Source organism: Ranitomeya imitator, chromosome 4, assembly GCF_032444005.1.
Source record: "Ranitomeya imitator isolate aRanImi1 chromosome 4, aRanImi1.pri, whole genome shotgun sequence".
Lineage (NCBI taxonomy): Eukaryota > Metazoa > Chordata > Amphibia > Anura > Dendrobatidae > Ranitomeya > Ranitomeya imitator.
Window position 1 is genome coordinate 687,109,274 of NC_091285.1, and position 72,089 is coordinate 687,181,362.

Sequence of the window (72,089 nt, forward strand, 5' to 3'; positions counted from 1 at the left end):
AGATGAATTCACAATGAAAACCCTGTATACAGTGATCTGGATTCTCATTCTGCCTGACCTTATTGTTGTGTTACATTCCTCGGATCTGACCTGCCACCTTCATGTTCCAGAGCTTCAAGGTATAACCGAGCCTGGAAATATCATGTTAGGAGTCGTTTTGCCTCTTCATTTGGACACGGTGTATCAAAAACTTTCCTTCACTGAAAGACCACGTAAGACTCTTTGTTCAACGTGAGTGAATATTCTTAGTGATAATAAAGAGTTTTATGTTTATTTCTCATAGATTTTACAAACTTAAATTCACATTGGTTGATAACACCGCCACTTTAGCTCATTACACAGACTCTAGACTCTAGTTATGTAAAAGTTAAATTTTAGACTAATTATTTCAAGGGTCTACATACCCTGGATTAAATTCTTGCAGGTGCTATATCGTGGTGTAGACTTGGTAGGTGAAAATTTGTGTAGGACTTCCTGTTTCCAGCATTGAAGATGGGAAATGGGTCTTGGAAATGGGGTGGAGGAGTAAACACAGAATTATCTCTTCTTCCTGGGTGAATAAGCCAAAATTCTCCTTCTTGATCTAGAGGGTAAGATTCTTGGCTCAGTGGTCAATGATTGTATAAATTTGATACTATAATGAGGTGCAAATTTTAATTTTAGGCTACCGTACCGAGTCATCTTATTTTTTTGTATGTCACTGATTTCAACGATTGAAAAATGTAAAACTAGAACACTCTGTTTTTTTTTCCTTTCTTCTCAAAAGATTCCACCTAGAAAATTATCAACAACTTCAGTCCATGATTTTTGCAGTTAAAGAAATCAATGAAAATCCCAATATTCTTGCAAATGTCACATTGGGTTTCCAAGCCTATGATTCCTGTGATGTTCTGCATCAGGACCTTCAGGGAGCTTTGCAAATTTTGACTGGTTCCAACAAAGTTCTGCCCAACTACCGGTGCCTTCAAAATGTGCCACTCAGTGCTATCATCGGTCCATCAATTTCTACACATTCTATCCTTGTAGCACATATTTTGGGCCTATATAGGTACCCTCAGGTAAAGACTTTCTATGGGTTTTAAATACAGTAGCACTATAACCAATGATACAAAGATATGAAGGACATTAATATATTGTCACGAATCTGTCTTTTTCCAACAGATAAGCCACTTCTCAACAAGTCCTCTACTGAGTGATCGGATTATGTTTCCATCATTTTTCAGAACTGTATCTAATGATGTTTTCCAGTCCCGTGGACTTGCCCATCTGGTGTTACATTTTGGCTGGACATGGGTAGGGTTATTAGCTGTTGATAATGACTATGGACAACAAGGAATTAATTTGGTGAAACAAGAGTTGGTTAAAGCTGGAGCATGTGTGGCCTTCACTGAGACCATTATTAAAAGCCAGCCAGACCACAATGCTCCACATATCGTTAAAGTTTTTAAGACCTCGACAGCTAGAATCGTAGTTGTCTTTTCACCAGCCATTAATTTGATTCCCATCTTGGATGAAATGTTAAGACAGAACATAACAAAGAAAATATTTGTAGCAAGTGAAGCTTGGTCCACTTCTAGCCTCTTCTCCACGGGAAGGTTTTCAGAGTCACTATCAGGGACAATAGGATTTGCTTTCTATAGTAGAACTATTCCAAAATTTAGAGAGTTCCTCAATAAGATCAGCCCTTCTTTGACACTGGGCAGGGAATGGGTAAATCTGCTCTGGGAGCAGACATTTAATTGCGTGTTTTTGGATGGAGATACCGCAAGGTCCTCAAACGCTTCAGTGAGAGAATGTGATGGATCTGAAGACCTGCAAAGTATCACAAACAGCTTTAACGATGTCTACAACTTAAGGGCAACGTACAATGTCTATACTGCAGTTCATGTTGTGGCTAAAGCTTTAGAAAATTTAAAAGACTGTACAAATGGAAAAGGAGCCCATCTTTTACATGGAGCATGTGCTAACATTACGGCTTTTACACCTTGGCAGGTAGTATGAATCTATATCAACTTTTTGACCAGTGAATGTCGAGCATTTGTAGATGTGATAATTTTCTCCTTGTAGTCCTTGTTTGGAATCTCTCATTAATATTTCAGGCACAAAATGTCTATAATTCCATTACAGACCTTTCTACATTGCTAAAATACTTACCACCAAAGTTCTGCCATCACGTTCCATCGTAACGTACATCAGTAATTAGATAATGTGGCCAAATCGAGCTATAAATACAGGAAACATCAATGTAGGGCCAAACAGATCCAAGGTGACAAGAGAAGTGGATCGGGAATTGGGTCGCAAGTATGTTAGAGTCTTTTTTTCTACCTTTGACAAGTCTGTCATACTATAGGGTTTGGAGACAAAGCAGAGTCTATATATTGACTGCTAGACACATAGCCGATACCACTATAAATCATAAATCTAACAAAGCATAAGTGGAAAAAATACAGGTACGCAGTATAGTAGGGGCCTTTACATGTATATAACCTAAGGGTGCACTGTCTGGCCTCCTGTCAGGTACTTATGTCGCATTTTGATCACACTACGATTGTGGTTTGCAATGAACGCTCTTGGCACAATATATGACAACATACAGTGGGTTCCCCCATATGGTTTACCCAGTCGTTATGGTTACCTTTAGCTGCCATATGATTTCCCTATGGGAAGTGGTCATACTATCACATGGTATCCGCCTCCCCTTTTTGCTATATAAGCACTAGCCCATTGCCGTGTTCACTCTCTGCAAGACAGCATTGAGGGTGGCAGGACTTAGTGTCCTTCACTTTTTAGCATACAGGCACTCTATCTCCATGCACAAGCAAGTCCCCTGAAGATTTGGCTTGGATGAAACGCGTCGGGACGGACTATACAGGGAGAGTGCAGGGCATGTTTGGACAGGGGTAGCTGTGGACTGCCCTTGTAAGGGCAGGAGCTTTGGGGATAGTCTATCGATAGCCCCATAGGGACTGACATAGGGACTGTCATCTCCATTACGTTTCCGGATTTTCTTCTGACCAGAAATTATCCGGCGCTCCTGGGCCCTCATCTTGGAACCGGTGAGATTGTTCCTTTTTACATTATTTATAGCCATCAGTGGCACTGTCTATATGCAACTATTGATGTTTTTTTTACTGTTCGTTCATATAACTAGCCTGACGTTGTGTGCTGTTTGATGTTATTTTACTCCAGCCCTATATGTCAAATTCTAGTTTTTATGATATCTCCAATATGTTGTGGAGGATATCATTCTGTCCTTTCTGGGGATAACCAGTCTCTGTGGTCACCATACCAATTGTCTGAGACTTTGCCCCAGTATTTTTATTCACTTGGGTGTTTGGTTTAAGTTTTTTTGTGTGTGACTTTAGTCATAATAAAAGTTACGTTTTATTTTTTCCACTTATGCTTTGTTAGATACTATAGGGTTTGGTGGGTCCAATACTATGTGGTTTTGTGGAAGGTTTTCATGTTTCATGTTGACTCGGGATTCCTTCAAAAATATCAATGCTGTCCTTTAAGTCATATTAAATTGTATCTTGTGGCATAAGGGGGTCCACTATATTGCGAACTCTATTTAGTCAAAAATTCAAAATGTGAAACTCAAAAAATATTTGTCAGCTGAAACATTGTGTGAGTAGGTTCTGGTATTTTGCATATCTTTGATGATGGATATTTCTAAAATATAACTCAAAGTTAAGCAGGGAGTGGGACACAATGACCCTGGAGGTCCCTTCCAACTCTAATACCCTATGATTCTATGATAATTATTTGAAGACCCTGAACTTTTGTCTCGTATGACATATAACTGGTTCACTAGTCAAATTTACTCTCATTCCGACCAGATGCTTTTTCCATTTTATCTTATTCCTCTCCTTCTTCCAAGAGACATATTTTTTTTTTTTTTCTGTCAATATAGCCATATGAGGGCTTTCTTTTGTGTGCAACAAGTTGTACTTTGGAATAACATCATCTATTTTATCATGTGATATACCAGAAAATAAGAAAAAAATTCCAAGTGGTGCAAAATTTCATAAAAAAAAACTCAATTCACAATAGTTTTTGTAGTTTTGTCTTTACAGCATCCATTATACGGTAAAATGATGCAATTTTGGTGATAGAAAACATGCATCATTTTTATATTTTGATTGATCAGACCTTTACAAAAGCGGACATACAACATGTGTGTTTTTTTTTTTTTAAAACAAGCATTTCTTTATTTTTAAAGGGGGAAGAGTGGGTGATTTGCACTTATATTTTTAGGTTTTACATATTTTTTTTTTTTTTAGTTTTACTGTGTTTTACAGTTTCCTTAGGGGACTTGAACCTGCAATCATCTGCTCGCTTTTGCTATTTTCAGCAGTAACACAGTATTGACTATCGACACGACTAATAAAACAAGTGTTTTTCCAAATTCATCACGAAATGCCACATTTACTGACTGCTGCAGTCTCAGAGTCATTCACCTCCTTCATGACAAATGCCTTCACTACATAGTAGAGCTCCCTTGCCTGTAAAGACTTACTACAATAGTGATACATAGCTAGAGACCAACATCTTGCAGCGTTCCTGAGGTACCTTTGAGTATTCAATGGCCTCTAGTTCACTAATTGTTAGGGCTAGCAGAATGCACCAAATACTTAGACGGGTGGTACAAGGTGCGTTCGCAGCCGGGGGTCCACCATGCAGAGATGGAACCTGCTGCTGAGTAATGACGCACTATATGGCGGTTTAATGTGGATACACACTCGGGTTAGCTTCACCCGATATGAAGGAAGCGAACCCTGTTGCATCACAGGGCCGCAGTACCGCAAAAAGAGCGCAACCAAAGAGTCACAGAACTCTGCCCCAAGACTCAGGGAAAGAGTTCCTCTAGACATTTTAGCACTCGACACCGCTACTGGGGTGTCAGAGATTAATAGAAATAACAATTTCATGCACAAGAGTGCGTGCAGTGCTTCTCTGGCGGATGCCACTAACCACCCAGACACTGGCGGTCACTGCTATCAGGCGCTGTATCGTGTGCTAGCTGTGCGGAATAGCACTGTCAGGCGCTAGGTAGCTTCCACCATTCGCGAACAGTCAACAACACTAGGGATGGGAATGATTCGGAGCTTTCATCCATCGACAGGCATACATCCACACACACATTAATAAGTTTATAACAGCGCATGGCCGTGCGGCCCTGCAAAACTTTTATAGCGGAAGCTCTCCAGGACCTTCCTAGTGGTCCAATAGGAGCTGCTACAGGACCTGAGCATGTGACCCCCAACCTCCAATGAGAGGTCGTCCCTTGGGCATGCTCAGAAGAAGAAAAGCAGGACTTAGTCCCAGGGATTCCTGCTCACCGATGAATCAATACTGGTTACAATGGCTGAACCTTGAAGGACAGCAGTAACCAGCCACACCGTATCAGCTTGAGCCAGACGCTGGGACCGACGTCTTCGCTGAGCAGGCTCCACTGCAGCTGGAGGAGAATGGGAGACCGCAGTGGAGATATTTTGAGATTCCCCCTGTGCAGCGGTGGGAACTCGACACCTAACACTAATATTCATAGGTTTACATACCACAAATGCTTTCTTTATATCTCACCAACAATTTTATATGGTGTTTAGATCAGAAGATTGAGATGGCCACTTCAGAATCTTTCAGGTCTTCATTTATTACCAAGCCTTGGAATAATTTGTAGTAGACTTGGGATCATTATACTGTAGGAATAATAATAATAATAATAATAATTTTTATTTATATAGCGCCAACATATTCCGCAGCGCTTTACAAATTATAGAGGGGACTTGTACATACAATAGACATTACAGCATAACAGAAATACAGTTCAAAACAGATACCAGGAGGAATGAGGGCCCTGCTCGCAAGCTTACAAACTATGAGGAAAAGGGGAGACACGAGAGGTGGATGGTAACAATTGCTATAGTTATTCGGACCGGCCATAGTGTAAGGCTCGGGTGTTCATGTAAAGCTGAATGAACCAGTTAACTGCCTAAGTATGTAGCAGTACAGACACAGAGGGCTATTAACTGCATAAAGTGAATGAGAACATAGTGCGAGGAATCTGTGTTTTGTTTTGTTTTGTTTTTGTTTTTTTTAAATAGGCCACACAGGGATCGTTAGGTTAATGCATTGAGGCGGTAGGCCAGTCTGAACAAATGAGTTTTTAGGGCACGCTTAAAACTGTGGGGATTGGGAATTAATCGTATTAACCTAGGTAGTGCATTCCAAAGAATCGGCGCAGCACGTGTAAAGTCTTGGAGACGGGAGTGGGAGGTTCTGATTATTGAGGATGCTAACCTGAGGTCATCAGCGGAGCAGAGGGCACGGGAAGGGTGGTAGACTGAGACCAGAGAGGAGATGTAGGGTGGTGCTGAGCCATGGAGCGCTTTGTGGATGAAGGTAGTAGTTTTGTACTGGATTCTGGAGTGGATGGGTAGCCAGTGTAATGACTGGCACAAGGTAGAGGCATTGGTGTAACGGTTGGTGAGGAATATGATCCTGGCAGTAGCATTCAGGACAGATTGGAGCTGGGAAAGTTTGGTAAGAGGGAGGCCGATTAGTAGAGAGTTACAATAGTCCAGACGAGAATGAATAAGTGAAACAGTAAGAGTTTTTGCAGAGTCGAAAGTAAGAAAAGGGCGAATTCTAGAAATGTTTTTGAGATGCAGGTAAGAAGAGCGAGCCAGTGATCGGATGTGGGGGGTGAATGAAAGGTTAGAATCAAGGATGACCCCAAGGCAGCGGGCATGTTGCTTTGGAGTAATGGTGGAACCGCACACGGAGATGGCAATGTCAGGCAAAGGTAGGTTAGTAGAGGGAGAGAACACGAGGAGTTCAGTTTTTGGCAGGTTTAGTTTCAGATAGAGCGAGGACATGATGCTAGAGACAGCGGTAAGACAATCACTGGTGTTTTCTAATAAGGCAGGCGTGAGATCAGGAGAAGAAGTGTATAATTGGGTGTCGTCAGCATAGAGATGGTACTGGAAACCAAATCTACTGATTGTTTGTCCAATAGGGGCAGTGTACAAAGAGAAAAGGAGGGGGCCTAGGACTGATCCTTGAGGAACCCCAACAGTAAGGGGAAGGTGAGAGGAGGAGGAACCAGCAAAACATACAGTGAAGGATCGGTCAGAGAGATAGGAGGAGAACCAGGAGAGAACGGTGTCCTTGAGGCCGATGGAGCGAAGCATAGTGAGGAGGAGCTGATGATCCACAGTGTCGAATGCTGCAGAGAGATCCAAGAGAATTAGCATGGAGTAGTGACCATTAGATTTAGCTGTTAGTAGGTCATTAGAGACTTTAGTGAGGGCAGTTTCAGTAGAGTGTAAAGAGCGGAAGCCAGATTGAAGAGGGTCGAGAAGAGAGTTATCTGAGAGATAGCGGGTAAGACGGGAGTGGACCAGGCGTTCGAGGAGTTTAGAGATGAAGGGAAGATTAGAGACAGGTCTATAATTAGCGGCACAGTTTTGGTCGAGGGATGGTTTTTTAAGTAATGGATGTATGATGGCATGCTTAAATGAGGAGGGAAAAATACCGGAAGTGAGGGAAAGGTTGAATATTTTTGTTAGGTGAGAGGTGACAGCCGGGGAAAGGGACTGGAGGAGATGTGACGGAATGGGGTCACTGGTGCAAGTGGTCGGGCGAGAAGATGCAAGGAGCCTGCTTACTTCTTCTTCTGTAACTGCTTCAAAGTCAGAGAGTGAACTAGATGCAGTGGGGGAGGGAGGACAGTGCATGGTATGAAGAGATTGGGAGATGATTTCCTGTCGAATGTGGTCAATTTTTTCTTTGAAATAATTGGCCAGATCGTCAGCACGGAGATCCGTGGTTGGGGCCTGCGCTCTTGGGTTGAGTAGGGACTGGAACGTGTCAAAGAGACGTTTAGGGTTATTGGACAGGGAGGTGATGAGGGTGTTGAAGTAGGTTTGTTTGGAGAGGTGAAGGGCAGAATTGTATGTCTTTAGCATGAACTTATAATGGATGAAATCTTCGGGTAGATTAGATTTTCTCCACAGACGTTCTGCGCACCTGGAGCACCGCTGCAGGAACCGTGTTTGCAGCGTGTGCCACGGTTGTTGCCGTCTGTGTCGAGTTGTTTTATGTATAGGAGGAGCAGCTTCATCCAGAGCACTTTGCAGGGTTTCATTGTAATGCTTCAGAGTAGAGTCAGGACATGAGATGGAGAAGATTGGGGCCAATGATGACTGCAAGTTCTTCATAAGTTTCTGGGTGTTAATGGCCTGTATGTTTCTATAAGTGTGGAAAGTGGGGGTGACCTTAGCGGGATGGCAGTTCTTGATAGAGAATGAAAGAAGGTTGTGGTCGGAAAGTGGGAGAGGGGAGTTTGTGAAATCATCCATTGAGCAAAGCCGGGAGAAGACCAAGTCAAGGGAGTTTCCATCTTCATGCGTTGGCGAGTTAGTATGCTGCGAGAGACCGAAAGAGGAGGATAGAGCTTAAAGGTGAGAAGCAGATGGGGAGAGGGGAGAGGCAATAGGGATGTTGAAATCACCCATGATAATGGTGGGGGTGTCACAGGAGAGAAAGTGTGGAAGCCAGGTGGCAAAGTGATCCAGGAACTGATGAGAGGGGCCGGGAGGACGATACACCACCGCCACTCGCATGGAGAAGGGGACGTAGAGTCTGACCACATGGACCTCAAAGGAAGGGAAGACAAGTGAGGGTACTTGGGGGATAACTTGGAAAGTACATTTTGGTGAAAGGAGCAGACCAACGCCTCCGCCTGCTCTGTTGTCCGATCTTGGGGTATGAGAAAAATGTAGTCCACCATATGAAAGAGCAGCAGCAGCGGTGGTGTCTGACTGCTGGATCCAGGTTTCAGTAAGAGCCAGGAGATTAAGAGAATTAGAAAGGAAGAAGTCATGGATGAAGGAGAGTTTATTACACACAGAGCGAGAATTCCAAAGGGCACAATTCAAAGAGACAGAAGGCATGCATGGAATATTAATAAGGTTAGAGGGGTTTCTGAGTGTAGCAGTTGGGAGGTTTGACTGGCTATAACATGGGGGGCCGGGCTTTGGAGAGATGTCTCCAGCGACTAGGAGAAGGAGGATAGAAAGAGAGAGCAGATGGTTAAGTGATTTGTGAGAGCGTCTCTTGTGTTGGATGGTGGGACTGAATGGATCTGTGCTGTTAAGCAATGTGAATAGAGCATGAGTGCTATACATAGGAGAGGCAAGGACAGAGGGGCCGATATGGATGGAGTGTAGAGAGTTAATGCAAGGGCGGTGAATGTGAGTGAATGCGGCAGTCACGATATAGATTATACAAATAAATATGGTGAGTATTTGTGCTGTTTCAAGTGAATATGGATTAGATTTAGATTTTCTTACCTGTCTCCTGCCCTGTCTAACTGCCATGTTATAACTGCCGAGTACTTAGAAAAAAAGTACTTTGAATAAAAATACACGAATAACAGTGCACGAATGCATCCCCAAGCTACATCTACATTTATAGAAGGCTAGCCCTTAGATCTTAATTTTTTTTTTTTTTTTTTTTTTGTTAAAGCTCGTTAGCAATCAATCTAACTCAGTTGAGACAACAGGACACAATAAATGTAGTGATCAGATAAACAAATGTCCAGGTCTACATGGATCATAAACCGCTTTGAAACAGTTATGTGATCTCTCTGAGTAAGGACATGCAAAAGTCAGATTAAATATCTATAAACACAAACAAATGCATAATAGGATGACTAACAAATATAGATACATGCAGGATTCAATGCCGAAGATAGAATGACTCAGATACCATCCAAGCTGCTTGCTGTCAGGGACTGGAGCAATAGACATGCAGGATAGTTCAGCTCAGAGAATGAATGATATGTTTACATATATAGATACATGCAGGATTCAATGCTGAAGATAGAATGACTCAGATTAGAGTTGAGCGACCTTGACCTTTTTAGAGTCGAGCCGGGTTTCGCGAAACCCGACTATCTCAAAAGTCGGGTCGAGTGAAATCGGCCGATTATGACGTAAAGTCGGGATTGACCGAAACACGAAACCCAATGCAAGTCAATGGGGCAGCATAGTCGGCAGTGAGTGGGGGCCAGGAAAACACCTAGAGTGCCCATTTTAATGTCAAAACCATCCATTCTTCTTAATGAAGCTTGTCAAGCGTAATTTACCTTATAATAATTGGAAGGCATTTGAAATTGGGGGTCATTTGGCTAAAGTTGTGGTGGGTAGGGCTGGTTCAAGTAATTAGTGGGCCCAGGAAATCTGGACCACGTCACGGCAGTGGAGCAGGGAGAGGTAAGTATTTCAACTTTGCAAGTGCTGTGAACCTGAGCAAGCAGGGGGGGCCCACTCGTTGGCATTGGCACTGGCACAGGGCCCCTCAAAGTACAGTGGTGTGTTTGCACGGCGGGGGCGCCTCCCACCGGCAGCAACACTTTTGCGTACTATGAGAGGCCCTGTGCCAGTGACGTCGCCAACTAGTATTCCTCCCCCCACCTGATGAAGGAACCTGCACTTTCATCTGCACCTTCCTCTTTGTCCCCGTGTAAGGTGGTATGGTATGCGGGAAGAGCAACCTGACTTTCAGCAGGGTCACAATGTTGTTGTGTAGCGTGCACGGGGAATGTTGCGTTATGGGTCAATGTACCAGCAGACTCATCTATCACTGGCTGGGCAATGGGCAGGATGAGGAGGAAACACAGATATAGGCCCAAATAATAAAGTGGGCTAAATGCAGTTCAAAATTGGTAACACAGGAATAACCAGGGGGCATTGCAGTGGAGGACAACTGGAATGAGAGGCTGACACAGAGAGTAGGCCCAAATCAGTAAGTAGTCGAAATGCAGTTCAAAATTGGCAACCGTAGTAAACAGGCGGCACAGCTTTGTTCAGTGGAGGAGAACAGCAAGGAGTGGCAGACACCGATAGTAGGCCCCAACCCAACTAGTAGGCCAAATGCAGTCTAACATTAACAACTACTTAACGAGCGCCTGAAAACGGAATTTCAGGACAGGAAACCAGGAGAACAGCAAGGAGCGGCAGACACTGTTAGTAGGCCCCAAACCAACTAGTACGCCAAATGCAGTTGTTCCATTTAACCACAATTTAACGAGAGCCTGAAGATAGAAGCTCAGGAAAGGCAACCTGGAGAACACCTTGGAGTGGAACACACCATCTCTCTACACCCCATACCCAATTTGTAGGCCTAATGCTGTGTAGTTTTCTACAACTACTAAACGAGAGTCGGAAGACCGAAGCAATGGCAAGGCAACCTGGGGAACACCTTGGAGTGTAACACACCATCTCTCTCCACCCGATACCCATTTTGTAGGCCTAATGCAGTGTAGTTTTCTACAACTACTAAACGAGAGTCGGAAGATCGAAGCAATGGCGAGGAAACCTGGAGAACACCTTGGAGTGTAACACACCATCTCTCTCCACCCCATACCCATTTTGTAGGCCTAATGCTGTGTAGTTTTCTGCAACTACTAAACGAGAGTCAGAAGACCGAAGCAATGGCAAGGCAACCTGGGGAACACCTTGGAGTAACATAGTAACATAGTAACATAGTAACATAGTAACATAGTTAGTAAGGCCGAAAAAAGACATTTGTCCATCCAGTTCAGCCTATATTCCATCATAATAAATCCCCAGATCTACGTCCTTCTACAGAACCTAATAATTGCATGATACAATATTGTTCTGCTCCAGGAAGACATCCAGGCCTCTCTTGAACCCCTCGACTGAGTTTGCCATCACCACCTCCTCAGGCAAGCATTTCCAGATTCTCGCTGCCCTAACAGTAAAGAATCCTCTTCTATGTTGGTGGAAAAACCTTCTCTCTTCCAGACGCAAAGAATGCCCCCTTGTGCCCGTCACCTTCCTTGGTATAAACAGATCCTCAGCGAGATATTTGTATTGTCCCCTTATATACTTATACATGGTTATTAGATCGCCCCTCAGTCGTCTTTTTTCTAGACTAAATAATCCTAATTTCGCTAATCTATCTGGGTATTGTAGTTCTCCCATCCCCTTTATTAATTTTGTTGCCCTCCTTTGTACTCTCTCTTTAGTTCCATTATATCCTTCATGAGCACCGGTGCCCAAAACTGGACACAGTACTCCATGTGCGGTCTAACTAGGGATTTGTAAGTGTGTAACACACCATCTCTCTCCACCCCATACCCATTTTGTAGGCCTAATGCAGTGTAGTTTTCTACAACTACTAAACGAGAGTCGGAAGACCGAAGCAATGGCAAGGCAACCTGGGGAACACCTTGGAGTGTAACACACCATCTCTCTCCACCCGATACCCATTTTGTAGGCCTAATGCAGTGTAGTTTTCTACAACTACTAAACGAGAGTCGGAAGACCGAAGCAATGGCAAGGCAACCTGGGGAACACCTTGGAGTGTAACACACCATCTCTCTCCACCCGATACCCATTTTGTAGGCCTAATGCAGTGTAGTTTTCTACAACTACTAAACGAGAGTCGGAAGATCGAAGCAATGGCGAGGAAACCTGGAGAACACCTTGGAGTGTAACACACCATCTCTCTCCACCCCATACCCATTTTGTAGGCCTAATGCTGTGTAGTTTTCTACAACTACTAAACGAGAGTCGGAAGACCGAAGCAATGGCAAGGCAACCTGGGGAACACCTTGGAGTGTAACACACCATCTCTCTCCACCCCATACCCATTTTGTAGGCCTAATGCAGTGTAGTTTTCTACAACTACTAAACGAGAGTCGGAAGACCGAAGCAATGGCAAGGCAACCTGGGGAACACCTTGGAGTGTAACACACCATCTCTCTCCACCCGATACCCATTTTGTAGGCCTAATGCAGTGTAGTTTTCTACAACTACTAAACGAGAGTCGGAAGACCGAAGCAATGGCAAGGCAACCTGGGGAACACCTTGGAGTGTAACACACCATCTCTCTCCACCCGATACCCATTTTGTAGGCCTAATGCAGTGTAGCTTTCTACAACTACTAAACGAGAGTCGGAAGATCGAAGCAATGGCGAGGAAACCTGGAGAACACCTTGGAGTGTAACACACCATCTCTCTCCACCCCATACCCATTTTGTAGGCCTAATGCTGTGTAGTTTTCTACAACTACTAAACGAGAGTCGGAAGACCGATGCAATGGCAAGGCAACCTGGGGAACACCTTGGAGTGTAACACACCATCTCTCTCCACCCCATACCCATTTTGTAGGCCTAATGCTGTGTAGTTTTCTACAACTACTAAACGAGAGTCGGAAGACCGAAGCAATGGCAAGGCAACCTGGGGAACACCTTGGAGTGTAACACACCATCTCTCTCCACCCGATACCCATTTTGTAGGCCTAATGCAGTGTAGTTTTCTACAACTACTAAACGAGAGTCGGAAGACCGAAGCAATGGCAAGGCAACCTGGGGAACACCTTGGAGTGTAACACACCATCTCTCTCCACCCGATACCCATTTTGTAGGCCTAATGCAGTGTAGTTTTCTACAACTACTAAACGAGAGTCGGAAGATCGAAGCAATGGCGAGGAAACCTGGAGAACACCTTGGAGTGTAACACACCATCTCTCTCCACCCCATACCCATTTTGTAGGCCTAATGCAGCCTACTTTCCGGCAACTACTAAACGAGAGCATGAAGATCGAAGCTCAGGAAAGGCAACCTGGGGAACACCTTGGAGTGTAACACACCCTCTCTTTACACCACGGAAGGGCTGATTCTTAGGAAGGAAGGCTGTTGGAAAGAAGCAGGGCGCGTCCGAGGGTGATTATATTCTTATTAGGTATATACTCACCCTCGGACGCGCCCTGCTTCTTTATTTATAATGAATGTTTATTTGCAATGTGGTTTTGACTTACTCTATTTTTTTGGTAAATAATGATTTTATTATTTTCATTGTTTTGCATCTTCTTGGCAATAATATAAAGAAGACGCGACAGGACAACACTCGGTGGATGCCATATCTGTGTTTTAAATTGAAAAAAACTTTCAGTTAACTACTTGCAGGAGAAAGTTAGTGTAGCTGGTGGCCATTTTTAGTACTGTACCAGATTTTTGTTGTATGTGTTTGTTTTTAATGTTAAAATGTCTGCATTTGATATCTCTCCAGTATTTTCTTTTTTATAAGCAAAATACTTATTTTTATATTTTCTGATGTCAGTGGAGGCCTAGTGGAAGGAGGGACCGCAGACAGGCTTCGAAGCCCTAACATAATAAATTGGGCTGGCTGTAGGCAATTTAAAATTGGTTCCAGGGGAACCCGGGCAGCAGTAGACAGGTCAGTGGAGGCCTAGTGGAAGGAGGGACCGCAGACAGGCTTCGAAGCCCTAACATAATAAATTGGCCTGGCTGTAGGCAATTTACAATTGGTTCCAGGGGAACACGGGCGGCAGTAGACAGGTCAGTGGAGGCCTAGTGGAAGGAGGGACCGCAGACAGGCTTCGAAGGCCTAACATAAGAAAAATGTCAATACAATGGTATTGACAGTGCCAGGCATTGAAGGATGTCAGCGCATAGACTAAACATTGGTGGAGCTGTGAGAGAAAATTTTGCAAGTGGTAGAGCACTGTTTGACCTGGGGGGGGGACTGTCTTGTGGCCGGCGGTACAGGCCCAGGGCCCCTCATATTACAACGGTGTGTCTGACGTTGGGTGCGCACCACCACCGCCAGACACTTTATTGTACTATGAGGGACCTAGTGGCAGTGCCGTCGACCAAAAGCGGGCACACCCACCTCTTCAGACAAACAGTACTCTCATGGGTGCTGGCGCCAAGTGGCGATACCACGGCCCCGTGTGGGGACTTTGGCCATTTAGGGAGGTGTTAACATGTCAGATGCTGGACAATCAGGTGCTGCAAATTACGAGATTGGAAAAGTCGTTCAGAATAGTCCACAGGCAAGACCTTTACATAGGAAAGCTAGGTGTCAGCCGGGCAAGGTGGGGCAAAAGATTTCGAAATCCAGTTGTGGTTCATTTTAATGAAGGTTAGATCATGTACATTTTGGGTTGCCAGACGAGTCCTTTTTTCTGTTAGTATTGAACCTGCAGCACTGAATACTCTTTCTGATAGGACACTAGCTGCCGGGCAAGCAAGCTCCTGCAATGCATATTCTGCCAATTCTGGCCAGGTGTCTAATTTTGATGCCCAGTAATCAAATGGGAATGACGGTTGAGGGAGAACGTCGATAAGGGATGAAAAATAGTTAGTAACCATACTGGACAAATGTTGTCTCCTGTCACTTTGAATTGATGCTGCAGTACCTGTCCTGTCTGCGGTCATAGCAAAATCACTCCACAACCTGGTCAGAAAACCCCTCTGGCCAACGACACTTCTGATTTCTGCCCCTCTAACACCTCTGGTCTGCTGGCCCCTGCAGCTCGTGTTAGAACGATCACGGGCGCTGTGTGCAGGGAATGCCAGAAGCAAACGGTCAACAAGAGTTGATTGTTTGGTTGCTAATATTAGTTCCAAGTTCTCATGTGGCATTATATTTTGCAATTTGCCTTTATAGCGAGGATCAAGGAGGCAGGCCAACCAGTAATCGTCATCGTTCATCATTTTTGTTATGCGTGTGTCCCTTTTGAGGATACGTAAGGCATAATCCGCCATGTGGGCCAAAGTTCCAGTTCTCAAATCTGTGGTTGTGCTTGGTTGAGGGGCAGTTTCAGGCAAATCCACGTCACTTGTGTCCCTCCAAAAACCAAAACCCGGCCTTGCCGCGCCAACAATTTCCACTGGCCCCGGAAAAGCTTTCTCATTAAAAATATAATCATCCCCATCATCCTCCTCGTCCTCCTCCTCCTCTTCGCCCGCTACCTCGTCCTGTACACGGCCCTGGCCAGACAATGGCTGACTGTCATCAAGGCTTTCCTCTTCCTCAGCTGCAGACGCCTGATCCTTTCTGTGCGTCAAACTTTGCATCAGCAGACGCATTAGGGGGATGCTCATGCTTATTATGGCGTCGTCTGCACTAACCAGCCGTGTGCATTCCTCAAAACACTGAAGGACTTGACACATGTCTTGAATCTTCGACCACTGCACACCCGACAACTCCATGTCTGCCATCCTACTGCCTGCCCGTGTATGTGTATCCTCCCACAAAAACATAACAGCCCGCCTCTGTTCACACAGTCTCTGAAGCATGTGCAGTGTTGAGTTCCACCTTGTTGCAACGTCTATGATTAGGCGATGCTGGGGAAGGTTCAAAGAATGCTGATAGGTCTGCATACGGCTGGAGTGTACGGGCGAACGGCGGATATGTGAGCAAAGTCCACGCACTTTGAGGAGCAGGTCGGATAACCCCGGATAACTTTTCAGGAAGCACTGCACCACCAGGTTTAAGGTGTGAGCCAGGCAAGGAATGTGTTTCAGTTGGGAAATGGAGATGGCAGCCATGAAATTCCTTCCGTTATCACTCACTACCTTGCCTGCCTCAAGATCTACAGTGCCCAGCCACGACTGCGTTTCTTTCTGCAAGAACTCGGACAGAACTTCAGCGGTGTGTCTGTTGTCGCCCAAACACTTCACAGCCAATACAGCCTGCTGACGTTTGCCAGTAGCTGCCCCATAATGGGAGACCTGGTGTGCAACAGTGGCAGCTGCGGATGGAGTGGTTGTGCGACTGCGGTCTGTGGACGAGCTCTCGCTTCTGCAGGAGGACGAGGAGGAGGAGGAGGGGGTGCGAATGGCTACAGCCAACTGTTTCCTAGACCGTGGGCTAGGCAAAACTGTCCCAAACTTGCTGTCCCCTGTGGACCCTGCATCCACCACATTTACCCAGTGTGCCGTGATGGACACGTAACGTCCCTGGCCATGCCTACTGGTCCATGCATCTGTTGTCAGGTGCACCTTTGTGCTCACAGATTGCCTGAGTGCATGGACGATGCGCTCTTTAACATGCTGGTGGAGGGCTGGGATGGCTTTTCTGGAAAAAAAGTGTCGACTGGGTAGCTCGTAGCGTGGTACAGCGTAGTCCATCAGGGCATTGAAAGCTTCGCTTTCAACTAACCGGTAGGGCATCATCTCTAACGAGATTAGTCTAGCTATGTGGGCATTCAAACCCTGTGTACGCGGATGCGAGGCTAAGTACTTCCTTTTTCTAACCATAGTCTCATGTAGGGTGAGCTGGACTGGAGAGCTGGAGATCGTGGAATTAGCGGGGGTGCCGGTGGACATGGCAGACTGAGAGACGGTGGGAGATGGTATTGTTGCCGCCGGTGCCCTAGATGCAGTGTTTCCTACTACGAAACTGGTGATTCCCTGACCCTGACTTCTTTGGCCTGGCAAAGAAACCTGCACAGATACTGCAGGTGGTGCAGAAAATGGTGGCCCTACACTGCCGGAAGGGATGTTGCGTTGATGACTAGCTTCATTGGCCGAGGGTGCTACAACCTTAAGGGACGTTTGGTAGTTAGTCCAAGCTTGCAAATGCATGGTGGTTAAATGTCTATGCATGCAACTTGTATTGAGACTTTTCAGATTCTGCCCTCTGCTTAAGGTAGTTGAACATTTTTGACAGATGACTTTGCGCTGATCAATTGGATGTTGTTTAAAAAAATGCCAGACTGCACTCTTTCGAGCATCGGATACCTTTTCAGGCATTGCAGACTGAGCTTTAACCGGATGGCCACACTGTCCTCCAATAGGTTTTGGCTTTGCCACGCATTTTGGGCAAGATACGGGCCCGGCAGATGGAACCTGTTGCGATGTTGATGCCTGCTGCGGCCCCTCCTCCTCCGCTTCAGAACTGCTGCCGCCTGCACCCTGTTCCCCCAATGGCTGCCAATCGGGGTCAAGAACTGGGTCATCTATTACCTCTTCTTGTAGCTCGTGTGCAACTTCGTCTGTGTCACCTTGTCGGTCGGTGGTATAGCGTTCGTGATGGGGCAACATAGTCTCATCAGGGTCTGATTCTTGATCATTACCCTGCGAGGGCAATGTTGTGGTCTGAGTCAAAGGACCAGGATAGTAGTCTGGCTGTGGCTGTGCATCAGTGCACTCCATGTCAGATTCAACTTGTAATGGGCATGGACTGTTAACTGCTTCACTTTCTAAGCCAGGGACGGTATGTGTAAAGAGCTCCATGGAGTAACCCGTTGTGTCGCCTGCTGCATCCTTCTCTGTTGTTGTTTTTGCTGAAGAGGACAAGGAAGCGACTTGTCCTGACCGTGAACATCCGCTAACGACGCGCTGCTTTTACTTTTACCAGTTTCACGAGAGGAGGCAAAAGAGCTAGAGGCTGAGTCAGCAAGATAAGCCAAAACTTGCTCTTGCTGCTCCGGCTTTAAAAGCGGTTTTCCTACTCCCAGAAAAGGGAGCGTTCGAGGCCTTGTGTAGCCAGACGACGAACCTGGCTCCACAGCTCCAGACTTAGGTGCAATATTTTTTTTCCCACGACCACCTGATGCTCCACCACTACCACTACCCTCATTACCAGCTGACAATGAACGCCCCCGGCCACGACCTCTTCCACCAGACTTCCTCATTGTTTTAAAAACGTTACCAAACTAACGGTATTTGTTGCAGTCACACAACTTACACGGTGAGCTATAACTTCAGTATGATTTAACTACCCCTTTACAGGTGGGTGAGACCACAACGAAAATCAGGCACAATATTACACACTCTGTTGTTGGTGGCAACAAATGAGAGAGATGCCACACACGCAGGACTGTCACTGAAGCGCAAATGTAAATATTAATCTCCCACTGATTTGGTTTTTTTTTTTTTTTTTTTTTAAAAAGGAGACTTTAGAAAAAAATAAATAAATAAATAAATGATTTTTTAAGGAAGAATTTATAAACCAAATAAAATGAAATGATTTTTTCAGGGAGAATTTAGAAAACAAATAAAACATAAAATAGCCTTTCTAGGGCCCACTGAGTGAGAGAGGACGCACACAGGAGTCAGGAGTGGCACACAAGCCCAGAGGCCAATATTTATCTCCCACTGATTGATTTAGTGATTTTTTCAGGTAGATTTTGGAACCCAAATCAAGCAAAAAAATTAATAGGCTTTCTATGGCCCACAATTGGAGAGAGAGAGATGGCACACCCAGGAGTCAAGACTGGCACACAAGCAGAAAGGGCAATATTAATCTCCCACTGATTTGATTTTTTTTTTTTTTTCAGGGAGACTTTAGAAAAAAAAAATACAAAAAAAATGATTTTTTTCAGGAATAATTTAGAAACCAAATAAAATAAAATCATTTTTTCAGGGAGAATTTAGAAAACAAATAAAACAAAAAATAGGCTTTCTAGGGCCCACTGAGTGAGAGAGGACGCACACAGGAGTCAGGAGTGGCACACAAGCCCAGAGGCCAATATTTATCTCCCACTGATTGATTTATTGATTTTTTCAGGTAGAATTTAGAACCCAAATCAACCAAAAAAATAAATAGGCTTTCTATGGCCCACTATTTGTGAGAGAGATGGCACGCTCAGGACTGGCACACAAGCCCAGAGGCCAATATTAATCTCCCACTGTATTTTTTTTTTCCAGGGAAAATTTATAAACCCAATAAAAAAAATAATAAATAGGCTTTCTATGGCCCACTATCTGAGAGAGAGAGATGGCACGCTTAGGACTGGCACACAAGCCCAAAGGCCAATATTAATCTCCCACTGATTGATTTATTGATTTTTTCAGGTAGATTTTGGAACCCTAATCAAGCAAAAAAATAAATAGGCTTTCTATGGCCCACTGACTGAGAGATGGCACACACAGGAGTCAAGAGTGGCACACAAGCCCTGAGGCCAATATTTTTCTCCCACTGATTGATGTAGTGATTTTTTCAGGTAGATTTTAGAACCCAAATCAAGCAAAAAAATAAATAGGCTTTCTATGGCCCACTGAGTGAGAGATGACACAGACAGGGATGGCACTCTAGCAGAAATGTCAATCTTAATCTCCCACAAAAAAAAAAAAAAAGGAACTGTCCTTCAATTACTATCTCCCTGCAGTAATCTCAGCCAGGTATGGCAGGCAGCAATAAGGAGTGGACTGATGCACAAATTAAATAAAAAGTGTGGACAAACAAACAAGATAGCTGTGCAGAAAGGAAGGAACAAGAGGATTTGTGCTTTGAAAAAAGCAGTTGGTTTGCACAGCGGCGTACACACAGCAATGCAGCTATCAGGGAGCCTTCTAGGGCAGCCCAATGAGCTACAGCGCTGAGAAAAAAAAAAATGTAGCTTCCACTGTCCCTGCACACCGAAGGTGGTGTTGGGCAGTGGAAATCGCTACAGCACAAGCGGTTTGGTGGTTAATGGACCCTGCCTAACGCTATCCCTGCTTCTGACGAAGCGGCAGCAACCTCTCCCTAGGCTCAGATCAGCAGCAGTAACATGGCGGTCGGCGGGAACGCCCCTTTATAGCCCCTGTGACGCCGCGGACAGCAAGCCAATCACTGCAATGCCCTTCTCTAAGATGGTGGGGACCAGGACCTATGTCATCACGCTGCCCACACTCTGCGTTTACCTTCATTGGCTGAGAAATGGCGCTTTTCGCATCATTGAAACGCGACTTTGGCGCGAAAGTCGCGTACCGCATGGCAGACCCCGCACAGGGGTCGGATCGGGTTTCATGAAACCCGACTTTGTCAAAAGTCGGCGACTTTTGAAAATGTTCGACCCGTTTCGCTCAACCCTAACTCAGATACCATCCAAGCTGCTTGCTGTCAGGGACTGGAGCAATAGACATGCAGGATAGTTCAGCTCAGAGAATGAATGATATGTTTACCATCCAAGCTGCTTGCTGTCAGGGACTGGAAATTCTGATGCCTCCCAATCTTCCTCACAGAAGGCATGACATTTTCTCCTACAATTCCTTGATTCTTCATTAAATCCATCTTGCCCGCCTTGTGCAACAGATTTACAGATTTACGGTTGTAGAAGAAACAAAGCAGCCCCAGAGCATCACTGAGTCACCACAATACTTCACTGTAAGCTACACCAAGACACCCCCATGTTTTACTCTATCTATCACTAAGCCACCACCATGTTTCTTTGTATCTAAAACTGAGTCACAGCCATGCTTCACTGTAGGTATCATTGATCTACCACAGTGCTTCACTGTAGGCATCACCGAGCTACCACCTTGTTTTACTATATGCATTACTAAACCAATGCCATGCTTCACTAAAGACATCAATGTGCCACCATCGCACTTCTGTATTGCTATCACTGAATCACCATCATGCTTTACTGTTAAGCATACGCTTCATTCTTTCTCCTCCAAACATACCACTGAAATATAGACCGAAAAGTTCCAGTTTTTTTTCTTTTTTTGTTGCACCACAGAAAAGAATCCAAAAATTTCTGTAGCTTACTTATAAGGTTTGGAGCGTATTATAGCCAACATGTCCTTAGTGTTGGCTTCAAGAAGATCTTGCAGTAGATTTTCTGCTGTCACTAGAGATTTTTTGACCACATGCCTCCTCAGGAATCTAGTGACAGCCAATGATATTTTCCTCTTTCCGCCACGTCCAGGTAAAGTAGACAGTGGGGCTGATTCAACAAATAGTTTCTGGAAGAAATCTCGCAGAATAACTTTGAAAAACTGCAAAACATTTGTGCAATGCAAAATTGTCCAACAGTTTTCAAAATGAGTGGAAAAGGGAGGAGTCAGTACAATTTATAAAAAGTGCTAGCCTTTACTCCCTTACTGAAGTATCATTTGTGGGGCGGTACACGGAGGCACCCACCACTCAGAAGATGTGTCAAATTCATTTAGTGTCTTTCACTCCAGTAAGACTGATGTATCGCGAGCGTGCTCCGTGCCAGGCTTGGTGAATTGACATCTGAATCTTCCTTTAACTTTTAACTTGGCAACTGTGCTACCAACTGTATCTGTAAGAATATTCAACACCTCTTTACTATCGTTTTATAATCTTTATCGTTTATACAAGATAATGATCTCTTTTATTCACTTTTTTGTCCGCTTTCTTGACCTAGCCAATTTTGTAACATGTCTTCAATTACCAAAGTCATCAAACCCTTAGCCAGTCAAGGTATTTGATGCATTTTTTTCTTATGATTAATTAGTTTCTTCATTATTTACAGTACATCAGACATGCTTCAGTCAATGTCTGATTTAATAAATGTGTACTCTTACAAGAGAATCTATTAAGGGGTAAGTAATTCTGAGACTGATGTGGTCTGTAAAAGTGAAATATTGTGTTGACTTTAGAGAAACCACTTGTTATATTAGTTGTGCTTAACTATTTAGATTGTCCTTGATTGATTGGTTTATTGCAAATGGCAGAAAGTTTGTACATTTTATTAATAAGCCTAAATTGCAATAGGAAGTGAAACATTTTCATTGAACCATAATTTAAGTGGTCACTTTTTTCAATTTTAATTTTGAGGAAACTTATTAAACAGTTCACCACCCGGCAATCCAACTTTGGACCTGCAGTTCTTCCTCAAGTATTTCCAAAGATTACACTACCTTTCCCAGAGGACTTGGTGATATAACTGGTTGGACTTAAATTAGGCACCATGGAAGGGGCTAATAGGCTTACTGTAGATAAAATCCCACCGAATAACATTGATTTTATCCAACACGTTCCAGCTCCTGTACTATATGAAGAAGGCAAGGGTCACCTTAAGCGATGGGAGAAACTTTTATTTTGATGAGAATGGAGACCCTCCAGCAGTCTATGACATTGTAAACTGGCAATTAAACCCAGAGGGCGTCATGCAACATATTAAGATCGGCAGCTACGATACCACAGCTTCTCTTGGTAAAGTCTTTACCGTCAACACAAGCGCTATAGTTTGGAGTGTTGGGACCGAAGCAGTAAGTAGACTCTAAACTTCATTAACTAATTCACTTCTTTAACTTATTTGTCACATTCATGTTGAGAATAGGAGGAAGGCTTCACTATGAATTGTCAATAATGGCCATGGGAAAAAGAGCTGCCAATCTCTTCCTTCCATTTGTTCTATGACCCACCGCTGAGCAGAGGGTGTGTGATTTGGCCACCTCCTTTGACATGGTGAGTAAGAATATGAAACATCAGGTTTGTGTGGTGACTAGGGTTGAGCAAAACGGGTCGGCCAGATTCAGAAGTCGCCGACTTTTGGCAAAGTTGGGTTTCATGAAACCCAACCCGACCCCTGTGTGGGGTCGGCTATGAGGTCGGCGATCTTCTGATCTGGAATCGGAATTCCGATACCGAGTTCCGATATGTTTAAGATATCGGGAATCGGTATCGGAATTCATATTTAAGTGTAAAATAAAGAATAAAAATAAAAAAATATTGATATACTCACCCTCGGACGCGCCCTGGTTCTCACCGGCAGCCTTCCTTCCTAAGAATGAGCGCCTGAAGGGCCTTCGATGACGTCGCGGCTTGTGATTGGTTCACGTGAGCGGTCACATGGGCGGTCACGCGACCAATCACAAGCCGCGACGTCATCTAAGGTCCTTCAGGTGCTAATTCTTAGGAAGGAAGCATCCGAGGTCGCATCCGAGGGTGAGTATATTCCTAATAGGTATAAACTCACCCTCGGACGCGCCCTGGTTCTAACCCGCAGCCTTCCTTCCTAAGAATCAGCGCCTGAAGGACCTTAGATGACGTCGCGGCTTGTGATTGGTCGCGTGACGCCCATGTGACCGCTCACGCGACCAGTCACAAGCCGCAACGTCATCGAAGATCCTTCAGGCGCTCATTCTTAGGAAGGAAGGCTGCCGGTTAGTACCAGGGCGTGTCCGAGGGTGAGTATATCAATATTTTTTATTTTGATTCTTTATTTTACACTTAAATATGGATCCCAGGGCCTGAAGGAGAGTTTCCTCTCCTTCAGACCCTGGGAACCATTAGAAACCTAATGCACTGCATTGGGTTTCGTGTTTCGGCTGACCCCGACCCCGACTTTTCTATAGGATCGGCCGATTTCACTCGACCCGACTTTTGAAAAAGTCGGGTTTCGTGAAACCCGACCCGATCCTATAAAAAGAAAAGTCACTCAACCCTAGTGGTGACAATTCTTAGTCCCCTTGTAATTCGGCTCTTCCTGACTTCAAAGCAATAGTAAAGCCACAAGGTCAATGTCTCGAACATTGCGGGGCCACATTAATAGTTATGAATATTGGCGTTTTAATGACAGGTGTAGGTTCTATAGATATGGGAGACATATTTTCTGCATCATTGCTCTAAGCCGAATACAATCCTTTACGTGCGTTGCTGATGGGCCTGCCCATTAGGCCAGAATTGATATCGGCCAGATTGATAAAGTTGCATGTGCCATATATCTTGTATGTATAGAAAGCTAAAATTATTATAGGAAATATGACATTAATATCTTCCGCCTGGGAGCTTCAGGGGGGCAGATATTCCTAAGATTGAGAATCTCAAATTTTTTTTGTAAGTAAGCCAGCATCTTATTTACTGTCTACATCTGAGGTCAATGGGGATGATAGGTGGGAGTAGCTGGTACCTGATATAAGTATGTTCTGGCCTAGAACCCATGTTCAGTGCTGGGAGATAAAGCGTGCTGTAAAGACCATACCATTTTATAAATGGAGTGCTCCCATTTGCCAGTCCTTCGCCATTCCTATGCCACCAGTAACTTTCTTTTGTTTATCCCTTTAATTTATTATGTGACTGTGCATACTGTGTTGTCTTGTCCCTTTTGTAACATCTCTTGTATATTTTTACAAGCACGGCCTTACTGTTGGATTCAGTTTAATAAAATGTAATAGCTTTGTTCCTCTTGCTCTATAAACCGCATCCCTGTAACCTCGTGAGGCTCAACGTTATGACTAATGGCTGCCTAATCGGTCTGTAATAAATAATTGGTGGAGGCAGCTAGTTTTTTCTGTGGTTATTGTGGAAAATGGCAGTGAGGGGCAGGAATTCAGTTTGGCACACCCCACACAAGCACATATGCAGATTGCACACTTAGTCGCGTGCTGAGGAGCTGCTCTTCCTAATTCTTTCAATGTTCTGTGAAAAACTGAGACAAGCAGAAGAGAAGCTCGTTGTCACGTGACACTAAGGCTATGTGCACACGTTCAGGATTTCTCGCAGAAAATTCCTGAGAAAAACCGGACATTTTCTGCAAGAAATCTGCAAGAAAACTGCATGCGTTTTCTCCGCGGTTTTGACGCATGTTTGCCGCGGGTTTTGCCGCGTTTTTGCCGCGTTTTTTTCCGGACACTTCCCAATGCATTTTGTAGTGGGAAATCCGCAAAAAAAACACAAAATTAATGAACATGCTGCGTTTTTTACCACGATGCATTTTTTTCGCGGAAAAAAACGCATCATGTGCACAAAATATGCGGAATTCATTCTAAATGATGGGATGCTTATTGTATGCGTTTTTTTTGTGGTTTTATAGCATTTTTATTGGGAAAACACGCGAAAAAAACGCGAAAAAAACGCAACGTGTGCACACAGCCTAAGTTGCATATGAGTGAAGTGTCCATGTGATGACTGTTGGAATCAGCAGGCAGAGCTGAATCCTTCCAGTGAGTATACTACATGCTGGGGCTTTATTTTATAATTAAAAGGCTCATCCAGGCTTCAGATGAAAATCTGCAGTCACTATTGGTGGCTTCAGGCTTCGTATTGCACCCTCATAGGATTCTCCCTTGCACAAGTATGTGATTGCTATACTTCTGGCCACATTCCGACCAGACGTGTCCGGCCTTGCTCAGTTAAGCTTCATTGAGAGAGTTCACGCATGTCTAGTCAGCACATAATCACATAAATGCCAATTGACGGCACAAGAGAATCCTGACAGCATGCAGGACGCACTGTGCGAATTCAGAAGTCTGCAGTCACAAAGAATGACTGCGGACTCATCACAAACCTGGACATCTTCTTAAATGCTCCTAACATAAAACAAATGTGAGAATTAGTCAGTATCACCAATAACATTTACATCCAGGTACCTGATAGATGTCATTGTCTCAGGAGTCGTTCTCCTTCTTTTCTTCATCTTGTCCAGACCCCATGATAAGTTTTCATCCACAGCTCGTCTCTGCAGACTTCCATCTTCTCCGGTCTTCTGCAGCACATCCCCACACGACGCCCTTAAAGGTAGCAGTGTTATTATAATACTATTGAATAGCAATACCTGCCCTACACTGAGCCCCTGAATAAATAATCGCCCCTCACTAAATTCCCTGCACAAATTATGACCCCCACACAGTCCCTCTTCTAGTACATGCTCTCCGTACTGCCCTCTTTCTATACTGCCCAGTCTCAATACTATGCCCCTTCACTTATTTTGATTAATAAAGCTCTATTAGGGTTTGGGTTTTATTGCATTTTTGCATGACAAGCTATAGTCTTTATTGGTACTGTTTTTTCATATGTGTCACTTTTAACCCCTTAGTGACAGAGCCAATTTGGTACTTAATGACCAGGCCAATTTTTGCAATTCTGACCACTGTCACTTTATGAGGTTATAACTCTGGAACGCTTCAACGGATCCCGCTGATTCTGAGATTGTTTTTTCGATACATATTGTACTTCATGTTAGTGGTAACATTTCTTCGATATTACTTGCGATTATTTATGAAAAAAACGGAAATATGGCGAAAATTTTTAAAATTTTGCAATTTTCAAACTTTGTAATTTTATGCCCTTAAATCAGAGAGATATATCACGAAAAATAGTTAATAAATAACATTTCCCACATGTCTACTTTACATCAGCACAATTTTGGAAACAAAATTTTTTTTTGTTAGGGAGTTATAAGGGTTAAAAGTTGACCAGCAATTTCACATTTTTACAACACCATTTTTTTTTAGGGACCACATCACATTTGAAGTCATTTTGAGGGGTCTATATGATAGAAAATAATGAAATGTGACACCATTCTAAAAACTACACCCCTCAAGGTTCTCAAAACCACATTCAAGAAGTTTATTAACCCTTTACGTGCTTCACAGGAACTGAAACAATGTGGAAGAAAAAATGAACATTTAACTTTTTTTTGCAAACATCTTAATTCAGAACCATTTTTTTTATTTTCACAAGTGTAAAAACAGAAATGTAACCATAAATTTTGTTACGCAATTTCTCCTGAATACGCCAATAAATATGTGGGGGTAAACCACTTTTTGGGCGCACCGCAGAACTTAGAAGTGAAGGAGCGCCGTTTGACTTTTTCAATGCAGAATTGGCTGGAATTGAGATTGGACGCCATGTCACGTTTAGAGAGCCCCTGATGTGCCTAAACAGTGGAAACTCCCCACAAGTGACACCATTTTGGAAACTAGACCCCTTAAGGAACTTATCTAGATGTGTGGTGAGCACTTTGAACCCCCAAGTGCTTCACAGAAGTTTATAACGTAGAGCCGTGAAAATAAAAAATCGCTTTTGTTTACACAAAAATGATCTTTTCGCCCACAAATTCTTATTTTCACAAGGGTAACAGGAGAAATTAGACCACAAAAGTTGTTGTGCGATTTCTCCTGAATACGTCGATACCCCATATGTGAGGGTAAACCACTGTTTGGGCGCACCGCTGAGCTTGGAAGTGAAGGAGCGCCGTTTTACTTTTTCAATGTAGAATTGGCTGGAATTGAGATTGGACGCCATGTCGCGTTTGGAGAGCCTCTGATGTGCCTAAACAGTGGAAACCCCCCACAAGTGACCCCATTTTGGAAACTAGACCCCTTAAGGAACATATCTAGATGTGTGGTGAGCACTTTGAACCCCCATGTGCTTCACAGAAGTTTATAATGTAGAGCCGTGAAAAAAAAAATCGCATTTTTTCTACAAAAATGATCTTTTTGCCCACAAATTTTTATTTTCACAAGGGTAACAGTAGAAATTAGACCACAAAAGTTGTTGTGCAATTTCTCCTGAGTACGTCGATAACCAATATGTGGGGGTAAACCACTGTTTGGGCGCACGGCAGAGCTCGGAAGGGAAGGAGCGCCTTTTTGGAATGCAGACTTTGATAGAATGGTCTGCGGGTATTATGTTGCGATTGCAGAGCCCCTGATGTACCTAAACTGTAGTAACCCCCCACAAGTGACCCCATTTTGGAAACTAGACCCCCCAAGGAACTTATCTAGATGTGTGGTGAGAACTTTGAATGCCCAAGTGCTTCACAGAAGTTTAGAATGCAGAGTCGTGAAAATAAAAAATATTTTTTTTTCCACAAAAAAGATATTGTAGCCCCCAAGTTTTTATTTTCACAAGGGTAACAGGAGAAATTGGACTGCAATAGTTGTTGTCCAATTTATCCCGAGTACGCTGATGCCCCATATGTGGGGGTAACCCACTGTTTGGGCGCACGGCAGAGCTCAGAAAGGAGGGAGCACCATTTGACTTTTTGAGCGCAAAATTGGCTGTCGTGTTTGGAGACCCTCTGATGTACCTAAACAGTGGAAACCCCCCAATTCTAGCTCCAACCCTAACCCCAACACACCCCTAACCCTAATCCCAACCTGATCCATAATCCTAATCACTAACCCTAACCATAGTAACATAGTAACATAGTTAGTAAGGCCGAAAAAAGACATTTGTCCATCCAGTTCAGCCTATATTCCATTATAATAAATACCCAGATCTACGTCCTTCTACAGAACCTAATAATTGTATGATACAATATTGTTCTGCTCCAGGAAGACATCCAGGCCTCTCTTGAACCCCCCGACTGAGTTCGCCATCACCACCTCCTCAGGCAAGCAATTCCAGATTCTCACTGCCCTAACAGTAAAGAATCCTCTTCTATGTTGGTGGAAAAACCTTCTCTCCTCCAGACGCAAAGAATGCCCCCTTGTGCCCGTCACCTTCCTTGGTATAAACAGATCCTCAGCGAGATATTTGTATTGTCCCCTTATATACTTATACATGGTTATTAGATCGCCCCTCAGTCGTCTTTTTTCTAGACTAAATAATCCTAATTTCGCTAATCTATCTGGGTATTGTAGTTCTCCCATCCCCTTTATTAATTTTGTTGCCCTCCTTTGTACTCTCTCTAGTTCCATTATATCCTTCCTGAGCACCGGTGCCCAAAACTGGACACAGTACTCCATGTGCGGTCTAACTAGGGATTTGTACAGAGGCAGTATAATGCTCTCATCATGTGTATCCAGACCTCTTTTAATGCACCCCATGATCCTGTTTGCCTTGGCAGCTGCTGCCTGGCACTGGCTGCTCCAGGTAAGTTTATCATTAACTAGGATCCCCAAGTCCTTCTCCCTGTCAGATTTACCCAGTGGTTTCCCGTTCAGTGTGTAATGGTGATATTGATTCCCTCTTCCCATGTGTATAACCTTACATTTATCATTGTTAAACCTCATCTGCCACCTTTCAGCCCAAGTTTCCAACTTATCCAGATCCATCTGTAGCAGAATACTATCTTCTCTTGTATTAACTGCTTTACATAGTTTTGTATCATCTGCAAATATCGATATTTTACTGTGTAAACCTTCTACCAGATCATTAATGAATATGTTGAAGAGAACAGGTCCCAATACTGACCCCTGTGGTACCCCACTGGTCACAGCGACCCAGTTAGAGACTATACCATTTATAACCACCCTCTGCTTTCTATCACTAAGCCAGTTACTAACCCATTTACACACATTTTCCCCCAGACCAAGCATTCTCATTTTGTGTACCAACCTCTTGTGCGGCACGGTATCAAACGCTTTGGAAAAATCGAGATATACCACGTCCAATGACTCACCGTGGTCCAGCCTATAGCTTACCTCTTCATAAAAACTGATTAGATTGGTTTGACAGGAGCGATTTCTCATAAACCCATGCTGATATGGAGTTAAACAGTTATTCTCATTGAGATAATCCAGAATAACATCCCTCAGAAACCCTTCAAATATTTTACCAACAATAGAGGTTAGACTTACTGGCCTATAATTTCCAGGTTCACTTTTAGAGCCCTTTTTGAATATTGGCACCACATTTGCTATGCGCCAGTCCTGCGGAACAGACCCTGTCGCTATAGAGTCACTAAAAATAAGAAATAAACCATAATCACAACCCTTACCCCAAAACAACCCTAATGTCAACCCTAACCATAATTCTAATCAAAACCCTAAATCCAACACACCCCTAATCACAACCCTAACCTTAACCCTATTCCCAAACCTAACCCTAATCCCAAGCGTAACCCTAATGCCAACCCTAACCCTAATACCAACCCTAATCCAAACCCTAACCCTAATCCCAGCTCTAACCCTAACTTTAGCCCCAACCCTAGCCCTAACTTTAGCCCCAACCCTAACCCTAGCCCTAAGGCTACTTTCACACTTGCGTCGTTTGGCATTCCATCGCAATCCGTCGTTTTGGACAAGAAACGGATCCTGCAAATGTGCCCGCAGGATGCGTTTTTTGCCCATAGACTTGTATTGCCAACGGATCGTGACGGATGGCCACACGTCGCGTCCGTCGTGCACTGGATCAGTTGTGTTTTGGCGGACCGTCGGCACAAAAAAACGTTCAATGAAACGTTTTTTTGTACGTCGCATCCGCCATTTCTGACCGACGGCCCCGTACCGACGTAAGTGTGAAAGAAGCCTAACCCTAAATTTAGCGCCAACCCTAACCCTAAATTTAGCCCCAACCCTAACCCTAAATTTAGCCCCAACCCTAGCCCTAACCCTAGCCCTAACCCTACCCCTAACCTAACCCTACCCCTACCCCTAACCTAACCCTACCCCTAACCCTAACCCTACCCCTAACCCTACCCCTAACCCTACCCCTAACCCTAACCTAACCCTACCCCTAACCCTACCCCTAACCCTAACCTAACCCTACCCCTAACCCTACCCCTAACCCTACCCCTAACCCTAACCCTACCCCTAATTTTAGCCCCAACTGCTGTTCTCCTGCCGGCCGGCAGATGGAGACAGATGGCGGGTGCACTGGGCATGCATCCGCCATGTTCTTCTGCCGGCGGCCAGGAGGAGCAGCAAGAGGATCCAGGGACACAGGTGAGTATTGCAGGGTCCCCGAATCCCCCTATTTCTCTGTCCTCTGATGTGCGATCACATCAGAGGACAGAGAATTACACTTTACTTTTTTTTTTTTTTTTGCGGTCGCCGGTAAACAGTTAAGTACCGGCGATCGCAAAACAGGGGTCGGTAAAACCGACCCCGATCATGCTCTTTGGGGTCTCGGCTGCCCCCGGCAGCCGAGACCCCAAAGATTCTCCCGGTGCCGGCCGGCGGGCGCACTGCGCATGCGCCCGCCATTTTGAAGATGGCGGCGCCCACCGGGAGACACGAGGAGCATCGGGGGAGCTAGGTGAGTATTGGGGGGCCACCTGGGACCCCTTTTCTCTGTCCGCCGATGTGCGATCACATCGGAGGACAGAGAAATTAAAAAGAGATCGCGTTTTTTTTTTTTTTTTGCGATCGCCGATAAACGGTTAATTACCGGCGATCGCAAATGCGGGGTGGGTTAAAAACCCCCCGAATCATGTTCTCTGGGCTCTCGGCTACCCCCGGCAGCCGAGACCCCGGAGAAAATCGGCCTCTGGGGGGCGCTATTGACTTTTTCCACAGCGCCATTAATTAACGGCACTGTGGTTTAAGTACCCTTAGCGGCCGCCGTTAAAAGGCGTATCGGCGGTCGCTAAGGGGTTAAATCACTTTTTCTTTCATTTTTGTGGGGCAAAATATCCAAAAACTCTCACTGTGCAAGATAAGTAATGGTATAGTGGCCATGGTATGAATCATTATGAAACATGCTGAATCAAATATGTGTTTCTAGGTGTTATTCTCAGATTAGACATTTTTTTATTGGGTGGACTAGATTATGGATGGGTATGTTTAGTTTTATAAACACATAACAACATAATTTTTTTATATTTAGCTTTTTTAATACAGGCTGTTGCTCACAGGGGACCTGAAAATGTGATTTTATCGTAGCACAGGTAATGCAGACTTGCAGGCGATTGACACTCCTCCTTTCTCTATATCAACCCATTGGATCCCCACGATCCCACTGCAGGGATGCTGATGGGCCGCCAGAAGGAGCACTGTCAAAATCCTCATGTGTCTCTGTCATTACTGACATCGGCAAAAAAGTCGTTACACTGATGGGACAAGATAGATCACTGATCCTAGCGGTTACAGTAAAGTCCATGATGGAAATTGATGTCAAATAGCTTTATAGCAAATTTAAACGCCTATTCAATGCTGGTTAGGAGGTTTAAAGACCTTTAGCACATCTTTAGAATTGATCGCCTATTCTTAAGCCACAATTGCATGGATACACACCCAGGGGCGGTCCCGCTGTGGTCCAGGTCCGATGGGCGTCGCAGTCCGGTCCGGGGCATCCCATCTTCATATGATGACGTCTTCTTCTTGCAGGCACCTGCGCACTGCAGTACTTTGCTCTGCCCTCAACAAGACAGACAAAGTACGCCTGTACCAAAGCCGAAGCGTGAAGACAAGAAGAGGACGTCATCGTAAGAAGATGGGAGGCCCCAGACCGGTGCGAAGCGGGACCGCCCCTGGGTGAGTGTAAACTAACCTTTATTTCTCATCCTCCAGGATACATCGGGGCTTATCTACACCATTACAGAATGTTGTAGAAAAGCCCCTGATGCCGGTGGCTGCAGCTCATACAATTTTGGGGGCGACAGGTTCCCTTTAACAAAGGAGATTAGAATATTATGTTTAAGTTAGAGATTTGCTATGACATAACAAACAAAAGCGGCATGTACTCACCTGGCGAGGTGAATTCTCTAAACAATAGGTCGGGGTGACTAACATGGATCAGAGGTGAAAATGCTGCGAAGCGGGTCTTGATGGATAATTCATGCATCAGGTTATCAAACAATTGGAGTAAGCAGTCAGAATGAAGCAGGACTGTGTGTGTGAATATAAACAGTAAAGGTACCGTCACATTTAGCGACACTGCAGCGATCTAGACAACGATGTCGATCGCTGCAGCGTCGCTGTTTGGTCGCTGGAGAGCTGTCACACAGACTGCTCTCCAGCGACCAACGATCCCGAGGTCCCCGGTAACCAGGGTAAACATCGGGTTACTAAGCGCAGGGCCGCGCTTAGTAACCCGATGTTTACCCTGGTTACCAGCGTAAACATTAAAAAAACAAACACTACATACTTACATTCCGGTGTCTGTCGTCCGGCGCTCTGCTTTCCTCTGCACTGTCAGCACCGGTCTGCCGGAAAGCAGAGTGGTGACATCACCGCTGTGCTTTCTGGCTGGCCGGCGCTGACACAGGATGCAGGAGGAGTGCAGAGAAGCAGAGCGCCGGGGACAGACAGCTGAAGGTAAGTATGTAGTGTTTGTTTTTTTAATGTTTACGCTGGTAACCAGGGTAAACATCGGGTTACTAAGCGCGGCCCTGCGCTTATTAACCCGATGTTTACCCTGGTTACCAGTGAAGACATCGCTGAATCGGCATCACACACGCCGATTCAGCGATGTCAGCGGGAGATCCAGCGACAAAAGAAAGTTTCAGACGATTCGCTATGATGTACGATTCTCAGCGGGGTCCCTGATCGCAGTAGCGTGTCAGACCCAGTGAGATCGTAACGATATCGCTGGAACGTCACGGATCGTGCCGTGCTAGCGATCAAAGTGCCACTGTGTGACGGTACCCTAAAAATGGAAGTATAGGGAAGCGATTTCTTTCAGAAGAGAGCCAGTTAATCACTTGTATCTTCCTGTAGTACAATAGATAAGCACAAGAGTGATCGAGAAGTAAAGGAAGTCTAGCGTCTTCCCACAGATCAATGGTTAAAAACAGCAATATGGCAAAGAAGTAGATGCAGTCTGGTATATTACAGCAAGATAAAGATTAACCCCTTCAGGACAGGAGCTTTTTTCGGTTTTGCGTTTTTGTTTTTCGCTCCCCTCGTTCCGAGAGCCATAACTTTTTTTATTTTACCGTCAATATGACGAGTTTTACTTTTGAACGACATCATTAGTTTTACCATATCATATACTAGAAAATGGTAAAAGAATTCCCAAGTGCGGTGAAATTGCAAAAAAAACGAGCAATCTCACACTTGTTTTTTGTTAGGCTTTTTTTTCTAGGTTCACCAAATGCAAAAACTGACCTGCCATTATGATTCTACAGGTCATTATGAGCTCATAGACACCAAACATGTCTAGGGAATTTTTATATGAGTGGTGAAAAAAATTCTAAAATTTGCTAAAAAAAAATAAATAAAAAAATTGTGCCATTTTGCAAGACCGATAGTGTCTCCATTTTTCGTGATCTGGGGTAGGTTGAGGAATTATTTTTTCCGCGCTGATCTGACTTTTTTAATGATACCACTTTTATGCAGACACATTTTTTTGATCGCCCATTATTGTATTTTAATGCAATGTCACGATGACCAAAAAAAAGTAATTTTGCCTTTTGTTTTTTTTTTTCTCGTTATGCCGTTCAGCGATCAGGTTAATTCTTTTTTTATTGATAGATCGGGTGATTCTGAATGCGGCAATACCAAGTATGTGTAGGTTTCATTTTTTTATTGTGATTTGTGGGGGGATTTGAACTTTTATGTTTTTTTTTATTTTTTTCATATTTTTAAAAACTTCTTTTTTACTTTTGGCATGCTTTAATAGCTTCCATGGGAGACTAGAAGCTGCCATAGCTCGATGGGCTCTGCTACATAGAGGTGATGCTCCGATCGCCTCTATGTAGTAGAATTACAGACTTGCTATGAGTGCCGACCACAGGGTGGTGCTCGTAGCAATCCGGCATCAACAACCATAGAGGTCTCAAGGAGACCTCAGGTTCTCATGCCAACACTCCGGTGACCCTCAATCACGTGACGCAGGTCACCGCGGTGCGTATTTCCCGGCTGGATGGACAAAAGCGCTTGTTAAAAGTCAGAATTTGACAGCGGCATTTAACTAGTTAATAGGCGCGGGTGGATCGCGATTCCACCTGTGCCTATTGCGAGCACATGTCAGCTGTTCAAAACAGCAGACATATCCCGGCTTTGATGTGGACTCACCACCGGATACTGACATTGGTGAACTAGTACATCTGATGTCAGTAAGGGATTAATTGCAGGAATTCAATATAGTATAGGAAAGCTGAAAATTTGCTTAACGAGGTGCATTCCCTTGATTACTGAGACTAGGTGTGAGGGCTAGCGGAACGCACCGAGTAAAAATAGATGTTTATTATAAATGGTGCGTTCGCAGCCCGGGGTCCACCGTGCAGGAGGAACCTGCTGCTAGCGAATGGCGGCACTGTTTGGCGGTATAGACTAGCTCTGTTACCTCACAGAGCAACCGCGAGAGGAAAGCACTGCGCCCTGTTAGCCTCACAGGAGCACAAGCTTACTGCCGAACTGATAGCAGTCAGTGGTTATGCAACATGCAATCTCCTCACCGGAGGTGCCGGTATTCTAGGGGCTTATTTCAGCCGGGTCCCTGAATCACGTTCACACAATCTCCTCGCCGGAGGTGCCAGCATTCTAGGGGCTTATTTCAGCCGGGTCCCTGAACACATACATGCATAACCACACTGGCGCAAAGCACATATTAGAATTGATACTAGCGCATGGCCGTGCGGCCATGCGAGCCTTAAATAGCTGCAGCACGTTTAGGACCTTTCAAAGAAGGACCAATGGAGTTGCTGCAGTACCTGAGCATGTGACCCCAGATCTCCACTGAGAGATCTTGCCCTGGGCATGCTCAGAGTGCAAACCAGGACTTAGTCCTAGCACCTACAAGGACCTTCCAAGAAGGACCAATGACCTAGCTGCAGTATCTGATCATGTGACCCTCGATCTCCACTGAGAGATCTTACTCTGGGCATGCTCAGAATGTGAAAAGCAGAACTTAGTCCCAGAAGCATCTGCTCGCCGCTGCCCAGCACTGACTTCAATGGCAGAAGCAGGAAATGCAGCAGTAACTCTTAGCACAGAGTCAGACTGAGCGAGACGCTGGGATCGACGTCTCCGCTAAGCAGGCTCCACTGCGGCAGGAGAAGAATGGGAGACTGCAGCGGAGATGGCCCGAGATTCCCCCTGTGTAGAGGCAGGAACTTGACCCCTAACACCAGGTATGAACAGTTGTGTTAAATTGGTAACTTGATGAGAGGTTTGTGTGGACAAAACCTAATTAAACTCTTATGAATTTGGAGGTATCTCAGGATAAGCTGAGAAGATGACTGGCACCTGGCTGAGCATCGACAAGGTGAACAAGCAGCAAACTCCTGATAAATTTGAGGCTACTGAAACAATGCTAATTAATACCCAAGCACCTGGCCTCAGCCAAAGCTACCCTTTAAAGGTATAGGGTGATAATATCAAGGGAGTTTATTGGGTTACCTGACATGTACTAGTGCAAAGAAAGGTAGCATCAGGAGAAGAGAGAAAGGCCAGGTGTTTGTGTCAGGACAGGAAACAAAAAGTTATTCATTCCTATAGCTTTCTATTAATCAAATTGTTTATAAAGAGGAACATCAGTCATCAAACTGAAAACATCTTAAATGGAAAAAAAATAATGAAGAGTGATTTTCTATTTTTCCTACAGCCACCGGTTTCCATCTGCAGTGAGAGCTGTCCTAGAGGCTTCAGGAAAGCTCCTGTAAGAGGTCAACCCATTTGCTGTTTTCAATGTATTCTTTGTCCTCAAGGAGAGATCTCCAATCAAACAGGTAAGGAAAGACCATCATCTTGTAACATTCAGAATTTCCCAATTGCCCAGGAACTACTGACCATGAAATCTAAATTATTTTCTGCCCAACATTGTCCATAGATAATTGAATCACTAAGATATTCTAGGTTTTCTGAAGGATCTTGTCTTTGGCAAGAAGAATTTAGTAATCTTCTGAAATTCACATGACCTACATTTACATTATGGATGGTAGTTCTCTATGAGAGCTTCCATGAATGGACCATGAATAACCATGGTGGTCATCTCCACTGGAGATCATATTTATGGAATCGTATTTGATTATCACCACAATATATAAAGGAAAAGACTTTAAAATCATACAGCAGCCAATATTTTTCATCCAACCTATTTACTGCAATTGCAAAGTACATACTGTACCTAAATGTCAACGGAAAAAAAGGAATCTCTATTATCCCACAATTGCATTTTGAGACATTTTGGGGGGATCAAGAGGCTCTAAAATGTCTTAAATAGTGAATCCTTAGGTAACATCTAGCAGATGCACAGACAGACACAACTTACCTGGGTTGGAATTACATAATAATTAATTTCACAAGCGACCAGTGGGAATACAGAAAGAGTCAAAGAAAAATGACTATATTTGAAAGAGCACTGGTCAGTAGGCTTGAGCGAAACGGATCGGGCAAATTCAAAAGTCGCCGACTTTTGGCAAAGTCAATGTTAGGTCTCGAGTTCCCGCTTCTGCACCGGGGGAATCTCGAGCCATCTCCACTGCGGTCTCCCATTCTTATCCAGCCGCAGTGGAGTCTGCTCAGCAGGGACGTCGGTCCCAGCGTCTTGCTCAGTCTCACTCTGTACAGAGAGTTACTGCTGCTTCTTCAGCTTCTGCCATTAAAGCCAGTGCTGGTCAGCAACGAGCGGACTTCTCTGGGACTAAGTCCTTGTCTGCACACACTGAGCATGCCCAGGGCAAGATCTCCCGTTGGAGATCGAGGGTCATGTGCTCAGGCTCTGCAGCACATTCCATTGGTCCTCTTGGCAGGTCTTGGAAGGGCAAAGTTTCTGTGGCCACTTCCTGTGCTGCAACTATATAAACTGCGCATGACCGCACGGCCATGCGCTAGTGTAAAATTGTTAATGTGTGTATGTTGTGAGTGCAAGTCGTCCTTGGATACCCCTACCCTATTGAATGTCTGTTCGCGGAAGGTGTATGTTTACTATCTAGCGCCCGACTTATCCTACAGCACGAATCACACATTACAGCGTCCAGTTGCTGTGACCGCCAGTACGGCGCCGTGCACTTCCTCTGTGCTTTCCTTACCCAAGCCTGGGTGGTTAGTGGCGTTTGTCAGTGCGGCACCGCATGCACTCTTGTGCCTTAATATTGCTATTTAGTTTCCTTACACACCCAGTTGCGGTGTTGTGCCAGCAAGGGTCTAATCGGACTTCAATCCTAGTTGGGGTTGAGTTCGCTGACTACTTGCTTGCGCTCTATGTGCGGTACCGCGGTCCTGTGACGCAACAGGATCGCTTCCTTCACGCTTGGTGAAGTTTAACCCACGTGTGTATACTTATGAGTACCGCCATATAGTCCGTCATTACTTGGCAGCAGGTTCCATCTCTGCACGGTGGACCCCGGGCTGCGAACGCACCATACTCTATCTATCTTATTATTTGGTGCGTTCCGCTAGCCCTAACATTACACTAGCGCCAGGGTCTGGCTAGTAATGACGGACAAACAGCAATCCTTGCGGTATATCCAGCAGCTGGAGGGTAGGTTGGCGGCTCTTGAGAGCGCAACCTCAGCTGTGGATGTTACCGCAGTTGCTGTACAGGCTGCTAGCGTGGCTGCAGCAACCCTGTCCATTGCCACCCCTGCTCCGACATTTTCTCGCCTCCCGCTGCCAGAAAAATTTTCTGGTGATAGCAAATTTTGTAGGGGATTTGTGAGTCAGTGCTCTATTCACCTCGAGCTCCTGGCTGCACGTTTTCCCACAGAGCGAGCTAAGGTGGGATTTATAGTGTCTCTCTTGTCGGACAGGGCGTTGGAATGGGCTACGCCGCTGTGGGAGCGTGGCGATCATGTGGTGCAGAGTGCTCCGCTGTTTCTGAGCACTCTGAAACAGGTCTTTTTAGGACCTCAAGTCACCCATGATACTGCGCTCCAACTGCTGGCATTAACTCAGGGTGAGTCCTTGGTCAGTCATTTTGCCGTCCAATTCCGCACTTTAGCTTCTGAGCTGGATTGGTCGGATAAAGCTCTTATCCCCATATTTTGGAGGGGCCTGGCTGACCACGTTAAGGATGCTCTGGCTACTAGGGAGATTCCTGCCACACTGGAGGAGTTAATAACTGTCTCCACTCGAATTGACCTCCGTTTTAACGAGCGGAGGTTAGAGCGAGCCAAGTGTAGGCAGAGGTTTCGGCTGGCTCCTACCTTCGCCAAACCTCTGGAATCTCCGGTCCTGGTTCCTGAGTCGCATGAGGCCAGGGAAGTGTCACAAGTGGGATCTAAGTCCCGGACCGCTTGTGCACTCAAGGTCTGTCATGTTTGCCAGCAGTCAGGACATCTAGCCACCAGATGTTCTCAGCGGTCGAGGAAACGTCAGCGTCTAGTGGTAGTAGGTGGTGGTACACTAGACACGGCGACGTTTGCCTCTAAATTGTCCTTTAAGGGGACAATTACTATAGGCTCATTCTCCCACTCGGTAGAGCTCTGCGTGGATTCTGGGGCGGAGGGCAATTTTATGTCTTCTGCCTTCGCCCAACGTCACGCAATACCCCTGGTTATGCTAGCTCAACCAGTAACGGTACGAGTGGTGAATGGGTCGACACTGCCCTCACAGATAACACACCAGACCATCCCTTTTACTCTGTCCATGTCGCCATCTCATCAGGAGATTATATCTCTGCTCATCATTCCTGAGGGAATTGATGAGGTCCTGTTGGGAATACCTTGGCTACTGTACCACTCTCCTCATATTGAGCGGTCCTCTGTCAGAATCCTGGGATGGGGCGAATCTTGTGGGGGTAGGTGTCAGAGGGAGTGCGTTCAGGTTGCTACTACAGAGGTACCCGCAGATCTTTCCTCTCTCCCCAAGCAGTATTGGTCTTATGCAGACGTGTTCTCCAAAAAGGCGGCGGAGATCCTTCCGCCCCATCGCCCCTATCACTGTCCTATTGATCTCTTGCCTGGTGCTGAGCCTCCCCGGGGTCGAGTCTATCCGCTATCTCTCCCGGAGACGGAGGCCATGTCACAGTATATCCAGGAAAATCTGGCAAGAGGATTCATTAGGAAGTCAGTGTCACCTGCTGGGGCAGGGTTCTTCTTCGTGCAGAAGAAGAATGGGGAACTACGTCCATGCATAGACTACAAGGGTCTTAACGCCATCACCGTTAAAAATAAGTATCCTTTGCCCTTGATATCTGAGCTCTTCGATAGGCTTCGGGGAGCAAGGGTATTTACTAAACTAGATCTGCGGGGTGCTTACAACCTGATTCGCATCCGTGAGGGGGACGAATGGAAGACGGCTTTTAACACCAGGGATGGGCACTATGAATATCTGGTGATGCCCTTCGGGCTCTGTAATGCCCCAGCCGTTTTCCAAGACTTTGTGAACGATATCTTCCGGGATATGCTTTCCACCTCGGTCGTAGTCTATCTGGATGATATTCTCATCTACTCTCCAGATATTGACTCCCACCGGAGAGATGTTTGCAAAGTCTTCGACCTCCTACGGGCAAACTCCCTCTATGCCAAGTTGGAGAAGTGTATGTTTGAGCAGGAGTCCTTACCTTTCCTAGGCTACATCATCTCTGCCCAGGGATTGGCTATGGATCCTGCCAAACTACAGGCTGTGATGGACTGGCAGGAACCCCATTCTCTTAAAGCGGTGCAGCGCATTATGGGGTTCATTAATTATTATCGCCAGTTCATTCCGCACTTCTCAACTTTGGTAGCTCCCTTGGTTGCCCTCACCAAGAAGGGGGCGAATCCCAAATTGTGGTCTGAGGAGGTCTCCAAGGCCTTTAACTCTATAAAGTCACACTTCGCTAGCGCTCCCATTCTACATCGCCCCGATGTTGATAAGCCATTTATCATGGAGGTGAATGCCTCTTCTGTTGGTGCTAGAGCAGTCCTCTTCCAAAAGGATGCTCAAGGTCGGAAGCATCCTTGCTTCTTTTTCTCCAAGACCTTCTCACCAGCAGAGAGGAATTATTCCATCGGGGACAGGGAGTTGCTAGCCATGAAGTTGGCTTTCTCGGAGTGGAGACATCTCTTGGAGGGAGCACGTTTTCCCTTCTAAGTCTTCACAGACCATAAAAATTTGGTGTACCTGCAGACAGCCCAGCGGTTGAATTCTCGCCAGGCCAGATGGTCCTTATTCTTCTCCCGGTTTCATTTCACCCTCCATTTTCTTTCTGGGGAGAAGAACATTCGGGCCGACGCTCTCTCTCGCTCCGTTGTGTCATCTGTGGAGGAGGAGGAGGAGCCTCGGCTTATTGTCCCCACCGAGAGCTTGAGAACTGTGGCCCCGGTTTCGCTAGAGTCTGTGCCCCCGGGCAAGACTTTTGTTCCATCCAGTTTGCGACCGGAGGTTCTCTCTTGGGCACACTCGTCCAGGGTGGGTGGACATTTTGGTACCAAAAGGACATCTGAGTTACTGGCGAGGACATACTGGTGGCCGCATATGGCTCGTGATGTCGCAGAGTATGTTCGGGCGTGTGTCTCTTGCGCCAAGAACAAGACTCCTCGGCAACGGCCAGCTGGTTTGCTTTATCCTCTGCCGGTGGCGGACAGGCCCTGGGAGATGGTCGGGATGGACTTTGTGGTGGGCTTACCCAAGTCTCGTAACTGCACCATTATCTGGGTGATCACCGACCATTTTTCCAAAATGGTGCACTTGGTGCCTCTTCCACGGCTACCTTCTGCACGGGCGTTTGCTGTCTTGTTCGTCAAGCATATCTTTCGCCTACACGGTATGCCAGACAAAATTGTTAGTGACCGGGGTCCCCAGTTTGCGTCTCGATTCTGGAGAGAGCTTTGTCATCTGCTCAGTATTGAGTTGAATCTCTCTTCGGCATATCATCCCGAGACGAATGGGTTGGTAGAGAGGGCCAACCAGACCTTGGTCACATATTTACGACATTTTGTTTCTGCCAGGCAGGATGACTGGGCATCCTTGCTACCGTGGGCAGAGTTTGCACTTAACAATGCCGTAGCCGACTCCACCGGTCAGACTCCATTCCTCCTAAATTACGGTCAGCATCCGCGTGTTCCTGTGCCCATGCCTGTGTCTTCTGCTTCCTCCAGGGTGGCAGACTGGGCTGTGGAGGCACGGGACATTTGGGACCGCACGCAGGATGCCATTCGGGCCTCCAAGGAGAGAATGAGGTCCCCCGCCGATGTTCATTGGCACCCCGCTCCGACCTTTGCTCCTGGCGACTTGGTGTGGCTCTCCGCCCGTAACATCAGGCTGCGAGTTGAGTCCACTAAGTTTGCTCCTCGCTACTTGGGTCCCTTCAAGGTTCTCGAACGGGTTAATCCTGTGGTCTACCGTTTGGCTATTCCTCCATGCTTGGGTATCACCGACACCTTTCATGTGTCCCTCTTGAAACCCGTATACATGTCCCGGTTTTCCGAGTCATCTGCCGGGACATCGGGTTCGTCTACGGACGATTACGAGGTGAACGCTATTTTGGGGTGCAAGGTGGTACGCGGCAAAAAGTTCTATCTGGTGGATTGGAAGGGTTATGGCCCAGAGGACAGGTCATGGGAGCCTGCTGAAAACATTCGGGCCCCACAGCTCATTGCTGCCTTCGAGCGTAGCGAGGCCCAAGGAGGGGGGGGCCCTAGGAGGGGGGGTAATGTTAGGTCTTGAGTTCCCGCTTCTGCACAGGGGGAATCTCAAGCCATCTCCGCTGCGGTCTCCCATTCTTATCCAGCCGCAGTGGAGTCTGCTCAGCAGGGACGTCGGTCCCAGCGTCTTGCTCAGTCTCACTCTGTACAGAGAGTTACTGCTGCTTCTTCAGCTTCTGCCATTAAAGCCAGTGCTGGTCAGCAGCAAGCGGACTTCTCTGGGACTAAGTCCTTGTCTGCACACACTGAGCATGCCCAGGGCAAGATCTCCAGTTGGAGATCGAGGGTCATGTGCTCAGGCTCTGCAGCACATCCCATTGGTCCTTTTGGCAGGTCTTGGAAGGGCAAAGTTTCTGTGGCCACTTCCTGTGCTGCAACTATATAAACTGCGCATGACCGCACGGCCATGCGCTAGTGTACAATTGAAATGTGTGTATGTTGTGAGTGCAAGTCGTCCTTGGATACCCCTACCCTATTGAATGTCTGTTCGCGGAAGGTGTATGTTTGCTATCTAGCGCCCGACTTATCCTACAGCACGAATCACACATTACAGCGTCCAGTTGCTGTGACCGCCATTACGGCGCCGTGCACTTCCTCTATGCTTTCCTTACCCAAGCCTGGGTGGTTAGTGGCGTTCGTCAGTGCGGCACCGCATGCACTCTTGTGCCTTAATATTGCTATTTAGTTTCCTTACACACCAAGTTGCGGTGTTGTGCCAGCAAGGGTCTAATCGGACTTCAATCCTAGTTGGGGTTGAGTTCGCTGACTACTTGCTCGCGCTCTATGTGCGGTACCGCGGTCCTGTGACGCAACAGGGTCGCTTCCTTCACGCTGGGTGAAGTTTAACCCACGTGTGTATACTTATGAGTACCGCCATATAGTCCGTCATTACTTGGCAGCAGGTTCCATCTCTGCACGGTGGACCCCGGGCTGCGAACGCACCATACTCTATCTATCTTATTATTTGGTGCGTTCCGCTAGCCCTAACAGTCGGGTTCCATGAAACCCGACCCGATCCTAGTGTGGGATCGGCCATGCGGTCGGCGATCTTCGCGCCAAAGTCGCTTTTCGTATGACGCGTTTGGTGCCATTTTTTCAGCCAATGAAGGAGCATGGGCAGAGTGATGACATAGGTCTTAGCGGCGTGGACGCCTATCGCCATCTTGTCGCTTGTGCGCTGTAGCGATTTGCAATGTGTAACACCAGCTTTTCTGTTCAGGGATGGAGAGGGGGAGAGAGAGAGAGAGAAAAAAAAAAAAAAAGATTTCCCATTGACTTTGTATTGGGTTTTGTGTTTCGGTCGATCCCCGACTTTTCGCCATAATAGGCCGATTTCACTCAACATTTGAGATAGTCGGGTTTCGCGAAACCCGACTGGACCCTGAAAAAGTAGAAGTCGCTCAACCCTACTGGTCAGTACAGACGGCAAAATTTCAATAAGCTAAATCATGTAGATTTTACTGTGAAATGATTTGCAGCAAATTGAATGTTCCTTATTATGCTCTGTGGTCTGAAAAAATAAAATAAAATAAATGTTAGAAGCATAAAAAAACTAATAGTCACTTTATCACTCACCTCTGCTGCTCAATGTCCCCTTGGTGTATCTTCTAAACACAACCATGCACTGAAACTCCAGGCATCCAGATGCTAGGCAAGGACCTCCAACTGTTTCTTGACCCAGGACATCCCTATGCACACAGAAGAATGTCTTGTATCTTGGAGCCAGAAGTTCCAGCCTACAGTGATCAGAAGGTCATGACACATGTCAAGATCTTACAACATGCATATGCATTGAAACTCTGAGCATCTTCATGCTAGGCAGAGACTTCCAAATGCTACCAATCCCAGGACAACAAAGCGTTCACCATGGCCTTACAACAAGCTCTCTAGACCATGCATGTGCAAAGATATCCCGAGACTAGTCATGGCTGGAAGTTCTTGTGTAGCGTGAAGATGCCTGGGGTTTCAGTTCACAGCGAAGTCAAGTAGAGATGCCAAGGGCTGTACAGGGGAAAGTAAGCAGAGAAGGAGGGCGGTGAGTTATTAGCTATTTTTGTTTTTTTAACCTTTAGTCAGCCCTCTACAGCTCACCAAAATGACAACCAGCCTCGCTCCATTTTGCTGAATTTGTGTGGAGCAAATAACAAAATATATCTGCATTCCAGAGAAAATCTATTTTTATAAAATTTGAGCAGAATTAATTTCCAAGCTGATAAATGTACCGAACTCTGGTAGTCAATAATGGAGGTCAAGTGGAAAAAGAGGTAAATGTAGTCAATTGAGCCTAGGGTCAGCAAACGGCGGTCAGGCAGTAGAATGGAAAAGCCAAAGAGTGGACATGATCACAATAGATCAGTTCAAAATCAGAAACTAAAATGTGGATGAAAACAATGAAACAAAACAAAAACAAGAAAAAAGACCAGTAAGGAGCTGAGCGAAACACTTACTTGGATAGCTGTTTTGATGCACACATTTACTATGTGCTGCCTGGCAACCCTACCAAATTCACCATTTTTAGGCTCATAGTTCAAATGGCCAAGAGAGAAGATTCAATGCTGGAACTCAAAGAGAAAGTTCATTTTACAAATGTGGGCATATTTTTTATTTGAAATGTAATATTAATTGAAGATTTTATATTGTAGATTCAGTTGACTGCATTCGGTGTCCATGGAATCAATGGCCAAATATTCAAAAAGACCAGTGTCTCCTGAAGCCCTTAGAATACCTGTCCTACGAGGAAACCTTGGGTGTAACTTTGGCTTCTACAAGTTCCGCATCTGTCCTCATTCTGTTCTTATTTTGCAGCTCTACATTAAGTTTAAAATGACTCCCATAGTGAAAGCCAATAACTACTACCTTAGTTGCCTTTTACTAGTGTCCTTGTCCCTTTGTTTCCTTTGCTCCTTGCTTTTTATAGGATTTCCAAAATTCGAGACATGTCTTCTGCGTCAGGCTGTATTTGGTTTGGCTTTTACCCTCTGTATCTCTTGTGTCTTGGCAAAAACTATCATGGTGGTATTAGCGTTCATGGCGACAAAGCCAGGAAGCAATTTAAGAAGATGGACCAATCCTAAAATATCCTATATTATTATACTGCTATGTACTTTTTTGCAGTTCATTTTATGCATTAGTTGGTTGTTTAAATCACCTCCGTTTCCCCAAAATAATGCTCAAGCAAACCCTAGTGTAATAATTGTTGAGTGTAACGAGGGTTCACCCATTACCTTCTGGATGATGTTGGGTTATCTCTTTCTTCTGGCCACAATCAGTTTTGTTGTAGCCTTCCTGGCTCGAAGACTTCCCGATAGCTTCAATGAAGCCCAGTTCATTACATTCAGTATGTTGGCCTTCCTTAGTGTCTGGATATCTTATGTCCCTGCCTCGCTCAGTGCTCAGGGCAAGTACACAGTGGCTATGGAGATCTTTGCCATCTTGTCCTCCAGTTGGGCTTTGGTCATCTGTATGTTTTTTCCAAAATGTTACATCATATTGCTCCAACCTAAGATGAACTCTAGAGAATTTCTCTTGAAGAAAAATACAAAGCATGGCTAGGATTCAAGTCATCTTGGCAAAAGGTTCAGTTTGCCTCCACTGTATTTTGACCAATGTAAAGGGACATGTAAAATTTCTCCCTGGCACAGAACATTAACCAATGTCTCTCTATGAAAAAAAATAATTGTATTTTACCAAAGATAGATAACTAATGCTAATTCTAAAGAATGTTCCACAGTGGTGGGATTTTGTGTGCATTCTATATTTGGATTAAATATATGACTTATTTTTCTGGGTCAGATCAGTGCTTGACATGCTATAAGGACAGAAGATATTAGTAATATGCAGTTATAATACAAAATCAATATTTTATTCCTGTGGCGGAATCTTCATATTGATAACAGATGGATAACACTGAAATTAGACTGAGTTTTTTTTTCAATACATTGGTTGAGAGGCCTATGTTCTAAGGTCACTGTACACAGCCATCGTATCCTAGGTGAATGTTGGAGATATTATTATTATTATTTATTTATATAGCACCATTAATTCCATGGTGCTGTACATGAGACAGGGTTACATCAAAATACAAATATCATTTACAGTAAACAAAACTAACAATGACAGAGTGATACAGAGGGGAGATGACCCTGCCCTTGCGGGCTTACACTCTACAGGATTGTTGTGAAGGAGACAGTAGGTCGAGGGTTGCAGTAGCTCCGATGGTGTTGAGGTGGCCGTGTGGTCATTACAGACTGTAAGCTTCTTTGAAGAGATGGGTTTTCAGGTTCCGTTTGAAGGATCCAAATGTGGTGGATAACTGGACATGTTGGGGCACAGAATTCCAGAGGATGGGGGATATTCGGTAGAAGTCTTGGAGGCGATTGGGTGAGGAGCGAATAAGCGTGGAGGAGAGAAGGAGGTCTTGGGAGGACCAGAGATTAAGTGAGGGAAGATATTGAGAGATTAGTATGGAAATATACTGGGGAGAAAGGTTATGGATGGCTTTGTAGGTCAGTGTTAGTAGTTTACACTGGATACGCTGAGGTAATGGGAGCCAGTGAAGGGATTTGCAAAGAGGGGAAGCAGGAGTTTAGCGAGGAGAGAGATTAATTAATCGGGCAGCAAAATTAAGGATGGACTGGAGAGGTGCGAGAGTGTTAGAAAGTAGGCCACAAAGGAGGATGTTGCAGTAGTCGAGGCGGAAGATGATTAGGGTATGCACAAGGATTTTGGTAGAGTGAGGGTTGAGGAAAGGACGGATTCTGGAAATGTTTTTGAGTTGGAGGCGACAGGAGGTGGCGAGAGCTTGGATGTGCGGTTTGAAGGACATGGCAGAGTCCAGGGTTACTCCGAGTCAGCAGATTACCAGGTTGGGGGAAAGTGTGAATTCATTTATTGTGATAGATAGATCAGGTAGGGAAGGTGTGCGAGAAGGAGGAAAGACAATTAGTTCCGTTTTGTCCACATTGAGTTTGAGGAAGCGAGAGGAGAAGAAGGAGGATATGGCTGATAGACACTCTGGGATTCTGAAGAGCAGAGCGGTGACATCTGGGCCAGAGAGGTAGATCTGAGTGTCATCGGCATAAGGTACTGGAAGCCACAGGACTTTATGAGTTGTCCCAGGGAAAGGATATAGATTGAGAAAAGAAGAGGTTCTAGGACAGAGCCTTGAGGGACACCAACAGAGAGGGGGTGAGATGAAGAGGTAGTATGGGAGTAGGAAACGCTAAATGTGCGGCTGGTGAGGTATGAGAAGATCCAGGATAGGGTGAGGTCTTTGATGTTAGCCTGAATCACTATACATGACCAGACTCTTACCCTTCGGATTACTTTTTCAACATGTTATCAATCAGCAGAAGAGTAAAAAACATTTCCAAGGTATTAGATATACTGACTAGCAAAAGGGTAATGTTTTAAATTTCTGAATTTCAGGCTCCATATCTCACCATCCAGTACAGTTTTGAATGTGAGACCACCATTATTTTATAGACAATCATCTTGGATATCTCATATATAAAAAATGTGACTTGCAGCTATTTGGCATATCATTAATTATGCAGATTCTTGTGGTGTTACTGCATTGTGACTGCTTTGCTCATGGTGGTGGAAAAATCTTTTTCTTCCTGATTACTACAAAATACAACATGTTCTCATATTCCTTAATAGCTCAGTGTGTTATTAGGATGGCACGTCAAATCAGTCAAAAGTGGTGCCCTCAAAATTAGATGATGGTGTACTGAAGGAAAATAAAGTATACTGTAGAACAAGCACCTTCGGCACTTAATAAGTCAGAAAGCAATTATATTTCAAGGTAATTTTCAGTTTAACCCCTTAGCGACCGCCGATACGCCTTTTAACGGCAGCCGCTTAGGGTACTTAAACCACAGCGCCGTTAATTAACGGCGCTGTGGAAAAAGTAAATAGCGCCCCCCAGAGTCGGATTTTCTCTGGGGTCTCGGCTGCCGGGGGTAGCCGAGACCCCCAGAGAACATGATTCGGGGATTTTTGTACCGACCCCGCATTTGCGATCGCCGGTAATTAACCGTTTACCGGCGATCGCAAAAAAAAATCAGCGATCTCTTTTTAATTTCTCTGTCCTCCGATGTGATCGCACATCAGAGGACAGAGAAAAGGGGTCCCCGATCGCCCCCCGATACTCACCTATCTCCCCCGGTGCTCCTCGTGGCTCCCGGTGGGCGCCGCCATCTTCAAAATGGCGGGCGCATGCGCAGTGCGCCCGCCGGCCGGCCCCGGGAGAATCTTTGGGGTCTCGGCTGCCGGGGGTAGCCGAGACCCCAAAGCGAATGATCGGGGTCGGTTTTACCGACCCCTGTTTTGCGATCGCCGGTAATTAACTGTTTACCGGCGACCGCAAAAAAACAAAAAAAACAAAGTGTAATTCTCTGTCCTCTGATGTGATCGCACATCAGAGGACAGAGAAAAAGGGGGATTTGGGGACCCTATTATACTTACCGGTGTCCCTGGGTCCTCCTGCTGCTCCTCCTGGCCGCTGGCATCTTCTGGGGAAAAGAAAATGGCGGGCGCATGCGCAGTGCGCCCGCCATCTGTCTCCATCTGCCGGCCGTCAGGAGAAGAGCAGTTGGGGCTAAAATTAGGGTTAGGGTTAGGGCTAGGGTTAGGGTTAGGGCTAGGGTTAGGGCTAGGGTTAGGGCTAGGGTTAGGGTTAGGGCTAGGATTAGGGTTAGGGCTAGAGTTAGGGCTAAATTTAGGGTTAGGGTTGGGGCTAAATTTAGGGTTAGGGTTGGCGCTAAATTTAGGGTTAGGCTTCTTTCACATTTACGTCGGTACGGGGCCGTCACAATGCATCGGCCCGACATACCGACGCACGTTGTGAAAATTGTGCACAACGTGGGCAGCGGATGTAGTTTTTCAACGCATCCGCTGCCCAATCTATGTCCTGGGGAGGAGGGGGCGGAGTTACGGCCACGCATGCGCGGTCAGAAATGGCGGATGCGACATACAAAAAAACGTTACATTGAACGTTTTTTTGTGCTGACGGTCTGCCAAAACACTGATCCAGTGCACGACGGACGCGACATGTGGTTATCCGTCACGATCCGTCGGCAATACGTCTATGGGCAAAAAACGCATCCTGCGGGTACATTTGCAGGATCCGTTTCTTGTCCAAAACGACGGATTGCGACGGATGCCAAACGACGCAAGTGGGAAAGTAGCCTTAGGGCTAGGGTTAGGGTTGGGGCTAAAGTTAGGGTTGGGGCTAAAGTTAGGGCTAGGGTTGGGGCTAAAGTTAGGGTTAGAGTTGGGATTAGGGTTAGGGTTTGGATTAGGGTTGGCATTAGGGTTACGCTTGGGATTAGGGTTAGGTTTGGGATTAGGGTTAAGATTAGGGTTGTGATTAGGGGTGTATTGGGATTAGGGTTAGGTTTGAGGTTAGGGTTGAGATTAGGATTAGGGGTGTGTTGGATTTAGGGTTTTGATTAGGGTTATGGTTAGGGTTGACATTAGGGTTGTTTTGGGGTAAGGGTTGTGATTAGTGTTGAGCGATACTGTCCGATACTTGAAAGTATCGGTATCGGATAGTATCGGCCGATACCCGAAAAATATCGGATATCGCCGATACCGATATCCGATACCAATACAAGTCAATGGGACACCAAGTATCGGAAGGTATTCTGATGGTTCCCAGGGTCTGAAGGAGAGGAAACTCTCCTTCAGGCCCTGGGATCCATAGGGATGGTTAAAATAAAGAATTAAAATAAAAAATATTGATATATTCACCTCTCTGGCGGCCCCTGGACATCACGCTGGTAACCGGCAGGCTTCTTTGTTTAAAATGAGCGCCTTTAGGACCTGCGAATGACGTCGCGGCTTCTGATTGGTTGCGTGCCACTCATGTGACCGCCACGTGACCAATCAGAAGCCACGACGTCATTCGCAGGTCCTTAATTCCTAGAATTAGGAGTTTAGTGAATGAGAATGACGTCGCGGCTTCTGATTGGTCGTGTTGCGGTCACATGAGCGGCACGCGACCAATCAGAAGCCGCGACGTCATTCGCAGGTCCTAAAGGCGCTCATTTTAAACAAAGAAGCCTGCCGGTTACCAGCGTGATGTCCAGGGGCCGCCGGAGAGGTGAATATATCAATATTTTTTATTTTAATTCTTTATTTTACACATCCCTATGGATCCGATACCGATACCCGATACCACAAAAGTATCGGATCTCGGTATCGGAATTCCGATACCGCAAGTATCAGCCGATACCCGATACTTGCAGTATCGGAATGCTCAACACTAGTTGTGATTATCGTTAGGGTTAGTGATTAGGATTATGGATCGGGTTGGGATTAGGGTTAGGGGTGTGTTGGGGTAAGGGTTGGAGCTAGAATTGGGGGGTTTCCACTGTTTAGGTACATCAGGGGTCTCCAAACACGACAGCCAATTTTGCGCTCAAAAAGTCAAATGGAGCTCCCTCTCTTCTGAGCTCTGCCGTGCGCCCAAACAGTGGGTTACCCCCACATATGGGGCATCAGCGTACTCGGGATAAATTGGACAACAACTTTAGTGGTCCAATTTCTCCTGTTACGCTTGTGAAAATAAAAACTTGGGGGCTACAAAATCTTTTTTGTGGAAAAAAAAATATTTTTTATTTTTATGACTCTGCATTATAAACTTCTGTGAAGCACTTGGGCATTCAAAGTTCTCACCACACATCTATACAAGTTCCTTGGGGGGTCTAGTTTCCAAAACGGGGTCACTTGTGGGGGTTACTACTGTTTAGGTACATCAGTGGCTCTGCAAACGCAACATAACGCCCACAGGCCATTCTATCTAAGTCTGCATTCCAAAACGGCGCTCCTTCCCTTCCGAGCTCTGCCGTGCGCCCAAACAGTGGTTTACCCCCACATATGGTGCATCAGCGTACTCGGGATAAATTGGACAACAACTATTGCAGTCCAATTTCTCCTGTTACCCTTGTGAAAATAAAAACTTGGGGGCTACAATATCTTTTTTTGTGGAAAAAAAATTTTTTTTTATTTTCACGACTCTGCTTTCTAAACTTCCGTGAAGCACTTGGGCATTCAAAGTTCTCACCACACATCTAGATAAGTTCCATGGGGGGTCTAGTTTCCAAAATGGGGTCACTTGTGGACGGTTTCTACTGGTTAGATACATCAGGGGCTCTGCAAACGCCACATAACGCCCGCAGACCATTCTATCAAAGTCTGCATTCCAAAACGGCACTCCTTCTTTCCGACCTCTGCCGTGCGCCCAAACAGTGGTTTACCCCCACATATAGGGTACCAGCATACTCGGGACAAATTGGACAACAACTTTTGGGGTCCAATTTCTCTTGTTACCCTTGTGAAAATAAAAACTTGGGGGCTAAAAAATCTTTTTTGTGGAAAAAAAAATATTTTTTATTTTTACGACTCTGCATTCTAAACTTCTGTGAAGCACTTGGGCATTCAAAGTTCTCACCACACATCTAGATAAATTCCTTGGGGGGTCTAGTTTCCAAAATGGTGTCACTTGTGGAGGGTTTCTACTGGTTAGGTACATCAGGGGCTCTGCAAACGCAACATAACGCCCGCAGACCATTCTATCAAAGTCTGCATTCCAAAACGGCGCTCCTTCCTTCCGACCTCTGCCGTGCGCCCAAACAGTGGTTTACCCCCACATATGGGGTACCAGCATACTCGGGACAAATTGGACAACAACTTTTGGGGTCCAATTTCTCTTGTTACCCTTGTGAAAATAAAAACTTGGGGGCTAAAAATCTTTTTTGTGGAAAAAAAAATATATTTTTTATTTTCACGACTCTGCATTCTAAACTTCTGTGAAGCACTGGGACATTCAAAGTTCTCACCACACATCTATACAAGTTCCTTGGGGGGTCTAGTTTCCAAAACGAGGTCACTTGTGGGGGTTACTACTGTTTAGGTACATCAGTGGCTCTGCAAACGCAACATAACGCCCACAGGCCATTCTATCTAAGTCTGCATTCCAAAACGGCGCTCCTTCCCTTCCGAGCTCTGCCGTGCGCCCAAACAGTGGTTTACCCCCACATATGGCGCATCAGCGTACTCGGGATAAATTGGACAACAACTATTGCAGTCCAATTTCTCCTGTTACCCTTGTGAAAATAAAAACTTGGGGGCTAAAAATCTTTTTTGTGGAAAAAAAAAAATATTTTTTATTTTCACGACTCTGCATTCTAAACTTCTGTGAAGCACTTGGGCATTCAAAGTTCTCAACACACATTTAGATAAGTTCCATGGGGGGTCTAGTTTCCAAAATGGGGTCACTTGTGGGGGATTTCAACTGTTTAGGCACATCAGGGGCTCTCCAAACGCGACATGGCGTCTCAATTCCAGACAATTCTACATTGAAAAAGTAAAACGGCACTCCTTCTCTTCCAAGCTCTGCGGTGCGCCCAAACAGTGGTTTACCCACACATTTTGGGTATCAACGTACTCAGGAGAAATCGCACAACAACTTTTGTGGTCTAATTTCTCCTGTTACCCTTGTGAAAATAAAAATTTGGGGGCAAAAAAATCATTTTTGTAGAAAAAATGCGATTTTTTATTTTCACGGCTCTACGTTATAAACTTCTGTGAAGCACATGGGGGTTCAAAGTGCTCACCACACATCTAGATAAGTTCCTTAAGGGGTCTAGTTTCTAAAATGGGGTCACTTGTGGGGGGTTTCTACTGTTTAGGCACATCAGGGGCTCTCCAAACGCGACATGGCGTCCAATCTCAATTCCAGACAATTCTACATTGAAAAAGTAAAACGGCGCTCCTTCACTTCCAAGCTCTGCGGTGCGCCCTAACAGTGGTTTACCCTCACATATGGGGTATCGACGTATTCAGGAGAAATCGCACAACAACTTTTGTGGTCTAATTTCTCCTGTTACCCTTGTGAAAATAAGAATTTGTGGGTCGAAAAGATCATTTTTGTGTAAACAAAAGCGATTTTTTATTTTCACGGCTCTACGTTATAAACTTCCGTGAAGCACTTGGGGGTTCAAAGTGCTCACCACACATCTAGATACTTTCCCTAAGGGGTCTAGTTTCCAAAATGGTGTCACTTGTGGGGAGTTTCCACTGTTTAGGTACATCAGGGGCTCTCCAAACGCGACATGGCGTCCGATCTCAATTCCAGCCAATTCTGCATTGAAAAAGTCAAACGGCGCTCCTTCACTTCCAAGCTCCGCGGTGCGCCCTAACAGTGGTTTACCCTCACATATTGGGTATTGGCATATTCAGGAGAAATTGCATAACAAAATTTATGGTTACATTTCTGTTTTTACACATGTGAAAATAAAAAAAATGGTTCTGAATTAAGTTAAATGTTCATTTTTTCCTTCCACATTGTTTCAGTTCCTGTGAAGCACATGAAGTGTTAATAAACTTCTTGAATGTGGTTTTGAGCACCTTGAGGGGTGTAGTTTTTAGAATGGTGTCACACTTCGTTATTTTCTATCATATAGACCCCTCAAAATGACTTCAAATGTGATGTGGTCCCCAAAAAAAATGGTGTTGTAAAAATGAGAAATTGCTGGTCAACTTTTAACCCTTATAACTCCCTAACAAAAAAAAAATGTTGTTTCCAAAATTGTGCTGATGTAAAGTAGACATGTGGGAAATGTTATTTATTAACTATTTTTCGTGACATATCTCTCTGATATAAGCAGCTTGGTACTTATGAATGGTAATATCTTTGCACTGTGGCACTTTAACTAATAATTTAACTGTGGTAGATTGTGGTATTTGTCACATGAAATCCTTATACTAGTGATCTTGTACTAGCAGCCCCAGGGATGTGATATATACTTTTCTTTCTGTTTCGCCGCTACCATCTGTTTCCTCCTCACTTTATCCTGTGCTATATATGTATTTACTGATGTAATGTTTTCAGAATATTGTTGATTAATAAAAAACGTATATTTTTAAATATGTGTATTGGGATCTATATACTCCGTTTTTTTGTTTTATATATATTGGGGAGTATCCTAGGCTGTCCCAGAGATTTGGGCAAAAATATTGGGAGAGATATATTTATTTTCTCTCGGCCAAAAATTTATGTTAATTTTTGTGAGTTTTGTGTGGAGTCTAATTTTCCTGTGTTGTTCGCAGCATCTAGCTCCAAAATGGATTTTCGTACCCGGGACCAAACGTGGTTATCCCGGCTACAGGAGGTGTTTAAGGAGGATACCGATGGCATTTTAACTTCTGACAGAGGAGACTCTGAGGAGAGGATTGCTAGATTGAAGTCGCTCTTGTATCGGAGGACGAAGTTGTGGTGGAACAGGGCCTCTTTAGGACAATATTTGGCTTGTAACCTAATCCCTAGGGGTTTGCGGGTCCAGATATTCCCCTCATTTACAGTGGACGATGAGGTTTTTAAAGGGAAATGGGAGGATCTGGCTACCAAATGTTCTAGGGGTTTTATTGAATTATTGATGGGATTGGATGAGACAAAATTAGGGGAGATTGAAAAAGATATTGATAACCTTCAGTCTCTAATTAAGGACGACCTGATACCAGAAGCCCTAGAAAAATTGAATGGAGATTTAGACAAAGATTTTTCTAAGTGGGAAAATGAGATAGGTGCAGTAAAAACTAAAAAACTACAAAGGGATAATTCTGATTATCAGGATAATAAAGTGTACCGGTGGAGAAATAACAATAAAAGGGTACGTCCTCCACTTCAATCCCGATCTGGCTCCATCTCATCATTAACCTCCATTGATGAATCAAGTGTGGCATCTGACCAATTGAGGAATAAGCAGACAGTTAGAAAGATACAACCGGGCAGAGCCACAAAGGGACAAAATGCTAATAGAAAGAAATTTTCATCACCAGTGATATATGATCGTAAAACTAAATCCTCAGATTTGGAGGTAATTACGGTAATTTATCTTCACACTCCCTCTCTCAAACACAAGTGGATTTGTTGAAATTGGGCTTAAATTTTGTGCCATGTAATAACTTTGACTTTTTTACAGTCTTAAAAGACACACACCTCTTCTGTCGTAAGCTGATATTTAAGAAGCTATATAGCCAGAGGGAGTTTAATCAAGATTTATCCACGGATGTGGAGCGTGAAGCCCTGGAACCATTGGAGGACTTGTTGAGGGAATAAGAATCTGAATCTCCAGGTAATTTTCCCTCGTCGGTTGTGTCTAGATCTCTCTCGTTCGCCCCCTTGTCTCTCTGTCCACAAGTGGAGATCTTTTGCAGACTCGTTACAGAGGATCTTAAGAAAATATCGAAATTTAGATATAAGGATAATCTTACGAATATACAGAGAAAGGCCCTGAGGGAATTACAATCATTGGACTCAGTGGTTTTTAAACCCGCAGACAAGGGAGGGAACGTGGTCATCTGGCCAACCGACAAATATGAGAAAGAGGCTTTTCGCCAATTGAAAAATAAAACTACTTACCAGGTATTGTCTCAGAACCCCATACGGCCCTTTACTAGGGATTTGGAGCTGATCTTGTCTCATGCTAGTGAATCAGGGATTGTCCCTAAGAAAGTCCTGGATGGCCTTCTACCAAAATTCCCGAAGATAGCCACTTTCTATCTATTGCCGAAAGTGCATAAAGACGCTTTTAATCCCCCTGGCAGACCAATTGTCTCTGGCATAGGGGGGTTGTGTGACAATGTATGTAAATTCATTGATCATTATCTGAAACCATTTGTGGAGACACTCCCCTCCTATGTCAGAGACACCACTGACGTGGTGACAAGGGTTGATGGCCTGTCCCTCGAGGCGGGCATGCTCCTGGTTACCATCGACATAGAATCACTTTATACATCAATCCGACATAGTGATGGACTTAGAGCGACATGCTTCTTCCTAGAGACAGCCAACTGGGATGGACACTTTTTGGAATTTATTTTAGAACTTTTAGAATTTATTTTGACGCACAATTTTTTTGTTTTTAAGGATAATTTTTTTTTGCAGATACAAGGGACTGCCATGGGCGCGGCATGTGCCCCGTCTTATGCAAATTTATTTTTGGGGTACTGGGAAAGAACCATCTTCCAGGGTGATGGGGCACATGCCGCGGACCAGGTGGTGGGCTGGTTTCGGTACATCGACGATGTGCTCATGATCTGGAACGGTGACGAGACCAGCCTAACCAAACTTATGCAGGACCTTAACCAAAATTGTTTTAATTTAATATTCACATATCTTTGGAACAAAACCCGGATTAATTTTTTGGACATTACTCTTTGTGTTGCCGAGGATGGCTCCATTGAGACGGATCTCTATCGAAAGGAGACGGCTGTTAATTCTATACTCCATGCCTCCTCGGCACACAACTACTCTGTAATTAAAGCCATCCCAGTTGGCCAGTTCTTGAGGAACAGGCGTGTCTGCTCCACGGAGGCCTGTTTCGAGGGACAGTCCACAATACTCTCAGATAGGTTTAAGGCCAGGGGGTACAGTCGTCGGTGCATTAAGGCAGGCTATAAACGGGCGAAACAAACTAGGAGAGAGGATTTATTATTATAATCCAGGAAGACCATGAAATCGAGGGACTCTGAGATACGTTTTATCTCCACGGCCAACTGCCGCTGGGATCGGATCCGTGATGTTTTAACCAAACATTGGCCAGTTTTATTAACGGATAGTGTCCTGGCTAAACACTTGTCTCCAGCCCCATGTATGGTACAACGCAGGGGAAGGAACCTTAAAGATAGTCTTGTAAAAAGCCATTACGTGGCAAAACATGATACCTTTTTGGCTAAGATAAATGCCAGACTCGGGTGCTTCCCCTGCGGGTCATGTGTCGCGTGTCCTAATATCCTTAGATGTGGGACATTTAAGTCATCTGATGGGAGCAGGGAATATAAAATCCGTGAATATATTTCTTGTAATACCACCTATGTAGTGTATTATGCTACATGTCCCTGCTCCCTGATTTATGTAGGTCTCACGTCTAGGGAATTGAAAGTTAGGACGCGCGAGCATGTCTGTGACATTGTGGCTGCAAGAGAGACAAGGGATATATCGACATTAAAAACTCTGCCGAGGCACTTCCGTACACATCATGGGTCCGATCCCGGTGGTTTGAAGGTAAGGGGGATTGATAGGATTCATGGGGGCATCAGGGGTGGCAACCTTAAACAACTACTTGCACAATGCGAATGCAGGTGGATTGTCACCCTTGATACTATGTCCCCCAAAGGATTGAACGAACAACTTAGTTTTGTTCCTTTCCTATGAGACATTCCCCCAACTTGGGTACAGGCCTTTGTGTTCCGCCGCTCCTTCGCCCTCCTTTGAGTGCTTTGATTTTATATTAACCCCTTCCCGACCCATGACGCCACGTAGGCGTCATGAAAGTCGGTGCCATTCCGACCCATGACGCCTATGTGGCGTCATGGCGGGAATGCTTCCCTGCGGGTCCGGTGACCGGGGTCATTCAAATGTCACCGTACCCGCAGGTGCAGGGGGACCTGTACTTCACCCCAGGGGGGGTGGCTTTGCCCCCCCGGGTCTACGATCTCCGCTGCTGACCTTTTTTTAACCCCCTCCAGCTCTGATTGGAGCTAGCGTCCATGTGACGTTAGCACTCCAATCAGAGCTGGAGGGGCGGAGAAAAACAGCGTCTGCCTCGCTCCTCAGCTTCATCCCATCCGTGGAAGCTGAGGAGCGAGGTGCCCGACTGCTCACCTGCCCCCCCAGACTCCGCGATCGCCGCCGCAGCCGCCGCACACATCTTCAGAGCGCCGCCGCCGTATCCCCCACTGCCACCGCCGCCTCCCCCACTGCTACCGCCAGTACCACCGCTGCTGCTGAGGACAGGTACCTCCCCTCTCCTGTCCTCCACTCCCCCCAACCTCCGCTCCCTCCCCCCTGCCCCCCCCGATCATCCCCCAGCCCCCCTTTATCACCAGCTCCTGCTCTATTTTCTTTTCTCCTATCGCCCCCTGCATCTGTTAGCCCCTCCTCCCCTGGTGATCATCCTCCTCAGTGATCACCACTAATCACCCCCTGCCCCCCCCCGATCACCCCCTACCCCCCGATCACCCCCTGCCCCCCCCCTGTCCACCTGATCACCCCCTGCCCCCCTTTATCACCTGCTGCTGCTCTACTTTCTTTTCTCCTATCGCCCCCTGCATCTGTTAGCCCCTCCTCCCCTGGTGATCACCCTCCTCAGTGATCACCACTAATCACCCCCTGCCCCCCCCCTGATCACCCCCTACCCCCCCGATCACCCCCTGCCCCCCCCCCTGTCCACCTGATCACCCCCTGCCCCCCTTTATCACCTGCTGCTGCTGCTGTGTTTTCTCTCCTACTGCCCCCTGCGTCTGTCAGCCCCTCCTCCCCTGGTGATCACCCTCTTCAGTGATCTTCAGCTAATCACCCCCTGCCCCCCCCTGATCACCCCCTACCCCCCCTGATCACCCCCTGCCCCCCCACTGTCCACCTGATCACCCCTCTGCCCCCCTTCATCACCCGCTGCTGCTGCTGTGTTTTCTTCTCTCCTACCGCGTTTGCGTCTGTCAGCCCCTCCCCTGGTGATCACCCTCTTCAGTGATCACCGCTAATCACCCCCTGCCCCCCCTGATCACCCCCTGCCCCCCCCCGTCCACCTGATCACCCCTCTGCCCCCCTTTATCACCTGCTGCTGCTGCTGCGTTTTCTTCTCTGCTACCGCCCCTGTGTCTGTCAGCCCCTCCTGCCCTGGTGATCACCCTCTTCAGTGATCACCGCTAATCACCCCCTGGCCCCCCTGATCACCCACTGATCACCCCCTGCCCCCCTGATCACCCCCTGCCCCCCTGATCACCTGCTGCTGCCAGCTTCATCTCCATCTGACGCTGCATCTCCTCAGCCCCCTCCTGTCCCCCCGCGCCTGACAGCCCCCCGCGCCTGACAGCCCCCCGCGCCTGACAGCCCCCACGCGCCTGACAGCCCCCACACGCGTCTGACAGCTCCCCGCACCTGATAGCCTCCTCCTGCAGAAGAGTTGCACCAAACACTCGCACATACACACGCACACGCAACACTATAATAAAGTTTAGATTTTTTTTTACACACGCACACGCACCACACACACAATGTCCCGCTCATCCCAGTCATCCCAGTCACAAAGGCTGTACTCAGTTGAGGAGGCATATTCCTTTCTTGCCTCCGAAGCTGATAGTGAGGGAGAGGACCCCACTTTTCTGTATTCCTCCCACTCTTCCTCCCCTAGTGACACCGACTCGCCACCCCCAAGATGTCGCAGGCCGAGAAATCGTCCGGAGCCCAGGGGAGGGGAGCCGGAGCCCAGGGGAGGAGAGTCGGAGCCAAGTGTAAGTGACCCCCAACCTAGTGCTAGTGACGCCCAACCTAGCACTAGTGCCCCCGTCTGGACCCCCGTCCCTGAAAACTTTGCTCCACGGATTCCTGATTTCATTCCCCAATCAGGAATCCAATTTGAGACTGCCAACCTCCGGGAGATAGACTTTTTCAAAGTCTTTTTCTCGGAGTCAATCGTCAGTCTCATGGTGGAGCAAACAAATTTGTACGCCCTGCAATTTTTTGCCCAAAACCCAGTTTCATCATTTACTACTTGGAAGCCCGTTGACTCCGTAGAAATAATGAAATATTGGGGACTGGTCCTTCACATGGGAATTGTGAAGAAACCAGAACTTCGCCAATACTGGAGTACTGATATTTTATATCAAACTCCAGTATTTGGCATGGTTATGAATCGCAAACGTTTTGAGGCGATTCATAAATTTCTCCACTTTAGGGACAATACGGACATCCTTCCTCGCGATGACCCGAATTTTGATAGATTGTTCAAAATTCGGCCGGTCATCGAACACTTCAGCAACAAGTTTGCTGAAGTGTACATTCCCCAAAGGGAAATTTGTGTGGATGAATCCCTCATCCACTTCAAAGGGAGGCTTCAGTTCCGTCAGTACCTGCCAAGCAAAAGGGCGAGGTACGGGATAAAACTCTACAAGATCTGTGAGAGTACCTCAGGGTACACTCTCAGCTTTAGAGTTTATCAAGGAAAGGACAGCAGTATCCAGCCCCCAGATTGTCCACCTGCTCTGGGGGTGAGTGGGAAAATAGTGTGGGATTTGGTTCACCCACTGCTTGATAAAGGTTACCATCTGTACGTTGATAACTTTTATACAAGCATCCCACTCTTTCAGTCCCTCTCTGCCAGAGCTACCGTTGCTTGCGGTACTGTGCGCAGAAACAAGAGGGGTCTCCCTTTGTCACTAATTGAGCAGGTTCTCCCAAAGGGTGAGAGCCGGGCCCAATGTAGTGGCAACATGCTTGCGGTCAAGTTCAAAGACAAAAGGGACGTCTTTTTCTTGACAACAATCCATGGTCCCGGCACCACGGCCAGCACTGTTCGAGGTACCCCAGCACAGGTCCACAAACCGGACTGTGCCCTGGGGTACAACAAACACATGGGGGGAGTTGATCTTTCTGATCAAGTCCTCCAGCCCTATAGTGCCATGCGGAAAACGAAGGTGTGGTATAAAAAACTGGCTGTGCACATCGTACAAATGGCACTGTATAACGCATACGTGCTATCACGATGTGCAGGCCAGACCAACAACACCTTCCTTCAGTTCCAGGAGGCGGTGATAAAGGCCCTGATGTTTGGAGACGAGGAAGGAGCGGGCCCCAGCACTGCTGGAACTCAAGTCTCCCGTATGGTACCGGTGCAACATTTTCCCTGTGAGGGGAGAGCAAAAAAAAGGTGCCGGGTGTGCTATAAAAGGGGGATAAGAAGGGAAACTCGTTTCCAATGTGAAACGTGTCCCGACAAACCTGCACTGTGTTTGAATGAATGCTTCAGAATTCATCACACGTCCGTGGACTAGCCACATCCTGATATTCCACTACAGAACTCACCCACACCAGGCTGATATACACAACACCACACACACACACTAACCTGACGTACACTACACCACACCCCAACCTGACATACACTCCACCACACACACCAACCTGACGTAGTGTGTCAGATTGGTGTGTGTGGCGTAGTGTACATCAGGTTGGTGTGTGGTGTGGTATAGTGTACGTCAGGTTGGTGTGTGTGTGTGGTGTACAGTACACCACACACACCTACCTGACGTACACTACACCACACCCCAACCTGACATACACTACACCACACACACGAACCTGACGTAGTGTGTCAGATTGGTGTGTGTGGCGTAGTGTACATCAGGTTGGTGTGTGGTGTGGTATAGTGTACGTCAGGTTGGTGTGTGTGTGTGGTGTACAGTACACCACACACACCTACCTGACGTACACTACACCACACCCCAACCTGACATACACTACACCACACACACCAACCTGACGTAGTGTGTCAGATTGGTGTGTGTGGCGTAGTGTACATCAGGTTGGTGTGTGGTGTGGTATAGTGTACGTCAGGTTGGTGTGTGTGTGTGGTGTACAGTACACCACATACACCTACCTGACGTACACTACACCACACCCCAACCTGACATACACTACACCACACACACCAACCTGACGTAGTGTGTCAGATTGGTGTGTGTGGCGTAGTGTACATCAGGTTGGTGTGTGGTGTGGTATAGTGTACGTCAGGTTGGTGTGTGTGTGTGGTGTACAGTACACCACACACACCTACCTGACGTACACTACACCACACCCCAACCTGACATACACTACACCACACACACCAACCTGACGTAGTGTGTCAGATTGGTGTGTGTGGCGTAGTGTACATCAGGTTGGTGTGTGGTGTGGTATAGTGTACGTCAGGTTGGTGTGTGTGTGTGTGTGGTGTACACTACACCACACACACCTACCTGACGTACACTACACCACACCCCAACCTAACACTACACAACCCAACCTGACGTAGTGTCAGGGTGTGTATGGCGTAGTGTACGTCAGTTTGGTGTGGTGTGGTATAGTGTACGTCAGGTGTGTGTGTGTGTGTGTGGTGAATACTACACCACACACACACCAACCTGACATACACTACATACCTTCCATACACAACATAGTGTCCGCTAACGATTGGAGCTAATTTTTCATTCAAAAAGTGAAATGGCGCTCCTTCCCTTCCGAGCCTTGCCGTGCGCCTAAACAGTGGTTTACGCCTACATGTGAGGTATCGGTGTACTCAGGAGATATTGCCCAACAAATTTTAGCATCCATTTTATCCTGATGCCCATGTGAAAATGAAAAAAATTGAGGCTAAAATAAAATTTTTGTGAAAAAAAAGTACTTTTTCATTTTTATGGATCAATTTGTGAAGCACCTGGGGGTTCAAAGTGCTCAATATGCATCTAGATAAGTTCCTTGGGTGGTCTAGTTTCCAAAATGGGGTCATATGTGGGGGAGCTCCAATGTTTAGGCACACGGCGGCTCTCCAAACGTGACATGGTGTCCGCTAAAGATTGGAGCTATTTTTTCATTCAAAAAGTCAAATGGCGCTCCTTCCCTTCTGAGCCTTGCCGTGCGCCTAAACAGTGGTTTACGCCTACATGTGAGGTATCGGTGTACTCAGGAGATATTGCCCAACAAATTTTAGCATCCATTTTACCCTGATGCCCATGTGAAAATGAAAAAAATTGAGGCTAAAATAAAATTTTTGTGAAAAAAAAGTACTTTTTCATTTTTATGGATCAATTTGTGAAGCACCTGGGGGTTCAAAGTGCTCAATATGCATCTAGATAAGTTCCTTGGGTAGTCTAGTTTCCAAAATGGGGTCATATGTGGGGGAGCTCCAATGTTTAGGCACACGGCGGCTCTCCAAACGTGACATGGTGTCCGCTAAAGATTGGAGCTATTTTTTCATTCAAAAAGTCAAATGGTGCTCCTTCCCTTCCGAGCCTTGCCGTGCGCCTAAACAGTGGTTTACGCCTACATGTGAGGTATCGGTGTACTCAGGAGATATTGCCCAACAAATGTTAGCATCCATTTTATCCTGATGCCCATGTGAAAATGAAAAAAATTGAGGCTAAAATAAAATTTTTGTGAAAAAAAAGTACTTTTTCATTTTTATGGATCAATTTGTGAAGCACCTGGGGGTTCAAAGTGCTCAATATGCATCTAGATAAGTTCCTTGGGTGGTCTAGTTTCCAAAATGGGGTCACTTGTGGGGGAGCTCCAATGTTTAGGCACACGGCGGCTCTCCAAACGTGACATGGTGTCCGCTAACGATTGGAGCTATTTTTTCATTCAAAAAGTCAAATGGCGCTCCTTCCCTTCCGAGCCTTGCCGTGCGCCTAAACAGTGGTTTACGCCTACATGTGAGGTATCGGTGTACTCAGGAGATATTGCCCAACAAATTTTAGCATCCATTTTACCCTGATGCCCATGTGAAAATGAAAAAAATTGAGGCTAAAATAAAATTTTTGTGAAAAAAAAGTACTTTTTCATTTTTATGGATCAATTTGTGAAGCACCTGGGGGTTCAAAGTGCTCAATATGCATCTAGATAAGTTCCTTGGGTGGTCTAGTTTCCAAAATGGGGTCACTTGTGGGGGAGCTCCAATGTTTAGGCACACGGCGGCTCTCCAAACGTGACATGGTGTCCGCTAACGATTGGAGCTATTTTTTCATTCAAAAAGTCAAATGGCGCTCCTTCCCTTCCGAGCCTTGCCGTGCGCCTAAACAGTGGTTTACGCCTACATGTGAGGTATCGGTGTACTCAGGAGATATTGCCCAACAAATTTTAGCATCCATTTTACCCTGATGCCCATGTGAAAATGAAAAAAATTGAGGCTAAAATAAAATTTTTGTGAAAAAAAAGTACTTTTTCATTTTTATGGATCAATTTGTGAAGCACCTGGGGGTTCAAAGTGCTCAATATGCATCTAGATAAGTTCCTTGGGTGGTCTAGTTTCCAAAATGGGGTCACTTGTGGGGGAGCTCCAATGTTTAGGCACACGGCGGCTCTCCAAACGTGACATGGTGTCCGCTAACGATGGAGATAATTTTTCATTCAAAAAGTCAAATGGCGCTCCTTCCCTTCCGAGCCTTAGCATGTGCCCAAACAGTGGTTTACCCCCACATATGAGGTATCGGTGTACTCAGGAGAAATTGCCCAACAAATTTTAGGATCCATTTTATCCTGTTGCCCATGTGAAAATGAAAAAATTGAGGCTAAAATAATTTTTTTGTGAAAAAAAAGTACTTTTTCATTTTTATGGATCAATTTGTGAAGCACCTGGGGGTTCAAAGTGCTCACTATGCATCTAGATAAGTTCCTTGGGGCGTCTAGTTTCCAAAATGGGGTCACTTGTGGGGGAGCTCAAATTTTTAGGCACACGGGGGCTCTCCAAATGTGACATGGTGTCCGCTAAAGAGTGCAGCCAATTTTTCATTCAAAAAGTCAAATGGCGCTCCTTCCCTTTCAAGCCCTGCCGTGCGCCCAAACAGTGGTTTACCCCCACATATGAGGTATCAGCGTACTCAGGACAAATTGGACAACAACTTTCGTGGTTCAGTTTCTCCTTTTACCATTGGGAAAATAAAAAAATTGTTGCTGAAAGATCATTTTTGTGACTAAAAAGTTAAATGTTCATTTTTTCCTTCCATGTTGCTTCTGCTGCTGTGAAGCACCTGAAGGGTTAATAAACTTCTTGCATGTGGTTTTGAGTACCTTGAGGGGTGCAGTTTTTAGAATGGTGTCACTTTTGGGTATTTTCAGCCATATAGACCCCTCAAACTGAGTTCAAATGTGAGGTGGTCCCTAAAAAAAATGGTTTTGTAAATTTCGTTGTAAAAATGAGAAATCGCTGGTCAAATTTTAACCCTTATAACTTCCTAGCAAAAAAAAAAATTGTTTCCAAAATTGTGCTGATGTAAAGTAGACATGTGGGAAATGTTATTTATTAACTATTTTGTGTCACATATCTCTCTGGTTTAACAGAATAAAAATTCAAAATTTGAAAATTGCGAAATTTTCAAAATTTTCACCAAATTTCCAATTTTTTCACACATAAACGCAAAAATTATCGACCTAAATTTACCACTAACATGAAGCCCAATATGTCACGAGAAAACAATCTCAGAATCGCTAGGATCCGTTGAAGCGTTCCCGAGTTATTACCTCATAAAGGGACACTGGTCAGAATTGCAAAAAATGGCAAGGTCTTTAAGGTCAAAATAGGCTGGGTCATGAAGGGGTTAATATTTTTATGGATATAACCCTAGTGGTTATTAGAGTATATCCTCTCCTCATGTGACTCTCCTCTATGTTTTTAAACTCTTGATTCTATGTAAGCTGCTTGGTACTTATGAATGGTAATATCTTTGCACTGTGGCACTTTAACAAATAATTTAACTGTGGGAGATTGTGGCATTTGTCACATGAAATCCTTATACTAGTGATCTTGTACTAGCAGCCCCAGGGATGTGATATATACTTTTCTTTCTGTTTCGCCGCTACCATCTGTTTCCTCCTCACTTTATCCTGTGCTATATATGTATTTACTGATGTAATGTTTTCAGAATATTGTTGATTAATAAAAAACATATATTTTTAAATATGTGTATTGGGATCTATATACTCCGTTTTTTTGTTTTATATATATTGGGGAGTATCCTAGGCTGTCCCAGAGATTTGGGCAAAAATATTGGGAGAGATATATTTATTTTATCTCGGCCAAAAATTTATGTTAATTTTTGTGAGTTTTGTGTGGAGAACATCCAAAATATGTTCTTTACAAAAATATCAATCATGGGTAAATATCGCCTGGTGGTCATCTGTTTCTGTTATTAGGATGATTTCCAAGCAAAGGGTCACTGCTTTGAATTGAGGAGCAGACATAAAAAAGATTCCCCAAGAAAAGAGAAACAGCATCATCCAGCTCATTGATAGCGATCTCTCGGCCATTAAAATTTCCATAGTGCATCATTTTAGTGCAATGACAGTTGGAAGAATACGAAATGAAGTCCATCCATTCAGTCAAAAGCCAAGAGGTGGTATGGCAGTCGAGGAGGCTCTTACGCGTCGTAAGAGTAAGATCACAGACATCTATGCAAGCATCAAGCAATGTACATTACACAAGTCTGGAACGGTTGCCCGAAAAAAGGTGAAAAAGCCTCTGCTTCAATATTGTTATAAGAAGCACAGGCTCGAGTTTGCAAAAAAAGCACAAAAAGTTGAGAGTAGAAGATTGGAAACAGATGATTTGAAGCAATGAGACAAAAGTAAATAGACTAGTCTGTGATGAGTGCAAATTGGTTTGAAGGAATCAAGGGAAAAAGGGGCTAATCGATAGAGAAATTGAAGGAACTGTCAAGTTTGTTGGACGAAGTCTGATGATATGGGTTGTATCACAGTAAAAGGCATTGGGTACATGACCATGATTAATGGTGTTCTCAATGCTAAGTTATATTACAAGATTAGTTATTTCGTACACCTGAGTAATATGAGTATGAAAAGGGCGACAGTGCTCCTGCAGGACAATGACACAAAGAATACTGCAAGATTGGAGGAGAAATAGTTGAATAACAATGAAGTAGAGGGGTTAGATTAGCCTCCACAGTCCCCAGACCTCAACCCAATGGAACACTGGTGGGTAGAGTTGAAACGAAACATACCAAGTCAGTCGACCTGTATGCACCAACTTTTGGGAACGTGTAGAAGAGACCTGGGAGCAGATTTTGATCAAGACTTGCTTTAATCTGATCGGGAGCATGCCCAGAAGGATTCAGGTAATGTTGAAAGCCAAATGTAGATTTACAAAATACTGACAAAATAATACAAATTTAAACTTAGATATTTAGGAGCAAAGCAGAAGCAATGCAGTGACATAACTAGAATCTGCATAACGAATCATATGGTAAATAATTGTCTCCCCACTTTCACCAACGTGATGTTCTGCACCCCCTGGGACATATAAGGTCAGCTTGTTACAGTTTTACACAGACACTCCCTCTCCACACTGCCCTGTAAAGCACGGGGAGAGAGAGGATCTGGCCCACACAGTCACTGATGTTGCACCACACTCACTCACAACCCTGACAGGCTGAGAGACCTCATTCACTAGCACCAGTAAAACAGAGTACTGCCAGCCCAGTAGGACTACCATCAGTTCCTCGTTAGATATAAGCCCTGTCACTTAACGGGATTTAATCTGGCCAGAAACCATCCCAGGTAGCATCTAAAGATAAACCGAGAATATGGACGTGTGGATTTGTGGATCCAGATAAATGAGCAGCCCAAGTTCAAATTATTTTTTTAATCACCTTAAGGGTACGCTAGAACAATACACTATATACATGATGGTTATACAAATACATTGGTCAGATATGCAAATACATATAGGGTTAGGGCAAAAGAAATAAGCAGATGGATCATGTCAATTACTGGGTTGATGTTTGACCATGTGTGCGTTGGACTTCAGGGGGCATGGGCTGCCATCTGGTTTCTAGGGCCTTCATAGGATATAACTCAACCCTTTCTAGGTGGACCACATGCATGATAGTGAGAGGTACCACATTGCCTTACATAGCCTTTATTCCCTTTGGGTCACTCCCCTCCTACCTTCTGGGCTGAACTAAAGCCCCTCCCATAGACTTTAGCAGCTAAAGACTCCAAAACTTAAGATGATTCGTAACTAGTGATGAGCATTCTCGGGTGTCCTACGAGTATTTTGACATGCTTGGAGATTTAGTTTTCGTCACCACAGCTACATGATTTGTGACTAATAGACAGCCTGAATACATGTGGGAGTTGCCTGTTTGTTAGGGAATTCCCACATATATTCAGCTGGTCTAGCAGGTGCAAATCATGCAGCTGAGGCGATGAAAACTAAATCTCTGAGCATGCCAAAATACTCGGAGACCACCAGAGCAACGAGTATACTTGCTCATCACTATTCATATCTCCTTCAGAGGGCGCTAGGGGTCAGCATTTTCCGGTATTCCCCCGCACGTCCGTCTGAAACCTCCCCTAGTCAGAATAATCTGTCTGTATTACAGTGATCACCACCCTTCTTGTGGTGAATTGCAAATTATTACTGCAGGAGCGCAAGATTCCAGAGTAGCAACCTGTGTAACCAGCTGAGGGGGTTGTGGTCCGTTCCCACAGTGAATTGGCGACCGTACAAGTATAAATGCAGACGCTGCATGACCCACACAATTGCAAGGCATTCCTTTTCCACTATGAAATTGGCCACCTCCCTCGGCAAAAGCTTCCAGCTCAGGTACAAAACGGGGTGTTCATGGCCCCTAGAGTTGACCTGGCTAAACACAGCACCGAGGCCAAAGTCATGGGCGTCAGTCTGTACTGCAAACTGCCATGTAAAGTCGTCTGCTTGTAGTGCCGGGAAGCTGAAAATGACAGTTTTCAGCACCCAAAAGGCCGTCTCACAGTTGTCCAATCCACTGCAGAGGGGATCTTCTTTGTGAGTTCTGTCAATGGCTTCACTAGGCTACTGTAGTGGGGGAGGAACCTCCTATAGTACCTGGCGGTGCCTAGGAAGGATATCACCTGTTTCTTAGTCCTAGGGTTGGGGGCCAGGATGTGATGACATCCATCTTTCTGGGCTCCAGCTTTAGAGCCCCCCCCCCGGCTACCCAGTGTCCAGGTAGGAGACCTCACTCGTACCTAGCTGTCACTTTTCCAGATTAATGGTCAAGATGCTCTAGGTGAACCTTCCAGGTGCCATGTGGGTCAGGGGAATTTGCCAATAACCCCGACTCAGATCAATGATGGTCAAGTACTTGGTCCCAGCTAACTGATCGAACAGGTCATTGATGCACGACATTGAGTATGCTTGTCACAGGTGATGCAGCTTGCCATATTCCCTGAGCCAGGACACATGATTTATTCATCAAGCGGAAATCAGAATATATAATGGGTTATCCTATTAACCTTAACCGCTACACCAGACTACATTTACCAGGTCTGTTTATCAGACCCACGGCACTAGTAACTTTCCCTGTGCTAGGACACGTGGTTCTCTAAACAAGCAGCATACAGTTTCTGATGAAGGTCTATACCCAGACCGAAAACCTTTAATTGATCGCTGTATGCAAAATAAATTGGAACATATTTTTCAACGTTTTGAGTGCCGAGTTTTTTTACTTATATTGATATTGGGATGGATACCCTACTTGAGCACCTATTCGAATGACTTTATGAGTGCCGTGTACAATCCATATAAGTCCATCTATTTCAACCCATAGCCTCACATGTTGATCCAGAGGAAGGCAAAAAAAAAACATGCGGCAAACACTAAGCTCAACATTCGGGAAAAAAATATATAACCTGTAACATTATACTTTTCAAGAAAGGCATCCAATCCCGTCTTAAATTTTAGTAGTTAATCACTCATTACAACATCATACGGCAGAGAGTTCCATAGTCTCACTGCTCTTACAGTAAAGAATCCGCGTCTGTTATTTTGCTTAAACCTTCCTTCCTCCAGAAGTAGAGGATGCCCCCTTGTCCCTGTCTCAGGTCTGAAAGTAAAAAGATCATCAGAAAGGTCTTTGTACTGTCTCCTCATATACAGCTCTGCCAAAAATTAAGAGACCACTACATCAAATTCCTGTCATGGGCAGCCCAATCTCCAGACCTGAACCCCATTGAAAACCTCTGGAATGTAATCAAGAGGATGATGGATAGTCACAAGCCATCAAACAAAGAAGAACTGCTTACATTATTGCTCCAGGAGCAGTGTGACAGACTGGTGGAAAGCTGCCAAGACATAGTAACATAGTAACATAGTAACATAGTTAGTAAGGCCGAAAAAAGACATTTGTCCATCCAGTTCAGCCTATATTCCATCATAATAAATCCCCAGATCTACGTCCTTCTACAGAACCTAATAATTGTATGATACAATATTGTTCTGCTCCAGGAAGACATCCAGGCCTCTCTTGAACCCCTCGACTGAGTTCGCCATCACCACCTCCTCAGGCACCACCTCCTCAGACGCATGAAAGCTGTGATTACAAATCATGGTTATTCCGCAAAATATTGATTTCTAAACTCTTCCTTAGGTAAAACATTAGTATTATTGTTTCTAAATGATTATGAACTTGGTTTCTTTGCATTATTTGAGGTCTGAAAGCGCTGTTTTTTTTTTTTTAATTTTGACCATTTTTCCTTTTCAGAAAAAAAAAGATTGCTTGGAACTTCGGAGACATGTTGTCAGTAGTTTACAGACTAAAAGAAGAATTTACTTTTTACTAAAAAATATACCTATAAAGATAAAAATCACACAAACTGAACATTTTGCAGTGGTCTCTTAATTTTTACCAGAGCTGTATTTAAACATTGTAATAAGATCACCCCTTAGTCTTCATTTTTCCAAACTACATAGCCCCAAGTGTAATAACCTATCTTGGTATTGCAGACCCCCCAGTCCTCTAATAACCTTGGTCGCTCTTCTCTGCACCCGCTCCAGTTCAGCTATGTCTTTCTTATACACCGGAGACCAGAACTGTGCACAGTATTCTAAGTGTGGTCGAACTAGTGACTTGTATAGAGGTAAAATTATATTCTCCTCATGAGCATCTATGCCTCTTTTACTGCATCCCATTATTTTATTTGCCTTTGTAGCAGCTGCCTGACACTGGCCACTGAATATGAGTTTGTCATCCACCCATACACCCAGGTCTTTTTCATTGACGGTTTTGCCCAGAGTTTTAGAATTAAGCACATAATTATACATCTTATTTCTTCTGCCCAAGTGCATGACCTTACATTTATCCCCATTAAAGCTCATTTGCCATTTATCAGCCCAAGCTTCTAGTTTACATGAATCATCCTGTAATATAAAATTGTCCTCCTCTGTATTGATTACCCTGCAGAGTTTAGTGTCGTCTGTAAATATTGAAATTCTACTCTGTATGCCCCCTACAAGGTCATTAATAAATATGTTAAAAAGAAGTGGGCCCACACCGACCCCTGTAGCACGAATGGTAGTAAGCAGCAACATCGGCTCCCATCCTTGGCCAGTAGAAATGCTGCACTAGCCTGGCCTTGGTCTTAGTGATCCCTAGATGTCTGGCCATTGGAATCTCATGTGCAATCCGCAATCTCCATACAACTCTGCCCTGAACAGATAGGGTACCACTAACTGTTGGTCCCTAGGCCACACCTCCGGTAAATCCTGCTGGACAGTTACCAAGTACAGCCGATTTTGGTCCCAGAACACCAGTTCTAAGTCTGAGTCCAAGGGAGGCTGTGACGTCTGAGATCTTTCAGGCTGTCATCAGTTTCCAACACCCCCTGTCTGGGCGAGTCCAGAATAGACGAGGCTGACACGTCTTCTGTCAGTTCCCCGAGACCATGTCTCATGGCCTCCATCTGACTCAGTAGTCACTTGGTCAGAAGGGGGAAGCCATCGGAACCCCAAATGGTACCTGGGGTCTGGTCACTACCACTGCGTATGACAGCGGCCACAGCCACTGCAACCTGGTAGCACTACCTTTGCTTGAACATCCCCAACCTCAATTGCATGCTCCCACTCTGCAGCTACCTGCCCCCTGTCTGTCTGTTCCATGACAACATCACAGGACAAACAGTTGCAGTATACCTGCTGGTCACACTCTAAGGCTACTTTCACACTAGCGTCGTTCGATGCACGTCACAATGCGTCGTTTTGGAGAAAAAACGCATCCTGCAAAATTGCCTGCAGGATGCGTTTTTTCTCCATAGACTTTCATTAGCGGCACATTGC

General features: G+C 45.3%; 1 pseudogene; it reads left to right on the top strand.

Moving 5' to 3' along the window:
* The first annotated feature begins 800 nt into the window (after window positions 1-800).
* Window positions 801-45,990, top strand: LOC138674705 (extracellular calcium-sensing receptor-like; annotated as a pseudogene).
* The last annotated feature ends 26,099 nt before the right edge of the window (window positions 45,991-72,089 follow it).